This window comes from Solanum lycopersicum, chromosome 5 (assembly GCF_036512215.1).
Source record: "Solanum lycopersicum chromosome 5, SLM_r2.1".
Classification (NCBI taxonomy): domain Eukaryota; kingdom Viridiplantae; phylum Streptophyta; class Magnoliopsida; order Solanales; family Solanaceae; genus Solanum; species Solanum lycopersicum.
This window is the reverse complement of record NC_090804.1, coordinates 28,776,494-28,848,582: the sequence shown is the minus strand read 5'-3', so window position 1 is coordinate 28,848,582 and position 72,089 is coordinate 28,776,494. Positions and strand designations below refer to the sequence as shown.

The following is a 72,089-nucleotide window of genomic DNA, read 5'->3' as shown; positions in this document are numbered from 1 at the left end:
TGGTCACGACGGGCCGTCATGGCCTCCGTCGTCCCATACTTCACAAATTCTTCTGCTGCTTTCTTCATTACCCTAAACGAACAGGTTTGAAGGACCGTTCCAAGCACGATGGTCCGTCGAGTGTCTCCGTTCAATAATACTTTAACTTTTTGGAATTTGTGTACTGGGACTACTCTCAGATCATTACGACGAACTAGCAGGACGGACCGTCCATGGACTTCCATATTCCCACACTAGGTTAGACTTCCCCATATTCCTTCAACAACTTCTCTCGTTACTATGATGTCACCTACGGACTGTCACAGACTCGACAAACCCTCATAAGCTCCATAGGTGGTCTCTTCTGTATTTCTCGCTCAAAACTTCCGCATTCATCTTTGGACAGTTTTCCTGCAAGTAAGGAGAAATTTACATAAAAATCAATACAAAAAGGCTTTTGGACACACACTAAACTTAAGGAAAAAACATTAAAAATACCGTGAAACCATGGTACATCAGGGGTGCAAAGATTTCTGTAGGAACCACTGAGGGTGGCCCAAGTATTGATGTTGCGGGTTCTCAGAAATCGGACCCGCCCACTTCTTGATTGATAGCCGACACTATGTGCCTAGGGTTTGCTTGACTTACCACTCTGTACTTATATTTTTGTATGCATTGGGGACAATAGAATGTTTTTTTTGGGGGTGCGGTAAATGAAAAGGGAGTGCTAGAGTGAAGTCTGAGTAGCCTAACTCATAATCCTCTCTTTGGGGTTTTCTTGCCTGTTTTCTTTTTCCTTAAGAGACTGATTATGTAAGTGCTGAAAATGAATAATATCTCATCCTAAGTAAGTGCTTGCATGAAAATGTGAAAATGAGTTGAATATGTTAGCTCTAGTCATAACATAGATAGTCACCCACTGGATGACCCTCAACTAACACCTAAATTGGGAAATCAGACAATCTAATAGGGTCATGAGGTGTCAAGAGAGTGTGAGGAATTGGAGTGTTCAATAGTTAGTACCTAGCTAGATCTTGCTCGATTGGTCTTGCAAGAAAGGAATATATGTTAGAGGACTAGGAAATAATGATAGGCCCTTGTTCAAATTAGAAAACATCTATCATAAAATGGAAGTAACCAAATGAATGTTTTGCTCCTTTTTGATCCAAATATATTGAGCCTATAATAGACATATTTTTTTCATCACTAACTCACCTTCCCTGGGTTTATGTGTTGGCCCTGGTCCCTCCTTAGAAATGCACACCTCAAATTTGGCCCAATGCCTATGTTAAGGGTGGCTAATGCAGAAACTCACCTCGTCTTAGCCCTTACCCGACATTGGGTAATGTGTACCTCAATTCATGTAAAAGCCATAAGTTCAGGGTGGCTATTATGAGGGATGACCCAAAGTTGGGTATGAAAAGAGTTGAATGTTAAAAATAAAAGAAAAAGTGAGTGAAAGATATGACTTGGGGAAATTACTTATGTGAATGAAAAAAAAAAAGAAAAGTAAAAGAAAAGTAAGAAAAATGGTGAAGAAAAGAAAGAAAATTTTTTGAAAAAGTTTAAAAATAAATAAGAGTCATGTCTAAAAAGAAGAGGAGCAAAGAAAAGAGGGCATAAAATGCAATGAAAAGAGGTAGGAAGATTGGCCAAGATGTTAAGCAGGACAAAAAGTCACTAAAATATACCCAAATCTACCACACCTGACCATGATCCTACAATACTAGCCAAGAAAGTCCTAGCTTGATCCTAGGAGTCAAATGTGGTGAACTTGTACAGTGAAAATAAAGGCAAGCCTATGAAGACGAGTACTACCTATGTGTGAATTTGTTTTTGAGTGTGAGTGTTGAATAAATATCCTTGTACCCAAAACGTGAAATCACAGATTGAAAAATAAGGATTTCTTTTGATGTGAGGACACTACTTGCAATGTCGAAAATTTGGTACCTTGGTGAGAGATAAAATATTAGAAGTTTTTGTGCATGGTGAGGTTGTATCAATGGTGTCATCCACATGGCGTGAACTAGAGCAAAGAAATATTCGGGATCAATAGCTATGTCGATGCAAAAGCTTAAAAGAGTATACTTTTGTAAAAAAAGTGTTGTTTTAAGTCCTAGAGCATCATCTGAGGACAAACAACAAATTTAAGTTGAGGGTGTTGATGTATCGTGTTTTCACAGTGTTTTCAATGCTTTTTCCTTAAGAGTTGTATGTGTCTAGAGCCTTTTTTGTAGTAGTTTTAACATGATTTTATGTTTGTTTTGAAGGAAAGTTGTCCAGAACAAAATCACAGAAGGCAGCTGGAATTTAATGCAGTGAGGCGGCCTACGAAGGCCATCGACGGCCCATCATCAATATATGGTCTGTATGTGGTGACCGTCTATTGCAGTTAAGAATGATGAAGAAACTAACAGACATATGAATAAATGTGGAACTACGGAGAGGAATGATAGTCAGTCGATTGATCGATGGACCATACTGCTAAATCATCGATGTGATAAGAGATAGTTCCAGTACCCAAAATTGGAGAAATTATAAGGATGGAGCGATGGAGGGCATCGATTGACCGTAGGTGCATCGATGGACCATGTTGTTGGTCTATCGATTAATTCAGAGATGATGAAATCCGAAGGAGAAAAACTATTCTATGTCTGGACTAATGGAGGTAGTTGACGGACCGTCGTTCAGTAGGGCTCGTCGATCACAGCTGCATTTTTATGACAAACTTTCCTTATTTCATTTCCTTTTAATTAGGACAATGTGTTCTATAAATTAGGATTAGACATTGTGATTATTGGTCTTGTTTATTTTGAAGAGCGGGTTTTGGAAACTTTCGCAGTAATTCAATTTGTAGATTTGGCTTTAAGTATTATCATGAAATTTCAAGTTGATTTGTTAGGTTTTCTTCAAATTGTTAAAGTAAGTTCATGATTTAATTCTTAACAACCATGAATTGTGTTCTCGCTTGCACGGGTAATTAAATCCACAACTAGGGTTGTGGGAACCATGGGTGATTAACAAAGTAGACCTAGCTAAATAACAATCCTCAAAGAGGTTCTTGCATGTATTAACAATTCTTTTGTTGAGATGTTTTTTTAGAGGTGAACAATGTTAGAACTCGCATTGTTACTACTTTCCGGCCGAAGGAGGTAGTTAATAAAAAAACAAATATAGACATAGATTTAGTGGGATACTATCTATAGGCTAGTGTCGATTGGTGTGAAGTAATAACTAAGTCATACATCGATTATGATGCTTAATATGAAGTAAAGGTAAGGGTTAGTAGCTTATACACACATAGCCGGACCAAGGTACGGGGTGAAATTCTCTAAATACCGGACAAAGGATTTAGAGATACCTAACTTATCACTTTGCATTCAAGACACAAGGGAAGAATTGTCATTGATAGGACCCTAGTTTATCTCACAACTTGATAAAAACTTATACTTTACTTTTGCTTACTTGTTTACTTAAACGTATTAAAGAACCTTGTTTCACAACCCCTCCTCCCCATTTTAATTATTTTTTCGGAAAGAGCTTGGCTAAATAGATAAAATTATAAATTGAAGTTATGGCTAAGACATTTCCTCGTCAGATTGACCCCAGCCTACTAGTTGGGTTCTTTACTTGATACAACCACTTATACTTCTTTAGAGAGATGTAATTTGAGCATATCAGTCTATATTTCAGACTTGGACTTTCTAGTTAGTTATTAGTTCATTATTTTGGGGTTATAATCCTTCTTGTTTAGAATTGTGGAACTTGTTAGAGTTTTAGTACATTGACTTTCAGGTTCTAGGCAAATAATTTCGCAACTCGTTGTTAAGTCTTTGGATTTTTATGGGAACTAAAATATTTATTATATAAACTAACTTCCGTAACTTTAAAAGCTTTAGTATGTAGATTAAGTAGATTAGATAATTAGCATAGATAGTTATCCCACCGGAGGCTTACTTTGGGTACCAATTATGATGGTCTGAGTCGTGACATTTCTGTAAGGAGAGGTAGTGAGTTGGCTAAGACTCATATGTTTTAACTTGGGAAAATTTAGAGAAATTTTACAATATAAGATATATTTCAATGTCCCTATTGTATCATCGCAATTATTTATTCACTACGTAATATAAATGCGCTTTGCGTGGTCATAAATAATAATTGCATTGAACTTACAAATAATATTTTACTAATATCTATACATTAAAAATAATAGGTTCTTAAAAAATATAAGCAATATTCCAACAGGAATTTGATTATTTGTCATTATCACATAACTCAAGAACCTCTAATGAATGACTGGTTCTTTAATAAGCATTAAGCGAAAACTAACGAAGAAAATAATACTAATATATATATATATATATATATATATATATATATATAGGCATTTCATCATAAAAATAAACATTTAAGTTGTATATATTATATAACTGTGATATATGTCTTAAAAAAAATTCAAAAAAATTGTTAACATATTCAAAATATGAATTACGCTTAAACATGAAAACAATTATAACTTTTGAACTTGCATAATGAATTTATTCAATTGATAAGTTAGAAAGTTCATATCTATGTAAAAATGGATTAATATGTAAGCGCATATATAGTACTTTTAAGTTATAGAATTCAACATAGAATATCAAAACATGAATACTTGGAACTGAGTATGATAAATATTTTTTGCACAATTAATATGTGTACTATATTGTTATATGTTCATTATAATCGGACACATTAACTTTGTAGACATATAAAAAATAAAGTTTAAAATATGTACTCAAAAACAACAATTTATATCATAAGCATAAATTAATGAGTGTAAAAAGACATACCACGATATATAAAAATAGAAAGAAATAGAAAGGAAAAAATTGAGTCCATTGAATGCATAATGTCCCCCCTGAAAAAACTAATCCTCTCCAATATTAGAGGTTTAAAGGAATACATCATCTCAGTATGGAATGATTTTTAACCACCTTGTTGATACAAAACTGAGATTTCATTAAGTCAATCAACATGAGCAACGTACATGAATATTTTATTTTTCAAAAGTAGAAGAAGAAGATCCGAATTTTTGTTGTTTTAAAAAGAGAACAAATCCTTCTATTTATAGAAAACAAAGTGTAGTGTGAACAAATGTTTATTGTGACTTATAAGGAAGGTTACAACTATTTGGAAAAGTCATAACACTTATGAAAGTTCACAACCTTTCATAAAATTATATACTTTTCATAATATCACAACTCTTCATTAAAGTCGCAACTTTTGATAAAACTCGCAACTATTCATTAAAGTCAATTTTTTAAAGAAAACTCACAAATGTAACAACCCTAAAAATCAACTAGGTATAATTAGAGCCTATAATGTGGGTTATGAGTCAATAAGGTGTTAAAATAATGAAAAATAGAATTAGAAGTCAGTTTGAAGAGTTTGGAAATCAAACGTCAAAGGACGACCAAGACGTTCGAAAACTAGTCTAGTGTGCGTGCTAGTGTGTCCTTGTTTGTTGTGCATGTTTTAAGGTGTTGTTTGGAGTCTACAATCAGTGGGAACGACCCTAGCAATTATAGGGACATACCTAGGGTCAAAATATCCTAGCATGACTCCCCAAGGACCAACCAAAGGATCCTTGAGGATGACCCAAACATGAGCCAAGGAAGCTGTCGAGACAGCCCATACTTGGAGGCCATGGCGCGTCTCGCAGCCTACACTTAAAAGAATTTGTTTTACCTGTTACGCGGTCTCAACACAAACCATTTCATCTAAAAATTTTGAAAAATTAAAAATTCGAAGTGTCCATGCACCGTGCAGCCATGTCCCAGAATTGCTCGCATCATTTTTAAGTCAAATTAGACTTGGTTAAAAGTTCCAATAACTGCAAGGGTCTTTTTGAAACTTTGGGAATTATTTATTGACATTTTATGAGTATCTTTAAACCCCAAAACCGACCAATCAAACCAAACCCTTAAGCCAACACAAAAACACTCCATTCTTTCTCTCCAAAACCTCCATTGATGAAACTTTTAAGATCCAAGGAAGAAGACCAAATTTTCCAATTTTTTCTCCACAAATTTCGTTGGATTTATTCAATTAAGGTAAGGTATTTCATCCTTGATTCTTCCTCCATTCATGGAGTCAATTCCAGGTGCTTTTTAAATATCTTTCAAAACCTTGAAATTCTATTTTGAATTCTAAGCATGGGTTCTTGCATGAAAACTTTTAAGTGATGTTTTAGGTATTGATCAATGTCAATTGAATGTTTTAAGATCAAAAACTCTATGAACCCATGTAATCCTTGAATTCCTAATTTTGTCTCTAATGTGGGTGAATTGATCAAGGTTAATCTTATTGGATTCATGTGTAGAGTGTACTAAGTTATTAAATTATATATTGATTAATTTTAAAATTGTTCATAGTTGACTATAATTTTTATATCTTTATTGAGTATTAATGGATCATAAATTTAATTGAATTATTGGCTTAGTCTTATGTACATTGTTATGTGTAATATCTCTGTTGTGTGAATTTGTATTGGAAAGGTTATAGGATGATGATTATGGCTATGGGAATGTGGTGAGTTCACCAAATTCCTAAATTTTGCGTATAATTGGTATTGAATTGTCATTAATTGGTATGGTCCACTTATGGTGGTAGTGTTTAATTGTTATATATGTTATGAACATCACTTTGTCGGCATTATTATGTTAATTTTGGTATGATGATGATATGGTATATGTAAAGGTATAAAATGAATTTATTCATGTGATGTCTATATGATCTTAAATGGGTATTACAATGATATGATTCAATGTATTGCCTCTCTAGTTGATAATATATGATGTGATTGACTAGGGAGAACCTTTAGAGAAACATGTTGTATCTTCTGCGGTAGACTAGTTTTTCTCTCTTGGTAATTGAAAAGGTATTGAATGAACGAACGAGTAAAGTTCTAGAATTGGTAGACCTAAGTATGTGCCCTTCAATGAATGATTAAATGAGGTATTCTAGAGCAAGTCTTGAAATGGCAAACCTAAGCATGGTGCCTCTTCATGATAATTTTAGAACCCTATGTGAATGTGAAACCTTGAATAATCTAAAGAAAGTTAATGATGAGTCGTCCTAATAGTCCACGGTTGGCAGCCTTAGTGGATCCATCCTTGGAAGAAAAAGTATTATTAGTTGGTAGGACATAGTGTACATTCTCTAATACACATAGGGAATGAATTACTCTATGATAAACAAGTCAAAGCACCGAGAGAAAGTTTTTGTGGTAGTGGCTCTACTTGATTAGGAGACTAGAGTACAAAGAAGCCCTTTATATTCATAAGATGATTACTAGTTCTACCATTGGAAAGTAGAACACCTTCATCATTGTGGGGTCCTTATGAAAGTAGATTACATACCTAGCTCATGTTTCTATGTCGGTTAATGCCAATTATCTTCATATTGGATGTGTATTCTAGTAATGGAGAAAATCTACAACGTGTAGGTAGTGGAATGGGACACTATCTATAAATGGCATGAGTAGGATTTGAAGGTTCTAGGATGAGTTCCCTAGGTCCTCCAAGACCATTATGTGGATTCCTCTAATTATAACTTGTCTCTTAAATGGCTTAATGAATAATTAAGGCATGTTGAATAGAAAGGTTCTTATCTTGGGTAACTTTTAGGATTGCTTAGGTAGGCTTGAAGAGAGTGTATGGGCGGTCTCTTCATGTATTAGTTAGGTGAATCTTAGAGTAAGCTTATATAGAGAGTCTAAATGATGAAAGGGGAATAATTTTAGGAAGTCTTTAGGATCACTTAGGTGTGTGTGAAGTGGTTGTATGGGAGGCCGCTTCTTGTCTTACTTAGGTAGGTCTTACGATAACCATTAGTATGAGGTCTAAATGTTTATATGGATTTTAAGTTATTATGGTTGTATTATGTATTAATTGAATATGACTTATATATAAATATTTACTTGAAGATTGTTCTTACACTTGTTTTATGAGTTTTCTATCAGAAGAGTATGAAAAGTATATTTTAAACTAAATGTACGTTTTTGAACATTTTTATTGCATGTTCACAATACTTAGTGCATTCAATTTGCTAATTCCATATGTTTTCTATTTCTAAAAGTGTAGGTGGCAAGTGCTGATAGATATTCTTAGAATTTGAGGCTTCGGAATAACATTTTAACAAGATCGATATGTCCTCATATGTTTGAGGACATGACTACGTTTTAGTTTCTTTTTCCAAAAGACTTTGTAATAGACTATAGTTCTTTTCAAATCGATGTAAGGGTCGTGATATTAGGATATTATATATATCTAATATGGCTATGACGAGACTTAGTTATTTCTTATATTCCATAAAAGAGTTTGAAAATTATGATGAAAAGTTTTAATTCTGCACTACTTTTCATATATATGCGATGAATGATGTCTACGGGTTTGTATAAGACCTTCATGAGGTCGAGTACGCCCTGTAGATACCTAGGGGTGCTCTAGGGTCATTAAAAACTTTGTATCATATCCAAGTTATGAAGAAGTATTTATGGTTCAAAGTCTCATAAAGCCACGTCTAGTAGAGTGTTCTTCATCGGTGGTGAATCGCGACACATGTATGAGAGAAAGGCTATAAGATGATAGTAGTTTCCGTTTCTTCATTACTCTTGTATCGTGCCGTAGAACTCAAATCCGTATGATATTTCTCTTATATACCTTGTATGGTGGTCTTCCAGATGGGATTACTTTGGAAGGGTGATGTTGCAATGTTTGAGGTAGAAAGAGGGGAGTTTTGATGCTTATAGTGGTTTGTAAATAGATGAATAATATGTGAAGGTGGATTGGAAGTTTTATTATGATATAGTTCTAGAATGATAAGAGTTATGATAGTTACATGAAGTACTTTTGGGGATAATGAGTTATCTTATAGTTATATGCTATGATGGCAGGATGGTTGTGGTGTAGATTTGAGGAGTTATGTTAAGCCTTATAATTTAATGAGGTAATATTAAAAGGAGTTTGTCTAAGCTTAGATCCCAAGAGAAGGAGGTTATGTCTAGTATTAAAGTTTGTTAATAGTCTTGATGTTCATGAGTTAGGTTTATATGAGTTTTTACCATATGAGGGGCGCAGTGGTTTAAGAAGTATGAGACCCTGAAGATAATTGGTAAGGGTCCTAACAAGAGTTGTTGAGAATTGGCAAGGAAGCAAATTCGGATGAAAGTGTCGGCAAGTTATAGTTTTACCCTTTGTGTGTTGATGGGCTTCTTCTATGTGGGGGAGTATGGTGAGTAGTTGGGTTGATTGATTTTGTCTCTTTTCTTCTATTCTATTCAAGATTGAGAGTTAAAACTTTCTAGTGGAATGTTGCATGTATTTAGGAGTCTAAGTGACAATGAATTTCATTGATTTCTTTTAATTGTGCATATTATCATGAGATTATGTTTATATTGTAAATTGAGCTTAAATGATGTTGTCTCTCATGTTGATGTGCATCTATAATGAATGTCCTAAATGTTGCATGAGTGAACTTATAAGCATGCTTAACCGTGATGTTTTTGAAGAATAATGCATAATTGTGTTGCATGAGAAATGGCCATAATGTACTTAAATGTAATGTAATGAACATGATAATAAATGGAGATGGAAGTTCCTCCTCTATGGAAAGAGAAATACAACTTCAGCAAGGTGAAAGAATATGAGAAACATGGCGAAATAAAATGATAAAATGGTATGTTTAGCCGATATGTCAAAAAGGGCAAGAAGTCACTAAAGTTTACCTAAATATACCCTGCCTGACCCTGAGCCTATGTTACAAGCTAAGAAATTCCGATTGTGATCCTAAGAGTTGTATAGCGAACTTAAAGCAGTGAAAATAAGGGCAAGCGTATGGAAATATGTATGAATGAGTGTCAATTTGTTCTGAGAGTTAGTGTTTAAAAGTAATTCTTATACTCAAACTGAAATCATTGTGTGAAAAATGAGGATTATGTTTTTAAGTGAGGACACTAGTTTCAATACCAGAAATATTAGCACCTCGGTGAAAAATTGAAAAGGATAGGTGTTAGTGCATGGTGAGTCTGTGGCATGTCTGATTCCACATAATTCAAGCCTAATAGTTATAGCATGCATAAACATGATGAGACTGATCGGGATTGATAGCCAAATGATTGAGAAACATAAAACATGGATACTATTGTACAAAGATTTTGTATTGAGTCATAGTGCGTTACTTGAGGACAAACAACGAATTTAAGTTGAGGGTATTGATATACCGTGGTTTCACGGTATTTTTAATACTTTTTCCCTAAGTTAATGTTCCCAAAAGCCTTTTTTGACTAATTTTTATTTAAGTTTCTCTTGATTTGCAGGAAATCTGTCTAAAAGATGAATGTTGAGGTTTTTGAGCCAGAAATAAAGAAAAGTACCACCTACGGAGCTTGTGATGGTTCGTCGTGCTCGTGACGGTCCGTAGGTGGCATAGTAGTGTAGCTGCTGTAGGAAGATGGGGAATTCTGACCGAGTGTGAGGTTATGGAGTGCGTGACAAACCATCGTAGCCATGACGGTCCGTTTTGTTGGTTCGTCATGAAGATCAAAGAAGTAGTCCCAGTACCCAAATTCCAAGAGTTCAAGAGTTTTTGAATGTAGACACTCGACGAACCGTTGTGCGTGTGACGATCCGTCATACCTGCCGTCGAGGGTAATGAAGAGAGCAGCAAAAGAAATTGCACAAATATGGGTCGACGGAGTCCATGATGGTCCGTCGTGACCACGATGATCCATCGCGAGGTCCGTCGACCCAGCCGCATTTTGACAGAAGGAATGGGGTAAAATGAAGGGGGTGGGGGTTTTAAATGTTAAGAATTTTTAAAAACCTACAGCCGGGTCTGGTCGGGTATGCTTCATTAATGACACGACGACTCTCTGACGACGGTCCGTCGCAGCTTAGATGGTACGTCATTGGTTCCGTTCCGTGTGCCCTAATTTGAAAATAATAGAAAGACGTACATGGCACGATTGATTAATGCAACGGTCCATCGCGTTTGTGACGATCCATCGATGTGTCCGTCAGTGACTGTTGCAGAGTGATTTTCTGCAGAATTTCCTGGTGATGTGCCTGCAAATTCTAAACCCATTAGTAGAAAATGCTACCTTTACTAAGAACAAAAAACTATAAGTATTGGGTTGCCCTCCAACAAGCGCCTGATTTAATGTCGTGGCACGAAAGGACACTTGATTACTCAACCTTCATCAAGATGGTATGCCTCTATCACTTCATTCACCGATGCAGTATGCCCAAAGTAGAGTTTTATTCATTCTCCATTCATCTTAAACCTCACTCCCTCGTTGGTTTCTAACTAAACTGCTCAATGAGGGAATGCTTGGGTAATCAAGTAAGGGCCCGTCCATTTGGACTTGGGCTTGCCCGGAAGCCAACGCAACCTTGAACTGTCTAAAAGAACCATATCCCCAACCATAAACTCTCATTTTTCACTTTATAGGTCATTATCCTTCTTCATCTTTTCTTTGTAGTATATAGCAAATACTGATTGAAGCTCACTGCTCTTCCTCATGGACCTACAAATGTTGAAGGTTGCTTCTTCATTATTCAACCGAAATTTCATATGCCCCTTTTCCATATCAACTAAGGCTCTACCAGTAGCAAGGAATGGCCTCCCAAGAATAATGGGCACTTCAAAATCGACTTCACAATCAACAATAACAAAATCTGCCAGAAATATGAATGACTCCACTTTTACTAGCACATCTTGGAGTATCACTATAGGCCTTTTCACTGTTCGATCAACCATCAGTAGCCGCATCGCAGTGGGCTTTGGGTCACCCAAACCCAACTTCTTGTAAATCGAGAGGGGCATGAGATTTATGCTTGTCCCCTAGATCACATAATGCTTTCGCAAAATGTAATGACCCGACTGTACAAGGAATAGTGAACACACCCGGATCGTCTTTCTTTTGTACGAGAGATCTTGTAGCAATAGCACTACAATGCTGCATTCTATCATCATCCTCGAAAGTGACCAATCTTTTCTTTGTAACCAGATCTTTCAAAAACTTGGCATAACCGGACATTTTTTCTAGAGCATCTACCAAAGGACATTGATAGAAAGATGCTTCAACATAGTTATAAAACGCCAATATTTACCATCCTCGGTCTTTTTCACTAATCTCAGAGGAAAGTGTGGTGGTGGTCTAGGCATGGGAATTACCTTTATAGGGACTTCTACATCTTTTCCAGTGCTATCTTCTGCTTCACCAGTACCCTCTACCACCTTATCATTATCCTTTCTCACCTTTTTCTCATTAGACGGCATAGGTGGGTCAATGATTTGCTTACTACCCCGAGTAGTGATTGTTATACAGTGTGCATCATTTTTCTAATTTTGGATAGTGTTGCTAGGAAGAGTGCCCGCTCGCTGTGTGTTGACAATCGCATACAATTGGGACTTTTGCAACTCGATCTACTTAATCGATATTACATGTGTATCGAATTTTAGCCCAATACCTGCTAAATAACTCCTTAACTCTTTACTGTGCTCATCACTAGCATCGAACCTCCTCACCATTTTGTGCAACATATCCTCAACTCGCGCCATACTATCTCCACCATCCCTAGGAGTAACTTCACGATTTTGAGGAGGGATATAGGGCCCTTTCCTATCATTTTTGTTACCGTAGTTACCCTTGTTGAAGTTGTTGTTGTTGTTGTAGTTTCCATCTTTGACATAATGACCCTCACAATTATAGTTACCATAAATCCGACCTTGGTTCCCTTGACCTTGGGGCCAATTATCCTGATTTGAGCCATAGGCCCTTGCTTGGAAACCCCCCTCTGCTCATTTACTGCATAGGAATCTTCCGCATAATAGCATTCATCATTAGGTGGTGGTGGTTTAGACAATTAGTTAACTGTATTTATCTTTTCTGCACCCCCAGTGATATGTTCTAATACCAACCCAAGATCAGTTCTCATCTGTGCCATCTCTTCACGGATCTCATCTATGGTTGGGTTGTGAGTGGATGACACTGCGAAGGTATTTCTCCCAGTATCTGACTTCCTAGTACTCCAAGCTTTATTGTTCTGGGAGATTTTCTCAAACTTTTCAGCAATCTCAACATAAGGACACTCCCTATAAGAACCACCCGCTATAGTATCCAACACCACTTTATTATTGTCATCCTGTCCCCAATAGAAGTATTCCTTAAGTGACTCATCATCTATGCGGTGATTGGTTACGCTTCTCAAAAATTAGGGGAATCTATCCCCAAGACCTACTGACTGACTCTCCTGGTAGTGCCACAAAGTTGTTCACTCTGTCTTTGTGGTTTAGTTTCTTGGAGACTGGGTAGTAGCGTGCTAAGAAAACGTCCCATAGTTGGTTCCAAGTGAAAATTGAGTTGTAAGTGAGATCAGTGGACCAAATCGCAGCCTCTCCCGTCAGTGAGAGAGAAAACACTCTTAGCCCTATTACGTTCAAGTCCACGTCAGGCCTCCCTACACAGCTTGTACACACTACCCTTACCTTAGCTATATGGGCATATGGATCCTCAGAAGGTAGCCCTGAAAACAAATCTCTGGAAGTGAGTATTTGCATCAGGCTACTAGTTACCACAAAGGTGTGGCCTGGTGTTAAAGGAGGCAAGACAAGCGGTCCATCGGAGTCTGCTATATTGTCATAGCCTCTGTCATGTTCTTGGGGACGTGGAACGGGATTGTTTCCCCTCTGTTGGTTTTCACCAGGAGCATCGGGTAACAACTGACATGAACATCAACTGGAGCTGGTATGTTCTGGTTTGGATCATCATCATTAATTCCCATGTATTGATTCATATTGCATAGTGTACGCTCTAATTCGTGATCGTAGGGAAACACCGGTTCTCTTCCTCTCCATGTATTTGGAATACAAGGAAGATGGTTCTACAAGAATCAAAAATAATAAAACAAAGTAAAATCAAGAAAATATCAACAAAACTATAGTAATAAGTTTAAGTTAATCTAAAAGCTACTTTCCCCGGCAGCGGCTCCAAAATTTGATACGCTCAAACTTACTTCTCAAATAATAAGTAAAGCGGTCGTGTCAAGTAAATAACCCAACTAAGGAGGTTGGGATCGTTACCACGAGGAAAATAGTTTAGACTTAACTTCAATCTATTATTAGTATTGTTCAGTCACTTATTTCCTTGGGAAGCATAAATGATAAAAGGGGGTTTTATATTTCTAAATAAATGAAAATAACTAGCGAAATTAATGAGACAACTAACAGCTTCAAATGTTGGAGTTTAATCAATTAATAAAAGTAACGAGGGTTTACGTGTTCCCCACAGGTTCATAACTTAATAATTCGAACTATACCAACATTTTCCTAGTATCTTGCATACAAAGTGATAAGTTATATATTTTTAAATACTTGGTCTGGCATCTAGAAAATTTCACTCCGCACTTTGATCCGGCTTTATGTGTTTCTAAAACCGACCCTTACCTTTACCTCATATTAAGTATCGTATTCGATATTTGACTAAGTTATTACCTCGTACCAATCAATACTAGCCTATTAGATAGTATACACTAAATCTATGTTTACAATTCTTTTCCTATTATCTACCTCCTTGGTCCAGCAAGTAGCATTAAGGCGAGTTCTAACGTTGGCCATCCGTTAAAAAGACTTCTAAGCGAAAGAATTATCAATACAGGCAAGACACTATTCTAGAATTTTTATTTTAGTTAGATTTTACCTCATTATTCGCCTTTGGTTCCCACAACCCTAGTTAGGGAGTTTAGTTACCCATAGTCAAAATCACAATATTCAAATATGTAATATAAGAGTTCATGCACTTATTTCAATTAGAAAGAATAAAATCCAAAAGTTCACTTGATTAATCAACAAAGTCATCAACAATAAATTACAAGAGTCTAAAAATATTTAAGAGTCTAAAAATAATCAAGATCTAACCTCAAAAATGAGGTTTTTTTAAACTATTTATTAAAAAATAAAGCATAATTGAATAAGGACTCTATTTGCTGGAAATCTATCAAAACGCGGCAGGGTTGACGGACCCCGCGACGGATCGTCGTGGTCACATCGGTCCGTCATGGATTCCTTCATCCCATACTTGTGCAATTTCTTCTTCTTCTCTCTTCATTACCATTGACAGCAATATGATGGATCGTCACAGGCACAACGGTCCGTTGAGGGTCTCCGTTCCAAAACACTTGAACTCTTGGAATTTGGGTAATGGTCTACTTCTTTGATCTTCATGACAAACTTGCAGGACGGACCGTCATGGCTACGATGGTCCGTCGCGCACTCCATAACCCCATGCTTGGTCAGAAATCCCCATCTTCCTTCAGCACCTGAACTATGATGCCATCTATCGACAGTCACGAGCACGATGAACCATCACAAGCTCCGTAGGTGGTACTTTTATGTATTTCTTGCTCAAAAACCTCCGCATTCATCTTTTAGACATATTTCCTGCAAATAAAGAGAAACTTACATAAAAATTAGTACAAAAAGGCTTTTGTACACACTAAACTTAAGGAAAAAGTATTAAAAGTATCGTGTAACCACGGTGTATCAATGCTTAACCGTGAAGTTTTTGAAGAATAGTGAATAATTATGCTGCATAAGAAATGGCCATAATTTACTTTAAAAAATGTAATAAACATGATAATAAATGGAGATGGAAGTTCCTCCTGTGTGGAAAGAGAATTAAGAGTATTGTTGCATGATAAATTGAAGATGATGTTCCTACTTCCTTGTTGTGTTTTGAGTCTCTTGGTTATTTGGATTTGATGTTCCTCCTATCTATGTTTTTTGGGTAATATGTGGTATGGTTAGGAGCTTCTAGTTTTACGTCCTTATCTCTTGAATGTGTTGAAAATAATTTAGTGTCATTCGAGGACGAGTGTTTGTCTAAGTGCGACATAATGTAACAATCCTAAAAATGAACTAGGTCAACATAGAGCCTATCATGTGGTTTATGAGATAATAAGATGTTAAAATAATGAATAATAACATTAGAAGTCATTTTGAAGAGTTTAAAAGTCAAACGTTAAAGGACGACGAAGACGTTCAAAAACTAGTCTTGTCTGTGTGCTAGTGTGTCCTTTTCTGTTGTGCATATTTTAAGGTGTTCTTTGGAGTCTAAAATAAGTGTGGAGGACCCTAGCACCTAGAGGGACATCCTAGGTTTAAAATGTCCGAGCACGACTCCCCAAGGACATATTTGGAGGACATAGCACGTCGTGCAGCCTATACTTAAAAGGAAAAAGTTTTTCCCTGCAACGCGCGCTCAACACGAATAATTTTGTCTCAAAATTTTCTAGAACCAAGATTTGCAAGTGTTCGGCGACGCACAGCCTTGTCCCATATTTGGTCACGTTGTTTTAAAATCAAATTAGACTTGGTTAAAAGGTCCAATAAGTGGGGTCTTTTTAGAACATTTGGGATTATTTATTTATGATTATTGAGTCATTTTAATCCCAAAACCCACTAATCAAACCAAAGCCTCAAGCCAAGACAAAAATTCTTCATTCCTTCTCTCCAAAGCCTCTATTGATGAAGCTTTGAAGCTCCAAGGAAGAAGACTAAATTTTCCATGTTTTTTCCCATAAATTTCATTTGATTTCTTAAATTAAGGTACGGTGTTTCGTCCTTGATTATTCTTCCATCCAAGAAGCCAATTCCAAAAGATTTTGAAAGATCTTTCAATACCTTTAAATTCTATTTTTAATTCTAAGTATGATTTTGTTGCATGAAAAGGTTTTAAGTGATTTTTTATGTATTAATCAATGTTAAATGAATGTTTTAAGATCAAAAACACTATGAACCCATGCAATCCTTGAATTCCTAATTATGATCTAATGTGGGTGAATTGATCATGGCTTAATCCTATTGAGTTCATGTGTAGATTGTATTAGGCAATTGAATTATGTATTAATTAATGTTAGAATTATTCATGGTTGCCTTATAATGTTGATATCTATATTGAGTATTGATGGATCATTGATTCAGTTGAATTATTGGCTTAGTCTTATATATATTGTTATAGGTAATATTTCTATTATGTGAACTTTTATTGGAAAGGCTAAAGGATGATGATTATCGTTATGGGAAGGTGGTGAGTTGACATATTTCCTTTGTTTATCATATGAATGATATATAATTATTATTGATTTTTTATGTTCCAATTATAGTGGCGGTGTTTAATTGTTATATATGTTATGAACATGCCCTTGTCGGCATTATTATGTGAATTATGGTATGATTATGATATGGTATGTAGGTATTCATGTGATGTTTATATTATCTTGCATGTATGTTATATTGATCTAATATAATGTATTGCCTCTCTAGTTGATAATATATGATGTGAAGGACTACGGAGAGCCTTTAGAGAATGATGTTGTATCTTGTGTGGTAGACTAGTTATCCCTACTTGGTACTTAAAAATGTACTGAATGAAAGAACAAATGAAAGTCTAGGATTGGTAGACCTAATTTTCTGCCCTTCCTTGATTGATTAAATGAGGTAATCAAGAACAAATCTTGAATCGGTAGACTAAGGATAGTGCCCCTTCCTAATAAGTCTAAAATCCTAAGTGAGTGCGAAACCTTGAATACTGTAAAGAAGGATGATGATGAATTTCTGGTCGGTAGGCTTAAGGAGCCCTTCCAAGAGTAGTCAAGAGAGCTATCCTAATATTCGTTGGTAGGACTTAGTGATGGTGCATTTTGTAGTACACCTACGGAATGAATTACTCTATGAGAAACAAGGAAATGCTCCGAGAAAATATGCTTGTGGTAGTACCTCTACTCGAGTAGGAGACTAGAGTATGAAGAAACCCTTGATATTCCTTAATCATGTGCCAACATGGGATGATTACTAGTTCTACTATTGTCATGTAGTACACTTCCACTGTGTGGGTTCTCTATTACACTGGATTCCATACCTAAATTGTATGTTCTATTTCAGTTAGTTCCTATTCTCATCATATTGGATATGCATTCTAGTATTGGAGAAGTTCTACAACGTGTAGATAGCAGAATGGGACGTTGTCTACACATGGCACAAGTAGGCTTTGAAGTAACTAGGATGATTTCCATAGGTCCTCCAAAAGCATTATGTGAAATCCTTTTATTGTTATATGTCTCTTAAATGGATTAACAAATAATGTTGACTTAAGTTAATGCATGTTGAATAGAAAGATTCTTATTTAGGATGGCTTTGAGGATTGCTTAGGTAGGCTTGAAGGGTGTATGGGCGGTCTCTACATGTCTTACTTAGGAGAGTCTTATATTAACCATATGTAGAATTCTATAAATGATGAAAAGTGAACAATCTTGGGAAGTCTTAAGGATCAATTAGGTGTGTGTGAAGGGTTTGTATGGGTGGCCTCTTCATATCTTACTTAGGTGGGTCTTACGATAACCTTTGGTAGGGGGTCTAAATGTTTATATTGATTTTAAGTTATTATGGTTGTATCTTATGGATTACTATAATATGAAACCAGCTTCGTTGACCTTTCAGAGGTCCCAAGCAAGCCTACTTACGTCATTCTTACTTTACATAGGTTAATCTTAGCGGAAAATTTGAAACTTTTTGTTTCTTAACTTACTTATAAACACATTCTCATTAATATGTATTGTTCACCATCAACCATCTAACGTAAAGAGATAATCAACTGAAAGAAATAGTTCAATTCTTATTAAGTGTATATTTGCCAAAATGGCACCAATGCATAGTTTGAATAAAAAAAGGAAAGAAACGCTAGTGGAACATGCTCCACTTTCTCAACTCTAAAACTAAGCTAGAATATAAAACAACAGCATCCTTGAAATCAGGAGGACCTACCATGACCGGATGAATGTTGAACGTCCAGTTAACTACAGCAATGATTCTGTAGCTCTATTGTTCACCTGTGCCTGCACCTATAATAGTAGAGTTTGTATAGGGTTAGTATACACTTGTACTAAGTATGGATATATGCAAGAACACACCAAGGACATGCATGAGAAAGAATAGCTCTTTCCTACCAACATGATTTATGGAAGACAAGTCATTGGACTTGTCAAATTGAGATTAGGAAAGTTTCAAAATTTGGATTAGGAAAATCAATGAGCTTTCCTAATTTGGATTAGGAAATTCAGTGAGCTTTCAAGATTTTGAATAGAAAAGTTATGCCATGAGAATATCATACAGCATCATACTTTTCACATTTGGAGAAAGCACATAACATTTACACGTAGCACCTATCATATAGCATACAACACATTTTGCATGTAGCACATAACTTCTTTAATATCTTTCATTCATAGGACATGAGACCATAGAATCATCGACTTATCATTAAGACATCCCAGAAATTAGGGCTTAATAGATGGGACCTCAACTAGGGAGTCTTCATTAGCAAACAAAGAGTCTGCTTCGTTCATTCATACGTACTCCATTTCATTTCATTCATAGGCCAGTGTAGACACAAGCTATACTTAGGATGTAGTTTATGACTTTCACTACGTTTGTTGTGCAATGATTAAGAATGACCTAATGTCATTACTTAAATCTAACTCACCTTTTAATTATCCTATTCTAACACCTTTGGTATCATTCTTTTCATAACGTGCATCAATTGAGGCTGGCCTGATCCATTCATTGAGAACTTAACTTTAACCAATATAGATCATGTGAGCATCATTAAATCCAATGTCTCCCCCATACCGAAAAGAGGTGGAATCACCGGCCAAAGTGACCCAAAACATGCTAGCGTACATGGGAATTTAACCCCACCAAATCTTTATATTGGCTGTATAGGTTTGAAGATTAGGAGATATAATATGACCCATACCTTGCAAGCTGGACAACCTCATCTAACGAGAGTTACGCGAAACTTCATCCTTTCTGAAAGAAGGGATCACCGCTCATAGCTTGCCTATGGTGCTCAGTATAAAGTTCTATTTCATTCATCTCATACGTCACGTAAGCTGACTTCTAGTATAAGGACATCATAGCTCATAAGATGATTTATCATCTCATCATTAGTGTTAAGTGTGTTAAGCTCAATACCTTTATTAGAGTGTTCATACAGATTGGTCTCTTCATTATCTTACACTCTCATAGATTTCTTTTAGTAACATTTACTTAGGCTTATTTTAGATTGGTCTCATCATTGACATTTCGCCTCATCTCATGTTGTCACCGCATTCATTAACATTATCACCATTGCTTTTCATTGTTACTCACAACTTATTACGTGAATGTTCATTTCATCATATGCTAATGCACTTGGACATTTAGTGTGTTTCACATCCTTACGTAACCCTTCTAATTATTTCACTGTTAATTTAATCATTTCATTGTTCATCTCATCATATGCCAATGCAATTGGACATTTAGTGTATCTTACACTCATAGTTAACCCTTCTACGATTCATAAATTCTTTACATACATCTTAGGTTCACTTACTTTTGAACGTATGCTAGATTTATGAGTCTATACACACAATCCATGAGGCTTCATTCATAGTTCGTTAAGTGATTGATACATTCCTAAGATTATGTAGTACAAGACTTATGTATCTTTTATATATGCCAAGATCTTAATTTCGATCTGAGTAGTTGGCATTATTCTTGGATATTTTGTTCACGTATGACTTATGTATCAATACGGATGTTTGGGTAAGAAAACCCAAGTTCGAATCACATGGATAACAATTACATTTTTCGTTGATTTTATTTTAATCTCCACGATATTGGGACTCTAGATTGAACCCCATCATTAACATTGTATCTATAGTTATCTACTTGGTTTTCCTGTTAGGTTTGTCGAATGATTGTGGGTAAAAAACCCCACATCCTCTTCAATTTTATTCTTTAATTTTCGCTAGGGCATTGGGAGGTTGTGGGTTTGAACCCCCACATCCTCCTTATTTTTGTTTTTAAATTTCCTAGAGCATTGGGAGGTTGTGGGTTGGAACCCGCACAACCTCCTTATTTATTTTTTGAATTAAGTTCATTAGATTAGGCGTTTTAGAAGTGAGATTGTGGGATCAAGCCCCCACAACCTCACCCTCTTTTCTTATTTAGTTTTGTCATTCTCCTTTCCAACCTTGAGGTCATGGGTTCGATTCCCATGCCTCACATTTTCTTTTCTTTACTTTATCTTCCTTCACTCGCTACTGGAGGTCGTGGGTTCAATCCCCACCCCTCCCATTAATTTATTTTAATTCTTGTTCTCTTCCTACTAACCCAACAGACCCAATTTCGATTACCCCAGCCCCCTTTTTCTTTTCCTTTCTCGCGAAGTCCAGTAGCCAAAGGGTTAGGTCACATGTTCGAATCCTGGTGGCCTCACCTTTTTTAAATGTATTAAATTTCCAGATTTCAACCCCCTTTTTGAACGAAATTTAAAGTACACTAAGTTGGAAAGTTTTTCATAATTTTTAGCTTCCTTTCATCAAACTTTTCAAGTTAGTTTCTTAGGGCATTTCACCAAGCATTTAGTGCATTGTTAGGTGTAGTTTAGTAGTTACATCAGTCAAGCCTTTTCATTCAAAATTTGTAACTTCACACACCACATGAAATCACATTGTGCACAACTTTTGCACATAAAATACAAGAATTACCATGCCTTTACACGTCCCAAAACAGTGACTACTTCACTGGGACACATTGCACATACACATCACCTTTTTCACATGATATTGAACAACAAAATCATTATTCACACAATTTCGAACATGCATGATTAAACATAAATATCACAAAAACATATTTATCAATGTGGGAGAGAATGATGAAACGTTAGAGACAGATCGTGAGAGAGTAGTCTAATAATACGAGTTTTAGTTTGGGAATTAGTCAAATTAATACTCCTTGTAATTTTAAAATTTAAAACCTGATTTAACAAGATTAGTAAATGGACCATTATTCCCTTAAACGAAAAGATTATCAACATTAATTAAATAACCAACTTATTGCTTCCAATGCGGCTCGAACTTAGGTAGAGTGGCCCTTGCGAAAAGGACCATTTCGGATCAACCTAAGCCTAATTGGTACTTTAATTTTATTAACTAATTAATTAATTAGTTCTTAGGGTAATTAAGATATTACCCTTGGCCTGGAAAAGACCATTTTACCCCTAGGCCCTCAAAACTTAACCTTTCTTATTTTTAAGGGAAAAGACTCCTTCAATTAAATCTTCATTTTCGAGAGCCTTACATAGTTGGTATCAACCTTTCCAAGCTCAACTAGCCCCCAAGTTAATTGTCTTAGTCGTAGTAAAGGTTCTGAGGTTTGTTTCTACGCGTATCAATTCGTGTGAACCTTGGTCTAATCGCAATCATTCTTGACACCTTAAGTATTTATCTTATTTATTTTTTTAGGGTTGTTACATTATCCCCCCCTTAGGAAAATTCGTTCCCGAATGACACTATCACTAACATATCGTAATGCCAATCTGATCATAACATAATCACTATGCATAGTCAAGCAATAGCAACAAAGTACAGAGACATAAGGAAACATAGATTTAAGAGTAGGAAGTCTAACCTCAAGAGCTGAAAAGATGAGGGTATCAGGTTCTCATGTCGGCCTTAGCCTCCCACGTAGCACCCTCAACACGATGATTTCTCTACAATACCTTCACTGTGGTAATCTCCTTGCTCCTTAGCCGCTTGACCTGTGTATCAAAGATCTCAACAAGTACCTCCTCATAAGACAAGTCTTCATCGACCCCCAAATCTTCCACAAGTAAAATCTATGCTGGATCACCTAGGCACTTCTTCAACATAGAGACATGAAAGACTGGATGGACATAAGCTAGCTCCGCAGGCAATGCTAACTCATAGGCCACCTCACCCACAAGCTACAGGATCTCATATGGCCCAACATACCTCGGACTCAACTTTCCTTTTCAACCAAATATCATCACCCCTTTCATAGGTGATATTTTCAAGTAAACCTTGTCACCAACATCAAATTCTAAGGGTAACTTTCTATTGTCTGCATATGACTTTTATCGGCTGTAAGTAGTAGCCAACTTGTCCCTAAGCACTCTAACCTTCTCTAAGGTCTCATCAATGATATTTGGACCCAAAATGGATGACTCTCCAACCTCGAACCACCCAACTCGAGATCTACACATCCTACCATACAGTGCCTCAAACGGTGCCATCCTAATGCTGGAGTGATAACTATTATTATACAAGAACTCTATCAAAGGAAGATGGTCATCCCTGCTACCTCTGAAGTCAATCACACACGCTCTCAATATGTCCTCCAATGTTTGAATGGTGCGCTATGCCTGCCCATCAGTCTGAGGATGAAAGGAAGTACTAAGCTTCACCTGTGTGCCCAAGCTTTTCTGTAAAGATCTCCAGAAATGTGAAGTAAACTGACTCCTCTATCTTAAATGATAGACAAAGGAATCCCATGCCATGTCACAATATCATAAATATATAGTCTCGCATAATCCTTGGCGCTGTAGGTATACTTCACACGGATAAAGTGTGAAAACTTAGTCAATCTGTCCACAATAACCCATATGGAGTCATGCTGCCTCCTAGTCCTCGGAAGACCAACAACAAGTCCATATTAATGTCCTTCGACTTCCAAGTTTGAACCTCAATAATATGAGTCAGACACTAGGATTAAATGCTCTGCCTTAACCTGCTGGAAATTAGGACATTTAGCCACATATTCTGCAATGTCCTTCTTCATGCCATCCCACCAATAGATCTACTTAAGATCATGATACATTTTGGTGGAACTTGGATGTATGGAACATCTTGAACCATGAGCCTCTGCAACAATCATGGTCCGCAAATCATCCACCTTTGGTACACATAGCTTGTCCTGGTATCTAAGTATGTCATTACCTCCCAAAGAGAAAGACTCATTATTTTTAACAAAACTAAGTCCTTCAGCTCCATCAACACAGGATGAAGTTGCTAACCCTTCTTGACTTCAACTACCTACAATGATTCAGAAGTAGGATGAACTGAAATACCCCCACTAGTAGAGTCAACCAATCGCCCACCCACTCTGGCCAGTCTATGTACCTCTTTTTCCAACTCCTTCTTCTCGTCCTCAACATTGTCTATACTCCCCATTATCATCCTTCTCAAAGCATTAGCCACAACATTAGCCTTAATTGGATGGTAGTGCACATTCATGTCATAATCCTTCAAAAGCTCCAACCATCTTCACTGATGTAGATTCAACTCCCTCTTTGTGAACACGTATAGGAGACTCTTATGATCTGTGAAATCCTAATGCACTCCATACAAATTATGCCTCCACAACTTTAGTGCAAACACCACTGCTGCCAACTCCAGGTCATGAGTGGGATAATTCTTCTCATGAACCTTTAGCTGTCTGGAAGCATAGGCTATCACCTTACCAGCCTGCATAAGAACACAACCCAAACCAACCCTAGATGCATCACAATAGACAGTGTAATTCTCACCACACTTAGGCAGAGTAAGAATCGAGGTGGAAGTGAGTTTGTCCTTGAGTTCCTCGAAACTCTTCTCACAAGTACGTCCATTTAAACTTGGCTTTCTTCTTCTTTAAGGCTGTCAGCAGGGCAGCAATGGAAGAAAAGCCCTCCACAAACCTGCGGTAGTAACCAGCCAATCCCATAAAGCTACGAATGTCAGTGGGAGTATGGGGATTTGGCCAATTCTTAACAACTTTAGTCTTTTTGGGGTCCACCTCTACACCTTGATCGGACACAACATGACCCAGGAAGGTAACTGATCTCATAAAGAATTGACACTTGCTGAATTTGGCATACAATTGATGTTGTGTAGGTACCTGCAAGGTAGTGTCAAATGTTGTTCATACTCATCCTTGGTCTTAGAGTATATGAGCATGTCATCAATGAATACTATGACGAAAGAGTCAAGGTATTCATGGAATACCATGTTCATGAGATCTATAATTGCAGCAGGTGCATTCGTGAGACCAAATGACATGACTAGAAACTCATACTAACCATAGCGGGTATAAAAGACTGCCTTGGGATATCTCCATCCCTAACCCTACGCAGATGGTACATGAACGAAGATCAATTTTTGAAAGAAACTAGACCCTTGGAGTCGATCAAACAAGTCATCTATTCTGGGAAATGGATACTTGTTCTTTATAGTGACTTTGTTGAGCTGCCGATAACTGATACACATTCTAAGGGTCCCATCTTTCTTCTTTACAAACAACATTGGAGCACCCCAAGGGGATATGCTCGGCTTAATGAAACTCTTATCAGTGAGATCTTTCAACTGCATCTTCAAATCTTTGAGTTCTCCTAGAGCCATTCTATAAGGAGGAATAGAGATTGGTTAAGTATCGACTTCTAAGTCGATACCAAAGTCAATTACTCGAAGGGGAGGGACTCCAGGAAAATCTTCAGGAAACACATTAAGGAACTCATTCACTACAGGCACTGATGCTATGGAAGGAATGCATGATCTAAATCACTAACACTCACAATATGACATAGTAACCCCTTGGACATCAGTTTATTGGCCTTAAGATTTGAAAGCAAGGGATTCAAATTGTACCCCTCCCAGACTAATTCTTATTCATTAGGGAAGCAAAATCTCACCACTTTACTACGATATTCCAAGCAAGAATAACAACTGTGAAGCCAGTCCATGCCTAGAATAACATAAAAATCATGCATGGGTAACTCAACTAAGTTTGCACACATAGTCTTATCACTTACAACTATTGGGCAATCCTTGTATACTCTATCGATTCTTACATTTCCTCCTAAATGTGTACTAACCACTATAGGATCATGCAGAACTTCAGGCAATATCTCAAAAGTGAGAGCAAGGAAAGGAGTTACAGAGGAAAGTGTAAACCCTGGATCAAGTAAAGCATAAACAGAAGTTGAGAATACTTGCAGCATACCTAAGACTACAGCAGCGGACTTCCTGGTCCTCCCTGCCCTTCAGCGCATAGAACATGTTCCTCTTAGGAGGCTCGGCTGCTGCTGCACCCTGTGGATTTGGCCCAGGCTGAGCATTACCTCCATCCTGACCTCTGGTCTATGGGGAGTCTCTAACCATGTGCCCACTCTTACCGCAACCGAAGCAAGCATTATTACCCTGTCTTCACTCTCCGCTGTGAGCTCAGCCACACTTAGCACAATTCTGCTTAGGACGCTGCATCTTTCCTCCATTTCCCTTCTTGGACTCAGGTCTGCCTCCTCTAGGGTGTTGTACTCCTCTGAGAGTTAGAGTTTCCAGAACACTGTTGCCCCTTCTTGAACCTGGGCTGCTCACGGACTCCAAATAATTTCTGTGGCCTGCATGGCTGGGTTTGAACAGCTCCCAAGTGACTGGCACTCCACCCAAAACACGGCTATCTTGCCCTATCTTGCACCAAGTGTTGCAACATCCTTGAGCTGATAGTAAGCCAGCCTAGCCTTCTCAGTATCTTTGGCCCCATAGCCACCAGAATCTTATTTACTTCATCCACAAACTTCTGAGGATCCTATGATGTCTGAGACCCTGTGAATATAGGAGGGTTCATCCTCGTAAAGTCTCGCAGCCTGTTAGCCATGCTGCGAACTGGTGGGTTCTTTCTCTGAACATCTTGTCGATTTACTTGAGAAGTCATAGCCTGAGCCTGCATCGTAATGGCATGTTCTATCTGAGCCGGAGATGCCCTCACCTCAGCATCAGTCAACTCAACTAGGTTAACTGGCATCGCCACTTCTTCAGCTGGAGCTTGAGGTGGATTCTGATTATCCGCAGGAGCTGCTCGTCCTCTTCTCTGACCATTAGCTATCCTAGTGTTCATTATCTAAAAAACAAAAAGAATTGATGTTAGACATGCTCATAACATCAAGGACTCAGACAGTAGGAAAAGCACGATAATATCATAAGAAAGTAAATTTTCCTTCGCATCATGCAATCTCTAATCCAAGATAGTGGTGCACTTCACTACCATGATTTAGAAACTACTCAATGTGGTTGATGTGAACTTATATTCCTCGTAATTTAACCTAGTGCTCTGATACCAACTTTGGCACGACTGGAATCTAGACCTTAGACAAGACCTGCATCGTTTACCTCTCAGAGGTCGCAGTCAAGCCTACTTACGTCATTCATGCTTTCCATAGGTTAATTTTGGCAGAAAATTTGAAACTTTTGTTTCTTAACATACTTATAAGAACATTCTGATTAATACGTAATTGTTCACCATCAACCATCTAACATTAAGAGATAACAAACTGAAAGAAATAGTTCAATTCTAATTAAGTGTATAATTCCCAAAATGGCACCAATACATAGTCTAAATAAAAACAGGAAAGAAAAGATAGTGGAACACGTTTCACTAGCTCAACTCTAAAACTAATCTAGAATATAAAACAACAACATCCTCGAAAGCATGAGGACCTACCAAAAACGGATGAATGTTGAATGTCTGGATAATTGCAGCAATTATCTTGTAGCTCTATCGTCCACCTGTGCCTGCACCTAAAATAGTAGAGTTTGTATAGGGTTAGTACACACTTGTACTATGTATGGGTATATGCAAGCACACACCAAGGACATGCATGAGAACAAATAGCTCTTTCCTAACAACATTATTTTTGGATGTCAAGTCAGTGGACTTGCCAAATAGAGATTAGGAATGTTTAAGATTTACGATTAGGAAAATCAATTAGTTTTAAAAATTTGTATTAGGAAATTCAGTGATCTTTCCATATTAGGAGTAGGAAAGTTATGCAATCAGAATAACATACATCATCATACTTTTCACTTTTGCACACAGCATATAACATTTACACATAGCACATATCATATAGCATACAACACATTTTGCATGTAGCACATAACTTCTTTAATATATTTCATTCACATTCCATGAGACCTTAGAATCATGGAATTACCATTAAGACATCACAGAAATAAGCGCTCAACAGATGGGACCTCAACTAGGGAGTCTTCATTAGCAAACACAGATTCAGCTACATTCATTCATACGTACTCCATTTCATTTAATTCATAGGCCAATGTAAACACCAGTTATACATAGGATGTAGTTTAAGACTTTCATTAGGTTCGTTGTGCCATGACCAAGAATGGCCTAATGCCATTACTTGAATCTAAATCATGTTTTGATTATCCTATTCTAACATCTTTGGTATCATTTATTTCATTATGTGCATCATTTGAGGCTGACCTCATTAATTCATTGGGAACTTTAACTTTAACTGACATAGAACATGTGAGCATCATGAAATTCAGTGTCTCCCATACACCGAAAACAGGTGGAATCACTAGCCAAAGTGACCCAAAATATGCTAGCGTACATGGGAATTTAACCCTGCCAGATCCCTATATTGGTAGTATAGGTTCGAAGACTAAGAGATAAAATGTGACCCATACCCGGCAAGCCGGACATCCTCATCTCATGAGAATTACGCGAACCTCCGCTTCCCAAAAGAAGGCATCACCACTCATAGCTAGCCTATGGTGCTCAGCATAAAGTTCCATTTCATTCAGCTCATACGTCATGTAAGTTGACTTCTAGTATGAGGACATCATAGCTCATTAGATGATTTCTCATCTCATCATTAGTATTAGGTTTGTTAAGCTCAATAGCTTCATTAGAGTGTTCATAGGGACTGGTCTCTTCATTATCTTACACTCTCATAGATGAGTACGTTTTGGTAACATTTACTTAGGCTCATTTGTGAATGTTCTCATCATTTACAATTCACCTCATCTCTTGTTGTCACCACATTCATTAACATTAGAACCTTTGATTTTCATAGTTACTTACCTCTTATTACGTGAATGTCCATTTCATCATATGCTAATGCACTTGGCCATTTATTGTGTTTCACACCCTTACTTAACCCTTCTAGATTTTCATCAATTCATTGTTCCTTTCATCATTTCATTGTTCATCTCATCATAGGTTAATGCACTTGGCCATTTAGTGTATCTTACACTCATACTTAACCCTTCTAGGATTCATCATTTCCTTACATACATCTTAGGTTCACTTACTTTTGAACGTATGCTATACTTATGAGTCTATATACACAAGCCATGGGGCTTCATTTATAGTTCGATAAGTGATTGATACATTCCTAAGATTATGCAGTACAAGACTTGTGTATTGTATATATTTCAAGATCTTGATTTCGATCTAAGTAGGTGGCATTATTCTTAGATATTTTGTTCACGTATGACTGATTTATCATTACGGATGTTTGGGAAAGGAAACCCTAGCTCGAATCACTTGGATAACATTTACATTTATCATTGATTTTATTTTTAATCTCCATGATATTGGGACTCTAGATTGAAACCCATCATTAATATTGTATCTTTAGTTTTCTACTTGGTTTTTCTCTTAGGTTGGTCGAATGGTTGTGGGTTCAAACCCTCACATCCTCTTCCATTTTATTCTTTAATTTTGGGAGGTTGTGGGTTCGAACCCCCACAACCTCCTTATTTTTGTTTTTAAATCCCCTAGAGCATTGGGAGGTCGTGGGTTCGAACACCCACAACCTTCTTATTTTAATTTTTTTAATTAAGCTCATTAGGCTAGGCGTTTTGGCAGTGAGGTTGTGGGATCGAGCCCACACAGCCTCACTTTGTTTTCTTATTTAATTTTGTCATTCTTCTTTCCAACCTTGAGGTCGTGGGTTCGATTCCCACACCTCACATTCTCTATTCCTTACTTTCTCTTCCTTCACTAGCTACCTGGAGGTCATGGGTTCAATTCCCACGCCTCATATTTATTTATTTTAATTCTTGTTCTGTCCTACTAACCCAGCAGACCCAATTTTGATTCCACCAGCCCCTTGTTTCTTTTCCTTTCTCGCGAAGTCCAGTAGTTAGAGGGCGAGGTCACAGGTTCGAATCATGGTGGCGTCACCTCTTTTAAATGTATTAAATTTCTAGATTTCAACCCCCCTTTTGAACAAAATTTTAAGTACACTAAGATGGAAATTTATTCATAATTTTTAGCCTCTTTTCATCAACCCTTTCATATTGTTTCTTAGGGCATTCCACCAAGAATTTAGTGCATTATTAGGTGTACTTTAGTAGTTACATTAGTCAAGCATTTTCATTCAAAATTTGTAACTTCACACACCACATGAAATCACATTGTGCAAACTTTTGCACATAAAATACAAGAATTATCATTCCTTTGCACATCCCAAAACAGTGACTACTTCACTGGGACACGTTGCATACACACAACACCTTTTTTAAATGATATCGAACAACAAAATAATTTTTTACTCAATTTTGAACATGAATACTTAAACATAAACATCACGAAAAGACATTTCATCCTACATTATACCAGCAAGCATACCCAACCTAAATTTCTCCTGAGAGCTAGTGACAGGGACATGCAAAAAGGGGGAACAGTCCTAGTTTTCGTAATGAATATCTTGAATCTTAAGGGGTCTCTTTGGAAAGAGACCAAGAGGACCCTAATTGATGTTCAAACGATGAATTTTTTTCCCAAAACCCAACCTACAAAATCAGTCCAAGCTTCCTCAACGTCCATACCACTCGACAGACAAGTTCTCTTTGCGTTAACGTTTTTTGTTACCTTGTTTTTCTTAAAATTTCATGTGAGTTCTTCAAGTGTGAAGAACTCTTAATATTACTTATGTTGTTTGTTGTTTTTGGCAAAAACCAACGTGAGAGAGAATGATGAAATGTGAGAGAGAGATCATGAGAGAGTAGTCTAATAATAGGAGTTTTCGTTTGGGAATTAGTAAAACTAGGTTTCCTTATTAATTTAAATAAAAACCTGATTTAATTAGATTAGTGAAAGGACCATTATGCCCTTATAAAGCATATTACAAACATTAATTAAATCATTAACTTGTTTCTTCCAATAGGGCTCGAACTCGGGTAAAGTGGCCCTTGCGAAATTGACCATTTTGGGTCAACCTGAGACTAATTGGTTCTTTGATTAAATTAATTAATTAAATAATTCCTTAGGGTAATTACGATATTACCCTTGGCCTGGAAAACACCATTTTACCCTTGGGCTCTCAAAACATAAGATTTCTTCTTTTTAAGTTCGGTAAAGACTCCTTCGATTAAATCTCCATTTTCGAGAGCCTTACTTTGTTGGTTCCAACATTTCCAAGCTCAACTAACTCCCCAAGTTAGTTGGCTTGGTCGCGTAGTCAGGGTTATAAGGTTTGGTTCTACACGTATCAATCCGTGTTAACCTTGGTCTAATCGCAAGCATTCTTGACACCTTAAGTATTTATCTAATTCTTTTTTTGGGGGTTGTAACATTATCTTTGAATATTGACATGAAAATGGTTCTTATACTTGTTTTTATGAGTTTTCTCTTAAAATATCTTGAAAAGTATGTTTCAAAGTAAATTTTCATTTTTGCATTGTTTTATTTCATGTTCACCATACTTGATGCATTCAATGTGCCAATTCCATAGTTTTCTAGTTCTACAAGTGTAGGTGGGAAGTGAGGATATTCTTACAAGTTGAAACTTAGGAATAGCATTCTCTGAAGATCGGTATGTCCTAATATGTTCAAGGACATGGCTATATTTTAGTTTCCTTTTCTAAAAGACTTTATAATAGACTGTAGTTTCTTTTCAAATTGATGTAAGGGTCATGACCCTATGATATTATATGTCTAAGATTGTTAGGACAATACTTAGTTTTTTCTTATATTCAATAAAAGATTTTGATAACTATGATGAGAAGTTTTAATTTCACAGTTTTTTCATATATATGTGATGAATGATGTCTAAGGGTTTGTACAAGACCAATGGCAGGCCGAGTACGATGTGTAGCGACCTGGGTGTTCTCTTAGGTCGTTACAAATTTTGATAAAATTTTGAAATCTTCATTAAAGTCGACTATTTTCAAAAAAGTCACATATTTTCACGAAAGAGGAATGCTACTTTTGGAAATAAATAAATTTAACATGAAATCTTGCTTGTAGTGGCACCACGTGTTCGGCCTAGGGTTTTTTTTTAAAAAAAAGGAAATGAATAATACATTTCTCAAAAATAAAGTACTTCTTCTCCTTTATACCCTATGTCCTTCTTCCCCTTCAGTGTACCAAACATAACAAGAACTCTAAGTGAAAGAAAGCAAAAGAGTTTTTTTATTTTGTTTGGTATAGTTGTTGTGTTAATTATTTTTGGTCCTATAAAAACCACTCCAATAGTTTGGCCAAACTAAACAAAGGTCATTTAGTATTTTAGTCACAATAAGAATGAAAGGCTTAAAGATTTGAGACTAAATTACAACATGACACTATCCCTAGCCTTTGTTTAGTTTGGCCAAACTATAAGAATGGTTCATCTATGACAAAACTTAATTAAAGCAACAATAATACCATATATCATAGGTATCAAATCAAAGGTCTTCAAGCCCTCTTTCATATCGACTTTTCTAAAATTCATGTTTGGATGAAGGAGTTATGCCATTTGAGTGCAGCCTCTGTTAATAGGGACTTTCTTCCATTTTAAGGAGAGATTTTTTGTCTTTTCCTTACCAAACAAGAACTAAACGTTTTAATCACCCAAATAGGGGTCTACATTGATTTAGATCACCTTTTCAATCTTTCAAGAAGATAAAAGAGGATGTTTCAATAGTTCTTCAAGGATTTGGGGAAAACACCAAGAACTTAGTTCTTTCAAGGTAACTGGGTTCCTCATAGCGATGAATTTTTTCATCCTCACACCAAAAATGTATTTGTTCATCAAATTGTCCATGCAATCATTTATTCAAAGGTTCTTGAGGAATTCATAAGGTTTCACTTCATGCGCTAGGGGCGTCAAGCCCCTTTCCCATTCGTTCGTCATCCCGTATGCATTCAATTAAATCGTGTATGCGCTCTCTTCTTGTAACAAACTATATAGCCTCTAATAATCATTGAAATATTCTCTCTCTATATATATATATATTTATATATATATATATGTATATATGTATGTATGTATGTACGTATATGTATATGTATGTATGTATATGTATATGTATTCAGAGTCTGAGAGTTTCCGTGAATGAGTCCCTTGGAGTTCACTAGGTTAAAGCTCAATGAGGACTAATAAACTTTGTGGATGAACTTCAGAAGGTATTTGATGTCATGCATTTTGTTGATGTTGAGTGCTTGGAGTTGATTTATTACAAGCTCAATTGACTTTCTAGGATATGGCTAGAGCAGTTGAAGAAGAATAGGGTCAAAAGTGAACATCAATTGACTTGGGTTGTGTTTGAAGATGCCCTCTTAAGGATCTTCTTTCCCCACGAATCAAGGGAAGTGAAGGTAATAAAATTTCCTAATCGTTAATAGGAATGTAGGAGTGTTAAAGAATACAACCTCAAGTTCACTCAGATCATGCTATTCTCCAGAGATGGTGTCAGAATCAAATGTATAATGAGACTGTTCGTGTCTTGACTATCCCATTTGTCATGTAAGGAAGGTAAAAAGACTATGCTAATATGAGACATTTACATACTCAGGCTAATGATTCATGTGGAGTAGGTTGAGAAAGACAAGTTAAAGGACATGGAAGAGTTCCGTAGCAAGAGGGAGAACACCATATGTCATGAGTTTAGCCAATAACAGACTAGGAATATGAACTAATCATCTTTTCAGCAAAACTCATCCGGGCGTTCTCCATCGTCAGCTAGTGTGCTTGCACTAAGGATTATGAATGATTATAGGAATGACAACTACCAAATTTTCAGAGTTCAAGGTTCTTTGTCATAGGGCAGTGTAGAAGAAGGGTTCCCTTTAAACCCACTCTTTTGTAAGTGTGGTAAGCTCAATTTAGGAGAGTTTTGTATTGCTACGAGTCTTTACTACAAATATGGAGGATGAGTCACTTTTCTAATGAGTGCCCCACGAATACGCAAGGTGATGGGAGAATTAAAGCCCAATCATCTTCAGCAGATCCGATAGATATAAGTATCCAAAATGAAGCTACTTCAAGGACGGAAGGGGCTACAAACCGTCTGTATGTTGTAGCTAGTTTCCATGATTAGGAGAAGTCACCAAATGTTGTCACAGTTATGGTTGAAGTCTTTAGCATTTTTACATTCTTCTTTGGAGGATTAAAGATTAGATGGAGAAAGGGTACTGGCCATTATAAATGAATGGAGGAGATATCAATTTGTAATGGTAGGTAATGAGCCGATTAAATGCTCCAAATTTAAAGCCTATTTGGCCAAGTGATATGAAATTATGACATGAAATTATAACATGAAATTGATGTTTTGTTTTGACATGTAATTTAGATACTTAATATTGTATGTTTTCACATACAGATAAACACCTCATAAGTATTAAAACTACTCAAATAGTCTCAATTCTTTATACAATCATACCAAACAAACAATAGTTTTTAAAATCGTAATACGATATCACTTAACAATTCTTAAAAATACAACATTTATTGATTAAAATTTATTTCAATAAAAAACAATTAAAATTAAACATCTGTTATAGTTGTGTACTAGTCATTGATATCTTCTCTCGTTGAACTTGAATTTCTCAATCATATGACAGAGAAGACGAACACCGCTGTTACCTTTACCCATTTATTAGTTAATTTTGATGGTAATAAATTTGATTATAAAACAATAAAATTGGTAAATATAAATACTAAAGTGTGAATTTATTTAAATTATCAGTAAATTTTATATTAGTGATAATAATACTATAAATGATTTGAAACGTAATGGTATGAAATCATAATTTTGTATACATATGAAGTAACTAGTCGGTAGATATAATTCTGGGGTTATTTTTATGAAATATATATATACTTTTGGGTTGATTGTTGTATTTAAAATATATCAAATCTTATTTTTTTTGAAAATTTGAAATTTCATCTCACTGGATGAAATTAGTGTGAGATTGCATGTACATACACTGATTTTATATCGCATATCCAAACACCAACTTAATTAAAATATTTTGGGTAACTTGGGCTAAAATAACTACCCCTCCTCCAATATAGGTTGAAGGAAGACACTTTGAATCATGTCTAATGTGTCGAGGTTGTGGACAATTTTTAACCTTTTCTATTTTTAATATGAAAAATCAAATAATCAATAGGAAATAATCCGCGAATAACTTATTCCAGCATATCTAATTTCAAACACGTCTTCAAACCAAACAATCCCTAGAGTACTATTTCTTAGAGAGATATTTGCATCATTGGAGTCTATGACTACCACACATTAAGTGGGGCTACTATTCAAGTTGTGCTTCAAAAAATGTTTTCTCTTTCTATTGAGGAGGTCAAAACTGTAAGGAACTACAAGTAAAACCTCTCAAAGCTGACAATATATGTACCCATGATCCAAACATTCATGGATGATGCTGAATGATGACAATTCAAAGATAATAAGGCGGTGCAAAAATGGCTGAAGATGCTTGAGAAAATTGTGTAAGATGCTGAAAATTTGTTTGACAAATTCAAATATGTATATATCAAAGCACGAGTTATGAAAAACTAAACCAAACTGATGGAAAAGGTTTGTCACTTCTTTTCTTATATTGCTTGTGAGCACAAAATGTCTTGAAAAATAAAAAAAAATCAATGAAGATTTGAAGGCTATTAATCATTTTGCCAATCGCCTTGGTCCCCAAACATTTTGTAGTAGTTGGTTCATATGTTGTTGGTAGAGACAACTATGTTGCTGAAATTAAGGAGAAGATGCTGAATAAGACAAAGGATGTTTTTCTGTCCCCCATTCCCATCTTTGTTATGGAGGGCTTAGGGAAAAAAACTCTAGCTAAGAGAGTTTTCAATGATGAAGATATTCAAAAATACTTTGATAAGAGAGTTTGGTTGTGTCTACCTGAAATGTCATAAATTGCAGAAACTACGAGCTTTCTTGAACTGATCCTTGAATCACTTATAAGGAGGGAAGTTAAGGTCCGAAGCAGAGATGTAATAGTTAGGATTCTACATCATGTATTGGGACAAAAATGGTATTTGCTTGTCCTGGATGATTTGTGGTGCGTTGACCGTACATGTGTAGTCAGTTCTTTGATACGTTGAGAGGAATATGTATATCTTGAGGAACATCTTCTTGTGACGACTTGCATGGAATTGGTGACATCCAAAGTAGCAATAGTAGGTCCTCCTCATATGTTGGAGAAATTAGCAGAAGATCATTGTTGGTCCATTTTGAAACAAAAAGAGTTTCTTTTTGGGGAAGTTCTGGAGGAAACCCTGAGCATGAAGAATAAGATTTTTGAAATGTTTCAAGGTCTACCATTGGCTGCAAGTGTGTTGGGAGGCCATTTATGTTACAAGGATAAACATGAGTGGCAGGAAATTCTTGATGGCAACCCCCTTGTTGCAGGGGAAAAAGGCATAAAGAAGATCTTAACACTCAACTATGATTATCTACCATCTCCATATCTGAAGAAATGTTTTGGTTACTTTGCAATGTTTCCGAAAGATTTTGAGTTTGAGAAGGACTAATGAATCCAACTTTGTATGGAATAAGGCTTCCTTCATCCATGTCAACAGAACCCCATGATGGAAGACATTGGGAGCGAGTTTTTCCAATCTTGTTGCTATATTATTTGCTGCAAGATGGAAAGCTAGATGAGATGAACAGTATTACACATTGTAAGATGCATGATATTGTGCATGATTTGTCTGGAGATCTTTTTATTGAGATTAACATCAAGCTCTGATAATGTATATGTAATTAGCATCGTAATTAACAGCTAGGCATTGTAATTAGTTAGTAGTAAAAGTTAGTTACGTAGTTAGCTATCATAGTTAGTTAGCTAGCTAGTCTAATTATCTAGAATATTCATTAGTTAGAAAATAGTTTAAATTCTTGTTTACATGTATAAATTCTCAGTCATTGCTTAATAAAAGTGTGATTTCTCTTTCTCTCATATTACAACTCTTCACAAAATGCTCTGAGTCAGTTATGGCTTCCATACTCTAGTTCAATTGAGATTTCACCACAGATATGAAGATTTAATATGGTGTCATAGCTCGGTTTTTTTACTTCAAATCATTGATTCTTATATTCTAATGGATCTATGTTTTCTATGTATCGATAATACAGATTGAATCTCAGTGTTTTTGTACCTCTATGAGTTTTTCCCTTCTTTTGTTATTCTGGATCTTGAATTCACTTTCTCTACTTAATTCACAATTATTTTGAGTTATATGCTCATGGCTATTGACCAAAACACATCCACTTTTGAGAGAACTAGAAATGTTAGTAACGATACAAGTACAACCATGTATGTGTATCCCTTGGATAGTCCAGGAATAATATTGGTTCCTACTCAATTTGATGGAGAAGGATATTGATCATGGAGGAGAGGAGTAATGCGAGCCCTATCTTTAAAGAATAAGTTGTGTTTTTTATGGGAGTTATGTGAAACCAAGCATAAACTCATCTCAGATTCGCTAATGGTAGAGGTGCTGACATGGTAACATCATGGATTTTAAATTCACTAATAAGGAGATTTCAGATAGAGTAGAATATGTGACTGATTTTTTAGAGTTGTGGAAGGAACTGAAGGACAGATACAATCAAAGAAATGTAGCAAAATCGTATCAAATACAAAAAGAAATTAATGGCCTAACGTAGGGAATATTGGACATCACTTTTTATAACACAAGGAAGAAGAAACTTTGGGAGGCGCTGATTACTTTGAATATAAGAAATCAATATGGTTGTACCAACACTTGTGGTGCAAAAGATAGCATGCATAAAGCTGAACAGGATAGGTGTTTGATATAATTTCTAATGGTTCTAAATGAGGTATACACAGTGATAAGGGGTAACATCCTCATGATGAACTCATTCCCTTCTGTGGCACAACCTCTCTCTACTGATCCAAGAGGAGAAACAAAGGGAGTTAAAGCCAACTAGTAGAATACCTATGGATGCAAAATCTTTGAATGTATGTCCCTTCAACAATAAGATTCAAGAAGGAATAACTTTAAGAACAAACTATCAGAATAACAACTATGCAGGAAATAATTATAATTGAGGAAGAAGTTTTTTTTACATTGACAATGAAAAAATGCTTTGTTCTGTGACTTTTGCAAGCGAACAGGACTCATAAAAAAAGTTAAAACCTGCATGGAAATCTCCAGAACAACAATCAAAACTTCAAGCCAAACGGACACAACAATGAAAAAAATGACATGTAAGACAATCAGAACTACAAAGGGAAAAGAGTAGTGGCAAATGTGCACAGTGATACTCGTGATGTGATGTCTACACAATGAGATGAAAACCCACCTCAAAGTAATGGGCATAAAAATGTGAATATAACAAAGGAACAATATGGGAAGATCATGGACCTGATACTAAATTTTCAAAATGAGAATATAGGAGAGGATCAAAATGTTGCATGTGTCAATAATGGCTTTATGAACTTTGTAGGCATTGTTGTTTGCTCAATATTAAGACGTTACCTTACCCTATACTGATTTCTCCCTAATGGATACAGAATTAAAGTGACGGGTTCGATGATGTATCAATCACACCTGATATCATTCTGCGTGTTGTGTCGTATGTACCATCCTTTAAGTATAATCTAGTTTCAGTTCATTCATAACTACATCTATGAAGTGCATAGTTTTATTCACTAGTACTTTATGTGTGTTGCAGGCCCCTTCAGTGAAGAGGCCTCAAGTAATTGGTAGCAACAAAGAGGGAGTGTATATTTTGTGTTCAAGATGCCTGAGAAATACCAATAGAGTCAATAAATGTTCAGTATATTGTTGTCATTGTAGTAGTAGTAATAATGATCTTTCTTTCAATAGTAGGAAATGTCCTTCTGTTGTTACTGATTTCTGTCATGAAAATGAGTGTAAGAAATTCATTGTTGATGTTGTTCATAACCCTCTCGATGTTGTTCATAACCATCTTGTTTGTACTTCTACTGTCAGCAATAATGATAATGTCAGTTTGATAATCATTCTTGTAAGATCACAAAGAACAGTGTAAATTTGTTGTGGCATAACAGATTTGGCCATGTTCTTTTTGCTAAAATGAGGAATATTTCCACCCTAGCAACCATTCTTTCACAAAAACAACCCTTCATGTGCAGCATATGCCTTATGGCAAAAGGCAAGAAAGATCACCTTTCAGCTAAACCAATAGTCGAACCAAGTCGGTATTTGAATAGTTTCACATTGACCTATGGGGTCGTTATCATGTTCCCAAATATGGCAATCAAAACTACTTTCTTACCCTAGTGGATGATTATAGTATATCCACTTGGACCCATCTTCTATGTACTAAAAGTAATGTTCTTCATGTGCTCAAATCCTTCACAAACATGGTAGAAAATCAATTCAAAACAATGATAAAAAATATCAGGTTTGATAGTGGACTGGAGTTCACAGTAATGAAGCAGCCTGATTTTTCATGAACAAGGTATAATTAATCAAAAAAAATTCCATATACCCACAACAAAAAAGTGTGGTAGAAAGAAAACATAAATACCTATTAAAAACAGTTAGAGCCCTTCTTTTTCAATCTAAACTACCTTTGAAATATTGGGGGGGGGGGGATTTTTCCTTGACTTCCACTCACATTGTACATAGATTACTCTCAACACACTTCAAAATCAAATTTCCTTATGAGCTGCTATATAACAAGAAACCAAATTACACTCAACCCAAATCTTTTGGTTTCCTGTTTTACCCTACTGTGCCTAAAATATTAAGAGATAAACTTGAGCCCAAAATATATTTGTCAGATATTCCTTTGGCACAAAAGAATACAAGGTGATGAATCTTGCCACAAGAAAAATAAATGTTTCAAGGGATGTAGTCTTTCATGAGGACATCTTTCCTTTTACTTTGTCTACTGAAAGCTACAGTTTTCCATCCATTTTGAAATCTATTGAGTCTGTGTCATTTGTCCTAATCCTAGTGGTTATACTGATCATAGGTCTTATGACAATAATGTAGATGATATAGGGTGTGAACTTGATTTACACACTGGCTCTCACCCACCAGGAACCATCATCGATCACCACCTCTTGAACACCCCATTGATTATTCACCACCACCATTACATGACCACTCATCACCTTCTCAAGCTATTGTTCCTATAATAAGTCAGAGAAGATCCAACAGGGAGAAAAAATCCCTCATCATTTATAAGCCTACATTGTTTCTATGCCTAATCTAAAGAATCCAAATCATGTCACAAACTTTTCCCTCACTTCCTTATTCCCCATACACTATCACATATCTTCTAATCTCATTGCATTTCACAGTCAAATGCTTGTTGAAAATGTTCATCATGATAGTAAACCATAATCATATGAGAAGGCATCCTCCAATTCTTCTTGGTAAAACTCCATGACACAGGAGTTTGAGGCCCTATTTGCTAACAATACTTGGGATCTTATTGAACAACCAGTGGGCAAGCAAGCAATTGGATGTAGTTGTGTGTGTAAAGTCAAACATAGAACAGATGGGAACATTGAAATATTTAAAGCTAGGTTGGTTGTGAAAGGGTACACAGAACAAGCTGGGATAGATTATCTAGAGGCTTACTCACATGTAGTCAAGATGACTACTGTCAGAACTTTAATAGCCTGTGATGTGAAAAAGGGTTGGCCTATGTTCAAACTTGATGTAAATAATGCATTTCTCCATGATGATTGTCGTGTCCCATTTTTCGCAACAATAGGGTTTTGTGCACGACCTAACTCTTTAGGGATTTTGGGATTTGGAGTCGCCCTCTAATGAATTAAAGCGCGTTAGGGCACCTATCTAACCTAACTAAGTATAGCTAAGGTCAACGAGCCAGAGATCAGGGTAAGGGTTCAAATTACCTCGAGGGGAAGGTGTTAGGCATCCCTCGAGGTCCACAAATGTGGGTCTCGGCCGTATCTCATGCAATCTATGTGGGGGTTACAAGTAGAAATTAAGTTCACTTCATTCATTAGTTTATTTAAGTAACATGCTTGCTAGGTGATAACAAATATAAAACAATTAAGACTATTTTATTATTTTTATTAATTTAAACATGCAAGGCTATGTGATAGAAATAAATAAACAATCAAGTTTATTTTTATTTATTTTAACATACGAGACTATGTGATAAAGAAATCGAACAAATAGATCATGTTAGTATTTTAATTAATATTAAATATGCGAGCTTAAGTGATAAAATATGAAATAATTGAGAAATAAATTTATTATTTTTTAATTAATTATTTAAGCATGCAAAACTAAGTGATAACAATAAATAAACATTAAATAAAATTTAAAGATAAGCGAGGGGATAGTAAAGAGGCAAATAAATAAGCAAACAATTTTATTATTTTTATTTTAATCTTCCCCAAATAAATATAATTAAACAAAAAAATAAAGGGATAAAGGGAAGGGAGACTCTAAGAGAGACATTTTGGATCAGCACTCGACTTTCTTTTATTTTCTGATAGGTTGCCGTAAAGGGACAAATAAAACCTAAGTTTGTCTTTCAAGCCTGAGTCGATGTCATCATCTCCGTAGGGCACCCTACCCCTACCAACCACCGCATGCATAACGTACCTAAAAAGTGCCTAATCGTCCCAACTTAATGTCCAAGAGGCATTGGACTCTTTATAGGATGTATTTAGACAAAATAGAATACTAGGCCCTCCTTGACACCAAGTCAAACAAGACGGTCATTTAAGCAACACAAATCTCAATTTAGCCTCTAAAAATCAATTAGACGTGCTTGCAAAAACCACGTAACTGTGAAGGTTCTCATGCTAAGTTCATGAGCATACAAAGTTATAATAACAAAACAAAGATTAATTATGAGGGCATGAATGCAAATTTAAGTGTTAACTTTAAAGTGAGCAACAATTAGTGACATGATAGATTTTATTTTATTTCCAAATGGCAAAGGAATGTGATCTCACATGCATATGTATTTTAAAACAACAGAGGAATTAACTATCAATGCAAAAATATAACATAGGACAAAAGATTTATTATTTATTTAGGCAGAAAATTTATTTTAAGAACAACAATAGATTTATAATTGATGTAGAAAGTTATTAAAAGTAATTGACTAGTTTATTTTAATGCAGAAAAATTATATATATATATATATATATATATATATATATATATATATATATATATATATATTGATGGATTTATATATATATTGATGGATTTATTATTAATGCTGAAATATATTATTATGCAAATAATTACAAAATGCAGAAAATGCTTAGAAAACTAATACTATTTTAAGGCGATAATCACTTCAGATGCAAAAAAATAAATAAATTAGGAAACCAAGTAGCAAATGTGAGGAAATTGATTGTTGATTTTATTCTACGATTTTCATGAAAAGTTGTTTTTAAAAAACCAAATATTGAATAAACCGGACAGATTTCTATACATACAAAAATACTTAATTTTGAAAGGGATCTAAAACAATTTGAGTACATAAGGTTGATTTTATTTATTAGTATTATCAAATAAAAGTTATATGTGATAGACAGTTAACACTTTACACAAGGTTTAGTTTCAAACATTTAAAGTAGACGAGATTAAATCAAGTAATTGAGCAATGATCTTTACTTGATTTTATTATTTTAACTAGAATTAAAGTGGTTTTATCAACAAAAAATATTATCAAACAAGTTACAAGCCTATTGGAATGCTTTTCTAACACAAGTAACTTTACAAAGAGATGATTAACATATAATTTCCCCTCCCCTTTAGACGATCCGCAAATATATTTTATACATGAGAGCTTTAGAATTAAACAAATATTTACAAAAAAAAAAGGTTCAAATAAATAAATAAGAAATATATGGCTTCAAATATATGAACAAAGTAATATCTTCATAGCTAATTTTCAACTTGAACTTCAAGTTTGAAACCTGCCAAAACAATCAATTGACTACACAAGTAATCACATTTATTTAGACAAGATGCGATACATATGCAATTGTTTAACAAGTTATACATATAGAGGAATAGAACAATAATCTTTCGTAAATGCATGAATGCAAAAAGAATACTAACCGCTTGAGCAAAACGGGATGACAGCAACGAGAACGAGTTGACCCAACTTCTATTCTAACAAACCAAAGTAGCCAAGTAGCGAAGAAGAGCACTTGAATGTTTACCGAAATCTTAATTTATTTAAAGAGTAGCAAGGGAGCAATGAGAGTGAGGAGTGATGAGCGAACTTGTGATTGGGAGAACTTGTGATTGAGAGTAAATGAGTGTGTGAATGAGTTCATCTAATGCAGGGAGGGGGTCTTATATATATAGCAAAGAGGGGGAGAGCACATGAGGAAAGGAATAAAATTAGAATAATTAAGAGTACAATATTTTTTTACCTTAAATAAAGAAGAGACAAAACAATATTATTTTACCATATATAAACAAGTAAGAAAATAATCAATTTTCAAGTAAGGAAAAAGGAATCACTTAATATATTTTTTCTTATTTTAAAGGAGCCAAATCAGATTTATAAAAAAAAAAATATTACCAATTTTAAGCAAGTAAGAAACAAAATTAGGAAGGGTGATATTTTTTTTTCTTAAATAAAGAAGAGCCAAAATCAAAGTGATTTTTACAAAATATAGACGAGTAAAAAATCAGACCCATTTTTAACAGTCACTTAACCATAATTCACCAGATAAACAAACAATGAAAGAACAATTTTAGACAGTTAATAGATTCATTCAAATAAATTAGACATAATTATTAAAGGGTAGAGGGAATTACATTCGGATTTTCTCATATGCAAAAATAATTTCACACTATCAAGTAAATGACGATATATATATATATATATATATATATATATATATATATATATATATATATATATAAAATCTTGCCTAAAATTAATAATAAGAAACGATTAGTATGCCAAAATTACCATAGGATGCAGAATTAATCAAATGTTAATCTACTTATTGATGTCATCAATACATTAAAATTGAAATCAAAGTAAATTTCATCGATAACTCCAATTAACTATGACAAGTATGAACACAAATTATTCATAAAGACGACAATTAGCAGGAATAACCAATTATGTATTATTAAGACTAATTTATAGATGTAACAAAGACTTACGAATATTATAGAAAAATCAAGATTTGCATTGAACAACTGAAATCTAGACAAAACATGTGTACAATCTGAGATCCCAAGCATTACAACACCATATCACACCAATGACTAGGTAATGTGCAATAATAGTGCAACAAGATCAAATCGAACATGTAAAAGCCAATATTTCTGACATGTTCATCTCATAATAGCCAAAGATGCAATTAAAAACAAAATTTATATTAAAGCTTACATGGACGAATCTTTTAAGATCCATCTTCAAACTCAAACATCCGGAGACTAGAGGAATAGACACTCGAGGGTCTCGCTGGTTCTTTGTTTTTTGTTGTAGCTAGCCAGAGCAGTTGTTACTTTTGGAGACGGAGGTGCTGGAGGCCCCGACAACTGGCTTTCCTCACTATTCGCTGATACTTGGCGCTAGAGCTTTTGTCGTTTGTTGTCCTCGCCGGATCCAATGAGGATAGTAGAGGAGTTGATCAGCGAAAAGAGGGGTTCTGACGGGGAGAGAGAAGGGAGGAAAGAGGTGATGAAGAAGAGAAGAGGAGGAGGACGGGAAGGGGAGAAAGACGGAGAGAGGGAGGAGGAACGAAGGGAGAGGGAGAAGAAGAGGGGGTGGCGGTTGTCGGAAAAGGGAGAGAGAAAAGGGGGCAGAGAGAGGGTGGCGTGACACCTGGAAGCTGCTGGCTGCGTGCAGCTGTTGCTGGTGTTTCCGTTCGGCTGCTTCCCTTGCCAGGGAAAGGAGGAGAAATAGAGAGGGACGGATGCCACCAGCAGGTGGTGACGATCTACGCCGGAGAAAAATTGAGAGGAGAGCACCATAGGCAAGATGAGGCGCTGCTGCTACCTGGCTCATCCTTGCCGGTTAGATAGCATAGAGGATGAGAGGGAGGAGGCGGCTCCAAAATAAAGAGTGGAGGAAGAGATTTTTTTTTGTATTTTAGGGTATTAGAATTTAGCAAGATTAGGAGGTTAAATCTTGACCGTAGAATTTAATAAGAGATAAAGGGCTTAGATTTGATTTAGGATTTAATTAATTAAATAGACGAATGAGATCAAAAGATGAAGTCTTGAAATTAGATTGGGAAAAATATGGAATGACTAAAATTGTGATTGAAATTGGCTAGAATTGAAAGAAAGAGATGGCTATGATTGAAATAAGATTTGAATTGGAGTGACTAGAATTAAAAGAAGTTAGAATAAAATAGGTTAAGATTTAAATGATTTTGAGGAATATTTAAGAATTACTATTAAAATACTACACATATTAAAATATTTTTTATATCATTGAAAATCACTTAAATTTTTAAATTCGAAATTCATTAATAATTTTAAAGTATTTTAATAATATTTATAATAATTTTATAAAGTAAAACATACTAAAATATATTATTTTCAAGCAAAATCGACTAAAAATTCAATACTTTAAGAAAATTTAAATACGTATTCAATCGAATACAATCCTAAAAATGGTTAAAGGTCGGTCAAAATTGGGTGTCAACAATGATCTTCATGAGGAAGTATATATGAGAGTTCCACCAGGTCTGAAGGTACAGAGTACAAGTTGGTATGCAAGCTGAACAAGTGCCTTTACGGACTTAAACAAGCAAGTAGGCAGTGGTATGCCAAGTTGATAGCCTTAGCCCTTAGGAGATATACACATTCACACTATGATTACTCATTGTTTTCCAAGAAATCAGGTCCTTTGGTGGTATTTATAGTTGTTTATGTGGATGATGTTATACTGATGAAATTACACAACTCAAGACTTATCTGAACAACACATTCGAGATTAAAGACAATGGGGAACTTCATTATTTTGTAGGCATGAAAATACTTTATATTTCATGAGGGGAACTAATTTGTCAGAGAAAATTTGTTCTAGATTTATTAAAAGAATATGACTGTTTCAATTATTCCCCAATGATTTCACCTCTTTATCCCACTGTCAACCTTAGAGTAAAAGAAGGAACCCCAATTCATGATTCCACCTACTAAAGAAATCTAGTTGGAATCTAAACTTTCTTACCAACACCAGACTTGGCGTAGCCTTCATTATCCAAAGTTAAGCCAATTTATGCAAGATCGTAGAGACACTCATCTCAAGTCATCGTTTCTTCTTCTCAGGTATTTGAAACAAGATCCTACTCTAGCAGTATATCTATCTAATGATCCTGGTTGCACTGTCCAAGCTTTCTATGATTATGACTGGGCTCATGTCTAGACTCAAGAAGGTCAGTTACATGGATATCTAATTCTACTTGGTAACAACCCTATCAACTGTAAATCCAAGAAGACGGAGATTGTTTCCTTGTCATCAGATGAAGAAAAGTATAGATCACGAAGGAAAATAGTTGGAGAATTGACTTGGCTGAATAGGTTACTCAATGAATTGACTATTATGGATCAATCACCTATTTTTGTATATTGTGATAGCCAGTTTGTCATACACAGCTCATAACCGTGTATTCCATGAGAGAACTAAATACATTGAGGTGGATTGTCACTATGTGAGAAATAAACTTCAGGAGGGGCTTATTTCCCTCACCATTTTCCCACTACTGATCAGTAGGTTGATATACTTACTAAATCTCTAACAGGTGTAAAACATTCAGCTATTTTGGACAAGATGGCTGCAAGATAATCAACACCAACTTGAGGAGGGGTACTGATATTATGGTCAAGTTCTGATAATGTATATCTAATTAGCATTGTAATTAACAGTGAAGCATTGTAATTAATTAGTTGTCAAAGTTAGTTAGGTAGTTAGCTGTCAGAGTTAGTTAGCTAGCTCGTCTAATCATCTAGAATATTCCATTAGTTAAAAAATAGTTTGAATGTTTGTTTACATGTATAAATACTCAATAATTACTCAATGAAAGTGTGGTTTCTCTTTCTCTCAAATTACTGGTCTTCACAAAATGCTATCATTCAGTTATGGCTTCCTTACTACAGTTCAATTGAGATTTAATACTTTTCAAGTCTAAACTATTTGATCAAAAGACTCTTTGCTAGAGATACTTTGGATTGGACTCACCAACTGATTAAATAGATAAAGATAAAAGAGCCAAGACTTTTGGGCACATTGTTCTGGAAAAGATGTATACCTGAAGGTATGCTAATGAGCTTTCACTTCTGGAGAGTTTTAAATTTGTTCAGGTCAGGCATCGAAGAGCTGTCAGCCTTAATAGGCAACTTAATATACTTGAGATATCTTGATATCTCAAACACTAAGATCAAAGCTTTGCCCAACTCCATTTGATAGCTCTACAATTTGCAAACATTTAGAGTCAATGAATGTCTTTCGCTCAGGATGCTTCAAGAAGAAATGACAAATATGATAAGTTTGAGACACATATATTGCTATCATCGTTACGGATCAGATATGCAAACGCCACTTAATATGGGACAATTGACTAGTCTTCAGACGCTACAATATTTCTATATAGGTTCGGAGAACGGTAATCGTATAGAAGAATTAGGTCCTTTGGAAAACTTTAAAGGTGAATTAAAGATTCAACGTCTCAAATTAGTTGGAAACAAGGAAGAGGCTCAAACAAAATATTTATAGGAGAAACCAAATATCTACAAGTTGGTGTATATATTGTCCTATGATGAATCATAAATTTGTGAGAACATTCATGAGCATGTGTTGGATGGTCTGCAACCGCATCCTAATTCCTAACTTGAAAACCTTATAAGTGTATAACTATTTAGTGCAATAATGGGATGTTAAATTTTTTTATGAAATAATAAAATGCCTAAATAATTTGAAAAAGTTAATATTTCATTAAAAATATAATAAGATATTAATTTTATCTTTTTAAACCATCAGCCATTACTATTAAAATATAAAGAATGTGAAGAGTTAAAATTGAATTTATTTTATAAGATACCATAATCATCTATAAAATTAAATATATAGGATCACTTTTATAGAAAAGAAAGGAGATAAAAAACCATTAATTTTGTGGATTTATGTTTGGAGAAGAGAATTTTATCCTCATTTTTTTTCTTGGAGAAATTTGATTCATATTTACATCTCAAATTTGTTTGCTCTAATAAAATGTCATGACTCACGCATATTTTTAATTTTGTTTGCTAACTAATTTTAATTTGTTTCTCCATATTTCAGATTTTAATTTGGGCACTCTTCACTTTTCATTCACCAATATCATGTACTCATTTTCTAACAACTATTATTTTACAAAAATCATAATATAATATGTAGAAAAATGTAACGTATGTCTAAAATTTATGAGAATATATAGATGTCAACTTTAGATACATATATGATTATTAGTCCTTTGAACTTTTTAATTTTATTTTTTTAAATATTTGCCCATGATGATAGATTCTTTTATATTCGTAACATTATAATTATATTAGCAAAAGTTTACTAAAACTATTCTGTTGAATTCACATATATTATAATTTATAATCTTCAATTAAACAAATTAAAGGATGCATGTAAGTTTTTGAATACATAATTGATTATGTTGCTCATTTTCATATTAATCTTATTTGTTATTGAAATATCAAAAGACAAAGAAAATATCATATATCATAAAATTACACAAAATAAAAAGGAAGGACAAATCAATTGAAATTATTATATAGAGTTTCAAATTATTGTACTTTAATTTTAAAATTTTAATTAATCATTCTATACGTGTTTAATATTATACGTATTATTTTATAAATTTGATAGGTTGACATTCAACAAACGTGCAACGCACGTTCCCATAGACTAATATCAACTAAAATTATTCTATTAAATTCACAAATATTATAATTTATAATTGAATTAAACAAAGGAAGAATGTAAGCATTTGAAAACATAAGTTATTATGTTGCTCATGTTCATATTCAGACTATTTGTTGGTAAAATAGCAAAAGACAAAGAAAATGTCATATATCATAAAAATTATATCACTTCAATCTACTACATATAGTTTCAATAATTATTGCACTTTACTTTTAAAATTTTAGTTAATCATTAAATACATGTTTTATATTATTGATATTATTTTAAAGATCAGATAGGTTGACATTGGACATGATCCGCACGTTCTCAGAGACTAGTATTACTAAAAGTGAGAAGTTTTAAATAAAAAATTAAATAATCATTTTATCCTTATATTAAATTAAAATATTATAAAATATTTAATTAATAAAATATTTATTAATCAAAAAGTTTTAAAGCCTTTCGCCTAATAGATTTATTGCAAGAAAAAGAGTAACGTGTTTAGTAAGTAATACATTGATCCATTTATTAATTTAATTAGTACGTAACTAATAAACTTTTAAAGAAAATAGATAGCAAAGTTATAAATTACTAAAAGTGGGAAGCTCCAAACACAATGTTAAATTTTATTTTACTCATATATTAAATTAAAATCTTATCAATATTCAATTAATTATATATTTACTAATCAATTTTTTGTAAAGCATTTTCACCTCCTAGATTTATTGCAAGCTAAGGAGTGATGCGTAAACTGGTAAAATACTTTTCTTTGTCATATTGATATATATATATATATATATATATATATATATATATATATATATATATATTATTGATGATTTTTCGGCTGGACACTTTTATTACTACATTTTGATGATATTTGGGTGGGAAAAGAATCATTCTTGATGTGAGAGCATTACAATATTCTTGTTGAACTTGAATTTTCATTTGAAGAAAGCATTTTGAGCATGACAAAATTCCTTGGGTATATTTAATATCAGCTGGATTCATATTCTGTCTAAAGTATCACTATTTGAAGATACATCTATTGAAGCTATTGATTTTATTTTTTACTTTAGGACAAGAAAAGTTTGAGTTTGGGGTGTTGATGAATCGGACATTTCGATTCATTTTGGGCTTAGAAATTAAAGATGTAGTGTCCGCAATCTCTATTTTAAGCTTATAACTGATGCTAATATGCCAATTTGCAGCAATGAAGGCAAAAGAGAAAGGCAGGGACATTATTCGGACAAAATTAAAGAAAATGCAAAAATTGTTGAAAGGAAGAAAAGTTTGTACTTGACAAAGCCACTTGTTGACGCGCCGAACGGAGCTTTAACTCATCTAAAGTTTCAGCACGCTAGCACATGAACAAAACAAACTTGGTGAGTAACCAAGTGTTACGGCAACATGTTGCACAAATTGTCGAGAACGGTATTAATCACCTAAAGTTAAAGAACAACTTAGGTGAAAAAAAGGAAGCCAAAAAGGCGATAAGGGGATGACTTGGCACATCTCCAACCAGCTTGGCGAAGACCGACTTACTTCACCAAGTGATTCGGATGCTGAATATTTGGGAGCATATAAATGTGATTTTCAAAAGAAGAAACAAATTTCCCACATTTTCTAACTCTGTGTTCTTGATCTCTAATATTGAAAACATTCTTTTTTACATTTTTGAGTAGAGATTTAGGGTAGGTTTTTCATTGCTCAATTTTGATCGTTTGAAGACTTGTGGATTGTTGCTCAACCTGATGGAAAAATTTTGTTGATAAGGATTTATTATTCTTTATTATGCTTGGCTAAAACACCAAATCTTGATGTATGATTATGTCGTTGATGTGTTAATAAGCCAATGGGGTTGTTATTTAGTGATTTTATTATTGATTTAAAGTGGTTTAAATTGATAGTTTGTGTTTTAATTGAGTAATTGTAGTTGTAAATGCGTGTAGTACCCTAAGCTTCTTCAAGAAAGAAGTGTTATAGTTATATTATTAGTAATATAATTGTTGTGTTTGTGTTGTTTCAAATTTATCTAAATAAAGTGGGTCTGGATTCAATCTTAAAAAGTAGATTGATTAAGGTAATGAGTTGTTAATATGTGTTGTCTTGTCGAGGTTCAACAGAACTCGCTTGATTCGTAATAGTTAATTGACAAATGGGTATTGCACCCAATATCTAGCCTACCCACTGAGATTCAACAACTTTTACTAAATAATAATTATTCATTTTACGAAATTGACATATAATTATTGAACTCCAGAGAAACCATCTATATTTGTTTACCTTTGTATTTAGCAGTCAAAATTTCTTTACCCAAATTCTCCCCCCCCCCCCCCCCCCTTTTTGACATCAATTGTCAAAACCTTGTCATTTACATTATTGTCGTGAGAATGTCTAAATCTACAAACAATTTGAACATATCATTGTACTACTTAATTAATTATTTAACGTATCACACCTCGTGGGATCGACCTTGACTCTTAGTTAGGCTTATCATTGTTAGGGACCGCATACAGCTATAATCAGATGAACTGTAGTTGAACGTTATCATTAACATTGTTTTCGATAATAGAATTGAGGTTGATCCTAAAAAGATATAGGCGATTAATTATTGACATAAATCTCTATCTCCTTCGGAGATTAGAAAATTATTGAGACTGGCTGGTTACTATAGAAAGTTTGTGGAAGGGTTTTCTTCTATTACCTCTCCATTGATTTCATTGACTTAAAAAAGGTTTAGATCTAACAATAAATACATTCTTCAATTCCCATCAATTTACAAGCAGAATCCAAAACATGGGGAGTTTGGAGAAAGGTCATGATCCATACTAAATTCCCTTAATTAGCATCAATTACTCTACAATCTACACTAAATTAGTCATAGGTAATCACAATTAATCATAATCAATCATCAAATTCAAGTTTAAAATAAAATCCTTGGAATTGGGTGATTTAGAAATCAATTTTGAAAAGACCTCTTGGGGAAAGGAATCCCAAGAGTGAAGAACCCATACCTTAATGAAGCTTGATCCACGAAATCCTAGAGAATTTGGTCTTCTTCTTCAATGAAGGATTTAGGGAGAGAGAAAGTAGAGAGAGATAATAGCTTTTGGGTTTTTATTTGGGTATTTCATTGGAGTGAGAAAATGACTTAAAACTGACCTAAATCAATATATAGTCACCCCTGAATTATCCAAAAGACCAATTTTATTGGGTATTTTTGTGAACTAAAATTAATTTAAATACGACGCGAACGAATCTGGGAAGTGGTTGCACGTCGCGAGGGCAATTTCACATTTATTTTTGAAAATACAAGTTGAGGCAGTGGACCTCGTGGAGGCTTCCCCAAGTCATGAGAAAATTTTTTCCCTCGTCGTTTTGGCTGTGCGACGCGAGGTGGAAGCCAAATCTTGGCTACTGCAAGCCGCTTTGACGCTTGCTCGCCAATGTTTTGTCCTCCTCTAGGACTCCTCGAGAGGTCATTGGAGGGTCGTAACTGAAAGTTGGGACTCTTTATACTATATTTTACCTATTTAATGTCTTTTTACAAGTTTTATACTTCATATGTCACTCCCAATGCCTCACCAAACATAGGGACGTCTACTAGTTCAATTTAGCTATTTTTGGATGTCGAGGACTTTTATTATATTTTTGGCTCTATAAATTTGTAAATGGTTTATGAACATTATTTTAAGACTTATTGAACTTTTACTAACCTTAGACCAGCATGTGAGGCTCTAGATTAGGTATTAGACTTTCAGAGTGTTACAACTACTTCTATCTTTTGCGGATCTACTCGAATACCTTCACTAGAGATAATATTCCCAAGGAAAGCAATTGATTGTAATCAAAACTCACACTTGTTAAATTTTGAAAATAACTGGGATCCTTGAGAGTTTGTAGAAAACTCAAATGACTTGCATGTTCTTCCTCATTCCTAGAGTAAATAAGGATATCATAAATAAACACGATAACTATGATAAATAAGGGACAATTGCATGTATTTTTGTTAGGGTTTGGGTAAATGGAAAGTGAGTGCTAGGGTGAAGTCTGAGTAGCCCAACTCACGATCCTCTCTTGATGATTTTCTTGCCTGTGTTCTTTTGCCCAAGAGACTGAGTAGTTTACTACTGAACCGGTATGTGTAGTAACTTGTACAAAGTAGGAAAACAAATAGAATGAAGCATGATGGCGAAACATTAATGATATCTTGTTCTAAGAAACTGTTTTCATGAATAGTAGGTTTAATGAATGTTGAATGTTGGCTCTAATCATAACATTGAGATGCACCTACTGCATGATCCTCACTCTAACACTCAATCTAGGTAAACGATATTCTAATAGTGTAATGAGGTGTCAAGAGAGTGTGACGAGATTTGATTGTTCCCCTATTGGTTCCTAGCTAGAACTTGCCCGGTTGGTCATGCAAAAGGAATATGTGTTAGACAATTAGGAAAGGATCATAGGCCCTTGTTAAATTAGCTAACATCTAGCCTTAAGTGAAGTGAGCCGAATGAAATTGTTATCCCTTTTTTATCCAAATAGTTTGAGCCTATCATACACATTTCTTTTCTTAAGCAACTCAACTTCCCTGGGTGTAATGTGTTGGTCCTGGTCACTCCTCGGACATGTGCACCATAACATAGGCCAAAAGCATAAGTTGAAGGCGGCTAATGTAGAAACTAACCTTGTCTTGGCTCTGAGCCAACCTTGGGTATTTGTGTACCTCGACTCATAGAAAATCCGTAAATTGAGAGTGGCTATTATGAGTGATGACCCGAAAAGTGGGTATGACGAAGAGTAATGTAGAAAAGAAAAGGGACAGTGAATAAGGGAAGTGCCACAATCAAAATTGTCAGTTGAATATAAAAAAAGTGTTGAACAAAAAGAAATAAGAGTCACTTCCACAAAAGAGAAAGAAAGAATAAAATAAGGATGACAGGAAAAGTAGGGCATAATAAATAATGAAAGAGGTAGGACGCTTAGCCGTAATGTCAAGAAGGGCAAGAAGTCACTAAAATGTAGCCATATGTACTATACCTGACCCTGAGCTTATGTTAGAAGACAAGAAAGTCCTATCATGATCCTAAGAGTCTAATATGGTGAACTTAAGAAGTGAAAATAAGGACATGACTAAGGCGACAAGTACCAACTAGGTGTGAATTTGTTCTGAGCGTGAGTGTTAAATAATGACCCTTATACTCAAAGATAGAATCACTGTGTGAAAAAGGAGGATATCTTTTGAAGTAAGAGAACTAGTTGCAATATCAGAAAGTTGGTACCTTGGTGAGAAACAAAAGAGTTGAGGTGTAAGTGTATGGTGAGTCTGTGTCATGGACTAATCTACACTAGTAACCCTATCAACCCTAAGAGAAGAACCATGCACAAAAGAAACAAAAAAAAGTTGTGATTGATAGCCATGTGGTTGCAGAAGCTTAAATGAGGATACTTGTTACAAAGTGTTGTGTTGAGTAATAGTGGTTCGCTTGAGGACAAACAACAAATTTAAGTTGAGGGTGTTGATGTATCGTTGTTTTACGGTACTTTCAATGCTTTTTCCTTAAGATTTGTGTGTGTCTAGAGCCTTTTTGTAGTAATTTTAATATGTTGTTGTCTTTGTTTTGCAAGAAAGTTGTCCAAAACTGAAATGCAGAAATCTGTGGAAATTATATTCACATTCGACCCACGAAGCCCATCGACGGCCCGTTGTCTTATCAATGGACCGTAGGTGGTGACTGTCAATTGGAGGTTCAGGCATCTGGAAGCAACTCAGGGAATTCTGACTAAGTGTGGGGCTACGGAATGATCGACGGTCCATCGACTGATCAACGAACCCCCCAGGTAAATCATCGACATGATAGGAGAATGTCTAAGTACCCGGCGTTGAAGAAAACGCTAAGTATAGAATGACAAGAAGCATCAACGGGCCGTAGATGAATCTACGGACTGTGTTGTTGGTCCGTCGATTTGATCAGAGATGATGCAAAGTGCAGGCTTTGAAAAGATGCTAAGTATGGACTGACAGAGGCAGTCGACGGTCCATCATTTCATTGAAGGACCGTCTATGGGGGTCATCTATGGAAGCCGCATTGTGGACAAACTTTCCTTATTTGAACGCCTTTTTATTTTAGGACTCTTTTTATTATAAATAAGGTGAAAACCCTTGTTTTTGGCGTGGGATTCTTTTACTTATTTCATACTTTTGTTCTTGGAGATTTTTTTGGCAATTAATTCAAATTTCCTGATTTGGTTTTCAAGATAATTGTGTGATTTCAAGTTGAATTTTTGGATTTTATTCAAATTTGTTAAAGTAAGTTCATGATTTATGATTTATCTAGTATGAATTATGTTCTTCTAAGCATGGGTAACTAAATCCACAACTAAGGTTGTGGGTACCATGGTTAATTAACAGAATAAACCTAGATAAATAAAAATTCAAAAAAAGTTTATTGCATGCATCAATGATTGTTTTGTCTAAAAGTCTTTTTAACGAGTGCGCACATTAGAACTCGTTGTATTGCTACTTTCCATACCAAGGAGTAGTTAATAGGAAATGAATTATCGACATAGATTTAGTAGATGCTATTCAATAGGCTAGTTTCGATTAGTGCAAGTAATAACTAAGCCAAACATAGAATATGATTCTTAATATGAAGTAAAGGTAAGGGTTAGTAACTTAGACACACGTAATTGGACTAAGGTACGGGGTGAAATTTTCTAATTGCCGGACCAAAGATTTAGAGATACGGTATTATGAACCTATTGGGAACACTTACACCGTAGTTTCTCTCGCAGTTTGATAATAACCAAAAATTCACTTTTGCTATTAGTTTGATTTTACAACATTGCAACACTTTTGTTTCACAAAACTCCCCTCTTTAATTACTAGTTTTTTTTAAGGACTTGACTAAATAGAGGTAATCGTACATTAACATTAAGTATAAATCCTTTTCCTTGTGGGATCGACCCAACGTAATAATTTGGTACTTTACTTGATACAACTATTTATACTTCTTTAGGGAAGTGTAATTTGAGCGTATCATTTACTTTACTAAGAAGAAGAATTTACTCAATTTAAAGCAAGAACTATTCTATTAAAAATAACTTCAGATAAATATCTTGGCCAAAATGACACTTAAGTCTCACAATATAATATCTGAAATGTAAACAAAGTTAGACTAAAAATCTTAAACTGTCTGAATGTCTATTTGTGTAAGAAGCCTCAATCATATTAAGATAGATGTTGGAATATAACCCCAACATCCTATAAGTAAAAACTAGAAAGCAATTAACGAGTCCTCCGGAACGCAAGGAAGTTCACCGCTGACAATGAGTGCTCAAATGAGATGAACAGGGTTCTAGATGTTGATCCTTTCTACCTTTGTGTGAATCATAAGACGATGCAGGACAATAGACATCGGTACATTGATGTACGGGTATGCGAGTAGGATGCGAAACAACAACTTAAGCTCGAAAGAATAAGAAAAAACATTTACGTTGGTTTTGCTGAACTCATAAAATACTAACCTTAATATAAAACAATAATAACATGCAGTATATATAAAGCTTGTAAAACAGTGTAAACAACTCAGTTCGTTACAGAAAATTCAATAACAAACTCAACCTTACTTATATATGAAAGTAATATAGTTTCTATGGGAGATTCTCTAACCGACAATCACCAATATGATCTGATCTAGTGATACAACATCTTGGCCACACTGCCAGAAGTATCCTATACTTTGTTGTTGCATCAAACTCCTTAATTTAGTGGATCCACTAGCTTATCTTGTGTGATCATCTAACAATTATGACCCATTAACACCCATGATGACTAAATGGTTTTCGTGGAGACTTGAGATAATATGAACTCTAACCCCCAAATCAGTGCTCAATAAAACTCCCAAAACATACTTTAGCTCATTTTTAAAATGACATCCTTTTTTTGGGTTGAGATAATTTCTCATGACTTGTCTTTAAAAATGTCTCTTGGAAACAATTTTCCTTTTCTTGTTCAGAACTCTTTTGGGAAATCGTAGGTTTGTTTTATATCAAATGTGAAACCATTTATAAACATTTAGGGGATACTTAGTTCACTTTTAAATTTTGATAAATGAAGAACTTTTATTCTTTTCTTAGCTTGAAACTTGTGTCAGAAATGAACTATTAGGGAATACTTAGTCTCATTATATTTGTTAAAGAAATGATTTCAACCTTTACTCTTTACATTAACTTGTAACTTGATACTTATAGAGAAGTTTAAGCTTTTGATAAATTCTCTTGAAAACAATTGTGAAATTTTCTTTGGACTATCTTCTTAACTTCAGACTTGACTCTTAACTTGCTTGATTTTGATTGTATATTTCCTTGAATTGAAATATGGATTAAAGGTTGTGATTTGTGTTCTTTGGTAATTTGTAGGTGTTTCGAAATCATTTGAAGTAATTATAATCAATGGAAGGTTTATATATAACTTAGAAGGACTTAACTAGGCTTAACTATAAAAACTGGAAAAAAAACTAAGGCGCACCACGCAAGCCTTATGTTATTGAGGCTTGGTTTAGGTACACTGGTGGCGCGCCACACAAGGCCCGAAGTGACTGAGGCTAGTTTCTAGTGCACTGAAGGTACAACACGTCTTGCCTTGCGCATGTGCATCTGTCGAATTTTTCAACTCAATTTTCATCCCAAACCTCCCTAATTCTTTTACCAAACACTTTGTTCTATAGATACCTTCAATACCCACTTGATTCAACTTGAACAGAACCAGTAGAATCAATAATCAAACAACAATAGGCATCGAACAATTCGATCAATGAGAATTCAACATTTTTTCCTCAAGAAATTTACCTTTTCACATGTAAACAACTCATAAGTCGGTGAATTGAAACAAATTGATGTGTGGATGAACTAACTCAACAAAAAATATCTAACATAATTTGATATGTATCACCCTAGACAAAATCCACTCGATGTTCTTGGCATTTTTGGCAAATTCTTGACTTTTCTCCCATCTCTTCTTCTTTTCTCTCTTCTTCAACCCCTAACAGTAATTTTCATTTTTCAAAACTGAGTTAAGCCATATTTTTACCTCTAAAAAACCCTTCAATTTAATTAGGAAACTAACTGGTGAAAAGACTAGTTTTCCCTTCCTTAAATCCAGATTGAGACCTTCCTAAATCCAACTGCGCACCTTACAATAGGCATATCTCCCTCATATGACATCGAAAATACGCAAACTTATTGGAGTTGGGAAAATCTCGGCAACGACTTTCCAACCATATCATGATATACTTTGAATTATCCTAATCTAGGAGTTATGGACGTTTAAAATTACCAAAACTCATTTTCATTCTAAAATTCGCAAACTTAGTGCAGTTGAAATTTTTTCCATATTTTCCGCTTTCTTTCCAAAAGTGATTATTTTTAGTTTCTTTAATTATTCTTAGCCATTTTTAGTTAGGAGATGTTACAAGATGAGTCGAGGAAAGTTGGTTAACAATAACTAATTAAATAAGTTCTATGTGTCAAAATATAGCTTGACATGAATACCACTATCAACATCAAGTGGATAAGGTGTATCAGAAATGTTATTAGATCTCCATTGATTACATTAAATAGAGATATTTCTATCTTTTCCAAGTCTAGTATTGTCTTTAACTTAATTTTTTTATAACAATAATAATACTTCACCATCTATAGGTAAAAAAAAGGTTTAGGATTGAATTTACAGAATTATAATATATTATAAAAGGACGACACTGCATTGTGAAACAAGAGAGTGAGGCTTACATTCTATTTCTATTCATCAAATTAAATAGACTACTTACTTGCTTTAAAGTTGATAAATGTTTTTAATTTTAGAGTGATAGAAATGACGAATAATTACCCTTCATAATCGGAAATTCACATCATTCTTCTCAACTCTCCTAGCCAGTGTCCTCCTCGTATTAGTCTTTCTAGAAACATAAGGAAAACCATAAAAAGAAAACTTATTAACTTTTACTTAACGGCATGACATAGGAGTAGAAAAGAAGTGAAAGTCTATCGTTCTACAGCCTCTCGCCCATAGATGTGTCGCCAGTCACACCGATAGTTAAGACTCTACTAGATGTGACTTGATGATACATTTTGATTCCTAAGACTACTTTCACAACCTATGCTCTGATATCAAGCTGTCAAATCCCGAACTAGACCTTAGAAGATATGGCATTTTTGGAATACAACTGGCGTACTTGACCTCTTGGAGGTCTTGTACAAGCCCTTTCTGTATAGTTTATCATATATACAAGTATATTAAGAAGTTCGGAATTAAAAATTTTCCCACAAATATCCTAAAACCTCTTTTCATATAAAATCATGGAAATGCTAAGTCTAAACATATGACATCCTTAGACTCAAGAATACTTGGGACACGGCCAATACAATACGAATATAAGAAATACATAATCTTTTACAATACTTTGAAAAAAAGGACAACTATATATGCCTAGAGTCAATTGAGGACTTACTTCAACTTTTCTTGAATGCTTCTAGAATCCAAGCTCTGCTTAACAATCCTTCTCACCTTTCACCTACACCTTTAGAGATAACAAAATGTATGGAATTAGTAGAAACACTTGTACTAAGTATGGCATTATGATTAAAATCATGAAAACGGACATTTATTAGAAATATGCATCTTTTTCATTTAAATATCATATATTAATCTTAAGAATAACATATAACACCTTACAAACACGTAAAATAACATTTAAGAAACTTAATACATTTTTAGGAAACCTTACAGTGAACTATGCCACCTTACAGTGACTATTCCTTAAGGTTACAGTGAAGTTCTAAACCTCACAAGGATCTCTTCATAGCATGCAATCCTCACACTAGAAGTTATCCTAAGACTGTCTTCAGTAACACAAACAGAGAACGCCCATATACCCTCTCTAGGCACACTTAAATGATCGTTAAGACCACCTATAATGAGATACACACACTTACAAATACATCAAAAATATATAAGATGAAATTTTCCTTCAAAAGGCTATCAAAAGACTTACTTAAGTATATCAAGAAGATAACATCCATGATTGGCCTCTTCAATAATACCTAAATAATCCTTAAGAATCATCTCCACACAATCTACATCTTCCCTAACTAGAGTCATTCTTAAGATTCATCTAGGTAAGATATGAAGTGACCATTCTTATGCCCCTTCACACCTTAACTAGACAACCCTTAACTACTCTAGATAAGTACTTATTCATTTAACATGTTTGGTTAACCTAAGTCATTACATTCACTTGTTCATTTAGGACTCATCCATAACATAAGGAAATTCAAATAATGGTCTTGGACAAGAATTAGAGAATCTAAATAACTCCTTCAAATCCTATTGTGCAATGTCTAGATAGCATCCCATACCACCATCTAAACCTCATAGAACTTCTCTAATAATAGAAGATATCCCATATGATGAGACTAGGCAATAATCGACATAGACCATGATAGCTAGACATGGAATACGAAGTTCTAACCGACTTCGATGAGGGTGTTCTACTTTCCAATGGTAGAAGTTGGACACATCTCATGTAGGAACATGGTTAAGGAATTTGAAGGAAGTGCTTTGTACTCTAGTCTCATCCTTTAACTAGAGGTACTTCCCTTACCATACTCACTCGGTCTTAGCCTTTGTTCTCATAGAGTAAATCTACATTAAAGGTTCATATTAAGGGGTCTTATGTCGATCATAACTCAATCACATTTACCCTACCAAAGAGGTCCACTTGGGATACCTTACAATGGCGACAGGAAGCTCATAATGACTTTACTAAGGATTGATATGATTCTGTTCCAGACAACAAACCTTAAGTCTACCCTTCTTTTACTTGAAGGATACTAATACGAATTTCGGCTCCAACATTCATAACCTTAACGCTACGTCAAAGGTTTCACAATTAGGACCCTCTTAACATCATTTAAGGTCTCCTGTCATTAATACATACAAGACGAAAAGGATTTAACATCCTAAGTCAAGCCATCTCATATTTACATTCATACACGCATCAAGTAAGGGACATAAGTCAACCAAGAAGAGACACAACATACTTCACTTTAACACATATTACATGTCATTCTAGAAGCACATAGAAATAATCATTATCGTCTTTAAGTCATCCTATACACTACCATATTATCATCAATATAAACATCATAGACTAATATATTCAAGTAGGAATAACCATGCATCCACCCTAAGACTATACACATATAGACAATCATAGTCTAACATGATAACATAAATAGCATCAATAGAAGAACACATATACTTTCACATTACTTATCATATATATATATATATATATATATATACACACACACTATCCAACTTCACATAATCCACTACACATATCACCACAATACTTCAAGTAGTGCCGAGAAGACCATAATCGTCATAGTTCATAAAGTAACACCGACAAGGCTAAATAAATTGCAAGTAAAGCACATAACACCGCCACCATAAGTGTACCACACAAATCACAACACAATTCAAGTCTAATTAACAAAAAATAATGGGAATTTGGGAAGCATACCATCACTCCCTCCTCAACACTTCAATCCAATGCTAAATCATCCAATTCAATATCATAAGTCCCTTACTTATGGCCATGAACATCAATTCAATATAAAAAGTATGATACTCAATGAAACTAGGTCAATTCAATAAATATTCATCAATCTAATACAACCTAGATATCAATTCAATATAAATATTACATCAATCAATAGCCCATGGAAAACTACACTAGAATTCATATGCATTAAGTCCAAATCACTTAACCCAAAAAGTAGTCAAAAATTAGGGTTCATCAATTACATGGGTTCATATTTTAATTTAGTTAAAATCATCAAACTAATAAAAAATCAATCAATATTAGATAGAAACCTTTAATGCAAGAACTCATGGCTAGATCATTAAATTGGACAATTCATCTATGAAAACATTAGAAAACATCTTTGAAAGTTGGTCTCATTGATGAATAGAGTTTAATGGATCAAAACCCATACCTCAATAAATTTAATCCTCTAATTTTATTAAGAATCTGCACTTCATTCTCCAGTCCATGCTCTTCCTTGAGTTTTGGCTCCAATGGAGTTCTAGAGAGTTTCTAAGGGATATTGGGTTTTGATTTTAAAGAATGAAATTTTCCAAGTGTTAAAGACTTATAAGCATGTTTAAAATACCCAAAAGACCCTCAAGTAACCTCCCTTACTCCTATTTGGACGTGGGGTGAATTTACAACTTCACCTCTTTAACTTAACAGAAAGGTGTGCAGAGATAATCTTCACAAATGGAAGACCATCGAAGGCCCGTCCTTTGCCAACGGACCGTCCTGTGTCCATAGTTTGGGACCGAGGTTGTTCATCAGCTACTCCTCCCAACTCCTAAGTATCCACCAACGACCACTGACTTACGGGGCGTCAACTAACCCATTGGGTGTCGGTTGCCTCCGTGTGTTGGGCTGTCTTGGCTCAATGAAAAGGGTCCTTGATCAAGGACCCTTAGATGGTGCTTGGGGATGCTTTCTCGGACGTCTCCAACGCAAACTTGATTATATAGGAGTTAAAGACCTCTCACATGAATTTCATCCAAAACGAACATGTAAAACTTAACGAAATATGCATAGACACACAAGGTCTTTCAAGGAAAACCTTTCGAACGTACATTCTTGGACGTTTGACCTCCAAAATTTATGAAACTTGACACACTACCCATAAAAACTGTAAAAACTCACTTAAAAAGATTATTAAGTCATAAAACACACAATTAGGCACGTAATTACATATGAGGCACATAGGTGACAGTCATCGAACGTTTTGGTCGTCCCTTGACGTTTCAATTCCAAATAACCTAAAAGTCTATAAATTGCCTCAATACCACATTATAGACCATTTTAGGTTACATGGATCTAAGCTCTATGGCTTGACACAATAGTACTGAACTAAATGGAACTTCTATCGTCCTATATCCTCTCTCTATAGATTTGTCACGATTCACACCCTTGAACAAGAGTCGGCTAGATGTGGCATAACGAGACTTTGAAACCTATAGACTAATCCCAAAAACTTATGCTCTGACACAAAGTTTCTAACAACCAGAGAGTGCCCCCTAGAAGTTACCGGCGTCGTCGGCCTCTCGGAGATCTTAGACAATCTTGTTAGCATTCATTCATCACTTTTTTCATAAAATGAGCGTAAAATTTATAACATTTCACAGACTAACATAATTCTAGCATATCACTTCATTTATTAAATAATAAGTCGATAGCTTAGACACTAAGTCTTCTTTTTCCATCTTAGACTCAACATCAATAGAATAGAATAGGGACACGACCCTAATCAACATAAAAGGATAATATAAAACATTACATGAACTTAAACAACATCTTGACATGAAGGTACTTCAATCATAAGGAAACACTTAAACTTTTGAATATCTATCCAAACTCTTCATGCTAGGAAAGATCTTCCAGTCATCACCACCTACAGTTTGTGTAAAAAGATAAACAAGAATTGTATTAGTTCAAGAATGCACTAAGTATGATAACCATGCAACAAAATGAGTTAAAGAGGACATTTAGTTAGAAAGAATGCATTATGTTTTTAGTAAATCATCAAGAACATGCGATACAATAAGCACAATATAGTTCACATACCCCATATAGACATGGATGTCACTCTTAACAACACTTAAATCCATTTTATCAATTTAAGGCACAATCTACCAATAAGAAACATGACCAAAAACAGACTCCGAATATATGTAATGCAATGTACAAGTAGCGTTTCATAATACTACTCACACTAAGTGATCCTACAGTCACCCTAAGCTTCGACACATCTCTTTCAATAACATACCACTCATGTATTTAACCTTATACATAAGACCAACATACTTCATTAATGGTCACACAAGAACTTTTTCATCATTACATCTTAGTCATAACTCATTCAGTTTATATAATAATTAAATAACCTTCACAACCCCTTCACAAGCTTACATGTGGAATGTACACACGAAGTCCCATACTCCCATATATACAAAGCAAACCCACTTACAAGCCATAAGTGTAATTCACATGGATAATCATAATTCATTTATTGTCATAAGTAATGTCAACCTTTACATATATTCTTACTTACATAAATGCGCCATAATCCTTATTTTATAAGGGAACCTCATCATAACTTCCCCTACAGTCCACTTGTGCAATTTATAAGTAGGGCCCACAATCCTATGTATGCTAAGTAGTCTTTCAAGGACTCATGACTAATATTCATAATATTATCTTAGTTCATTTCTTAAATTAATGTATACTTAGCCATAATCAATATAGACCATGTGAGCTACATTGAATCTTGTGTCATATAACCCCATACCAAAAGAAGGAGTTTTACTTGCCATGGTAGAACCTACATAATATCTATCTAGGTTGATTCACTATCTATAACCTAAGCGTGCACATAGTTAAGGGATAGTGAGAATGCTTGTACAGACATGACCTATTGCATTAGCAGAGAGGCTTCCAGCTCATGAGTATCACTTGGATTACCAAACCTAATGCATTAGCGGAGTGGTCTTTTCCATATTGTACATATCCAATTGGTGGTAAGCTCATACTCTCTAATTAATAATTTAATCCTTTATTTTTAATTAGTTTGTGAAGTAGGCTTTAGGGACTTGCTGCCTCATACATCATATAGCTCAAAAGTTTCTAAGATGAGAATAGACTTGAATCATAGAACCTATATTACGTGAGAATTTCCTTTCACATAACTCTATCATTCATAACATAGTCTAGGTTATAGTACAATTGGGGAAGTCCTACAAAAGACTCACTAAATTGTCATAACATTATTCATTCATACATTCATATGTGTGTGTATATAGATGACATAAACAACTCTAGCCAACACATGTCCATAATTAATTAATCATATACCTTACATGAATACTAATAGATAATGGTGCATGTAAGAACTATAATTTCAATTAACACAATGAATCAATCCTACTAATATTTATGCATGAGAGTGTGTATGTGTTGATATTTGTCGTCATGATCACATAAGAGCAACAACCTAACTACTGAGGAAACCACACTCCCATGATTATAACACATAGTAAATATCACTCAAGACATGACCAACTTCACATAAAGAGTAGAAGGGACTATGGAACACATACCCACATTACATAATACGAGGCAAGAATATATTAAACATTAGAATGGAAGACTCCTAATATGCATAAGATCACATATTCATATAGGGTTTATTCAGGTAGGGGGTCAATCTACAAGAGTATGCATCATCTTTAACCATATAGATCATACTTACTCTAACATGAACGTGCACATTCTACTTCACATCATTAATACACCTAGATCATGATACTAGAATTAAAGACTACACAAGACCTTCATACTTGTAATCATCATTACCACAATTTACATTCAATATATTTCCTTCAAGGACATGATGACAAATGTATATATATACAAGAATCTAAACACCGCCACCATAAGTGGACCGTACCATACAACATCAATTCCAATGCTAAAGACTAGAAAATTAGATCAATTTACCAATAGTCCAAGCCATGATCACCATGGAAAAATTATAAACAATTCAAAATCAATTGATATAGATAGAATTAGTACTAATCAATACACTACAATCTAATCACAAATGAAATCATCTAATCAAGATCAAAGGACCCACATTATATCAAAAATTGAGAGATTAAGGAGATCAAGGGTTCTTCATGGAAATTTATTGGAACTCATGTTAGAACCATTAATTAATCATAAATATATCATTATAATGACTATGAAAATAATTTGACAATAAACCCAGGGCTAGATTGAAAGATAAATATTTTGACCTTAGAATCACATTGGAAAACCAATGATTGACCTCCTTAGATGAAACGTTAAAAAAGGATAACGGATTAGCATACTTTAGTTGAAGAAAATCCCACACATTTGGATATGAAAGAACTTCAAAATTCATTTTCTGGCTTGAGCTTATGTTTGGCCTTCAAAGGAGGTTTGAGAGAATTTAAAAGAAAAGAAAGTTTTTGGATATTTGATTTTTCACTGGGTATTGGGGTTTTGACTTGGTAAAGGGGTTAAATATGATATAAAACAGTTTATAATCTACTCACTAAGTTATGAAAACACCCCAATACTTATTTGGACTTATAGACATTTCAAACTTGACTTTAAAACAACGCTACAAAATCACGGACAAAGCTATGCATCATGGAGGTAGTGAGCCTCGTGTCAATCGCGTGAATTGAAGGCATATTCAATTCTAGGCGCGTGACGTGGAATGACCTCTATATCATAGTTCTGCATGCTACCTTTGGTAGCTTCCTTGTCCAACATTTTGGTCCTCCTCAAGGACCTTTAGGGTGGTCCTCGGTGAGCCGTATCGAAATGATTTGACCCTTAAAATGTATATTAAGATACTAGGGTAACCTCCACTATTTTTAGACTCCAAAAAACACATAAAAACTAGTCAAACATAAAAGGACACACTAGCAAATAAATGACTAGTTTCTGAATGTCTTGGTCGTCCTTTCACTTTGACCTCAAACCTCATCTAACAAACTATTAAAAGTTGTTTCTCACATTATTAAGAAGTTAACAACTCATAGAGCTCATATGAGGCTCTAGTTTCCCTAGTTCATTTTTAGGGATGTTAGAGAGGATAAAAGAAATGTTTTCGTATTTAACAAGAAGGGAAACTGAGATTTCCTAAGAGCCTTTGGGTTAGTTTCCAGAAAAGAGTAATAACTTTCTAAATGAATCAAGAAGGAAGCTAAGATTCCCAAGATAGCCTTTCACTTATCTCAAATCGTGGAAGAAGTTGTTTTTAAAAACATATTAGTTATGTATATTTTTTGGAGTAGTATTGAGCACCAATATGGGGGTACAAGTTTCATATTAACTCAAGTCTCCGTGAAATACATGTAGCTATCATGGGTAGAAAAAGTCATACTTTCTAGATGAATCCTTTTCACAATAGACTAATGGATCCATTAGGCAGTTCTAGTCCTATACTCTGGCAAGGTTAGGATGGTTGAGGCGACGTGGGCAGAGTAACGTTGTATCATCATTATAACTATTAAGTGATGTTGTTGGTTAGAGATACCAGAACAATAATTGAATGGCTCTTGAAGAGTATCTTCTTAGTATGAATGTGGATATGGGACTTTATTCATATAATGAACAAATAGACTTTGAGAAGAAGCATGATATGTTTTTTATTGTGATTATGAGGTGAAATCAGTTTATTTTGTTTACTTTCATACACAAAGAAATGAAAACCATATTTTAAACAATTTTTTGTTCCTTTTTCTTTATATTGCACTTACTTTTAAACAACATTATAATAAGATGAGTTAAGTTTCGTATTCATGAGTTGAGAAGATCTAAGGTAAGTTTTTCTTTCAGAATCCATTTCATGCCTATGTTATTTTAGCATTCCAAGTCATATACTCGTGCATTCGATGTATTGATGAGAGTTGTCCTGTACCATATTACCATGCAAATGCAAGTAACTAGGATGGACATTCGAAAGCACCGTTGATCTAGTGAGCAATTCATAGTCAGCTGGTGAGTTTCCTTGCTTTTCGGTGGATCCATTTTTATTTCTTTCTAGTTTATATATTAGTATGTTATGGGGTCTATCCCAACATACATCTTAGTTATTAGAGGCTTCAGTCAGATTTTAGTTCATTAGTTATTATTTTGTCATTGTTTATCTTCATATTTTAGTTGCCATTTTGGGTAAATTAAATGTTTATATTAAAATCATATTCATTTTAGTTCAATGCACTTGAGTTAGTTAACATTCAATTTTTTTTAATGTTTTTTCTCTTCCACTGAGAAAGTGAGTCAGGCCAAGGGTCTACTCGAGGCAAGAGACGGTGTTCGAGTGCCGGCGCCCATGGTGTACACTCAGAGCGTGACAAACATGATATCAAATCTAAGTTCAAGAGTCCTATGGAGTCTATGAAGTCGTGTGTGTTGAGTCCAATTCATCGGTGTGAAGCGCTTCACATATATAATAAGGAGGCTGCAACATTTAGGAATTTTTCACTTCCTTCATACTCACTTCATGTGCTAGAAGTTGATCTCTAAAAATTTTCCTTCTAATTCGTGTATACGTACTTTTGAAGAGAATAATGCCTCCACAAAGAGAAGTCAGAGATTGTCAAGATAGAAGGAATTTATAGGAATAAGAATTACCGAATGCACCTAAAGTGCAACTTCAAGGAGAAGTAAACCATTCTGAAATTCTTGAGACTACCCAAATGTAAAGTTAAGTTGTAACCTATCAATCTGAAAGAGAGATAATCGGCAGGAAGTGGTTGGTACTTCAAGGATCTGTGAGCCTTTAAGGATGAGTCCACAAATCTTCACGGGTTCAAGTTCCACTTATGATCTAGAGAACTATATTGAGAAGCTTAAAAGGGTATTTGGTGTAATGAATGTTGCTAAAGTGGAGAGGGTGGAACTAGTTTTATACTAAATGAAGGGTGTCGCTTGAATCTGGTTCGACAATGGAAAAAGAATACGACGGAGGATACTCTACTAGTGAGTTAGGTTAATTTTGAGAGTGCTCTCACGGGGAATTTCGTTCCTTGTGAGTTGTGAGAGGGAAATAGAGTTCTCACCCTTAATCCGGAGTGTGTGAGTGTTCATGAGTACAGTTTGAAGTCACACAACTTTTTCTTTATGATTCGGAGATTGTTGTTGACATGAGAAGTAGGATGAGTTTATTTGTTTCTGGGTTTTCTCTTTAATAAAGAAAGGAAGGTAAGACAACTACGCGGATAGGGGATATGGACCTAGAAAGGTTTATGATCCATGTACAACAAGTCGAGGAGGATAATGTAAGGACCCTCATAACGAACTAGGTTGAACTAGAACTTTACAAGTGCTTCATGAGTTAATAATGTGTTAAAATACCTAATTTTAATGTTTGAAGTCAGTTTTGTAACATTGGAAGTCAAAAGTCAAGGAACATACATGACGTTCAACGACTAGACGTATATGCGCTTAGTTGAGTTCTTGTGTGTCTTGACATTTTTGGAGTGTTGTTAGGAGTCCAAATTTATGGAGGAGGTTCCTAACACCTACATGAAAATGTATAGGGGATTAAGGTCTGGGTACGACTCCACCTAGGACCCGGGAGGGGACCTAGATGAAGACCCCAACGTCTAGGAAAAATCTTCCAAAATTGTACAATCGCAACCATCCATCAACTAGTCGTGCTTGGATCGACGCTCCATCGTCCTGGCCGTCGTCCCATAATTTGTTGTGGAGATATTTGTTTCTCCATTGAAGCTCTAAACCAGACAACATCTCAGCAAGACGGTCCGTTGATCAAATGACGCTTCATAGCTAGGGGTCCGTCAATGGTCACTCTATATGCTATCTATAATTTGCTGATCTTGGGGTCTTTTTGTAAATTCACACCAAGTCTTTTATGAACCTTAGATTATTTTATAAAGGTATTTAAGGCATTTTGAGTGGGTTTATACTTCTACACCTAGAAAAGACTTCATTTTCAAATTTTCAAAACCCCTTTCTCAAAAAAGAACTTTCTCAAACTCCATAAAAACTAGAACTCAAGGAAGGGCTAGAAGTGAAGGTTTTTTATGTCGTTTTCATCAAAACTTCGTGGGTTTCTTCTCATTGAGGTATGGTTGTAATCTTTAAACATTTTTTCATTCAAGGGGCCATTTCAAAGAGATTTAAAAAAAAATTCAAACTCCAACTTCTTCTATCTTTGACTCTAAACATGGGTGTTTCCATGAAAACGTTTTAATGATTGAAATAAGTTGTTTCTAGTGTTAGTTGATGATTTTATTGTAGAAACCCAAATGAAACCATGCTTCTACTCATTATCAACTTTTGGCTTATGAAGTGGGTTTGTTGCTTCTATCTATATTATGTTAGAGTTGAGTTTCTTATGTTTTATTTTATCTTAACTAATGCCTGTATATGTCTAATTATGTTTTTTTTATAAATATTGATGAAAGCTGGTAAAATCTTTCATGAAATGTAAGTTGTTCTATCTTGTATAGTTTCCATCAAACTGTTTTTGAGTGGTATGGTCAACCTTTGGTGGCTGTGTTTATTTGAAGTATATGAATATGTATTTAAATATGTATTCTGGGTATAGACATGAAGTCATAGTATGTGAAGTAAAGAGATAATGATTATGTTCATGTTGACATACGTAATGAAGCTTGATTTGTTTAGCTTGTACGGATTATGTCTGAATGAAGTATGTGTAAGTGAATCGTGATAGTGTATGAAATTTCATAAGTGAAGGTGAAAGCATGTTTAGAATTCAATGTTCTGAAAATGGTGATTATGTTAAAGTTGTGCTCACATGTACACACACAACTTGAATGAATGCATGAAGCAAATGAATGTTAATGGGGGATTGTAGGGTGGACACTCTTCCTGAATAGGGATGAAGTGTCTAGACCATTCCCCACCCTTCCTAAAAGACTCTACTAATGAAGACAGGGGTCTTGGGGTGAATACTCTTCATGAGTTAAGATGAAGTGTTTAGTAGCAACCTTAATATTTCCCTAGGAGCTTTCTAAGAGTGGTTGGAGGATGGATACCCTTCTTGAGTTGAGATGTGGTGTCAAATAGTTATCCCTTAACCTTTAGTAATGAATGTTAAATACCCCGTGAGAGAGTAATGCTTAACACCGAGAGGATTTGAAGAAAGTGTGGTTACACTTCATGAGTTGAGATATTGTATTCAATGTACCTCTTGATATGAGTACTCCTCGTTAGTAGAGAATGAGTTACTCAAAAGCAATCTCCTTATTCCTTAACTATGAGCCCCGATTGGTATAGCTATTTGAGATTCCATGAAAAGGATTTGAAAATGACTATTCCCTAGGAAAGTGGGGATCCCTAATTTGGTAAGGCTTAAGATCGGTATTCCATATCTAGATCTAATGGTCTATGTGAGTTATAGCTAACCCACACAAAATAATGTAACGAAACAAGTCTTCTAAAGGGTGTACTACTTAGGGTAGTTGGTGGTATGGGATTCTATCTATCTATTCTACAAGTAGGCATTTTGAAGGAGTCTTGGTGAGCCTTTATATGAAATGTATGAATGGGTCATTATGTGATGTGAATAAAGCTATGTGACTTAATGTCTAATGTTAAGGAAACATGTTAAGGTTAGGACTTGTATGATGATGTTTATTAATGATGAATGTGGTGTGCTAAATCTAAGAGAATCCTCAAGCAACCCTTGGTGGGAGTAGTAGTATGGGATGCTACTTTCACATTGCACTTTGTGTAACTTGGGAGTTGTCTTGGCAAGGGAACTTATGTGAAGTCTCTAAATGCAAGTATGTTTCTTTAGTGTCTTTGTTATAAAATGTAAACTTGTTACACGTGCGAGGTAAGCCTATAATTGGTAGTCTTGAGGATCATTTAGGTGTGTATTGAGGATATTGTGTGGACGGTTTATTCATTTCTATTTTTAGTGAGTCTTAGGATAACCCTTGTTAGGGAAACTTCACGGTAAATGACTTTTATAAGATGAAATTAAAAGAGATTACTATAAGGTTCCTTGAGTTCAATATAAAGTTTATTTTTGTTCTAAAATTATGGAATTTTTACCTTATTTTCTAAATGATAATCTATACGTTTTTTTCTTCTGTATTTATGAAGGTTTTACTTATATATTATGAAAGCTTTATTTCTACTAAAATTCCTCTTTTGCATGTTTTTGCATAATATCATACTTAGTAGAATGCTTGTACTAACCCCAATTTTATATACTCTATACGTATAGGTTGGAGACAAGTGGAAGTCTAGAAGGCAAAGCTTTGGAATCGACTATCGCAAGACTCGGTATGTACTCATATATTCGAGGACATAGTATACATTTCTTAACTTTCTTCTATTTAGACTTTTTTAAGACTTTGTGAAGTGAGACTCACTCCTTAGAATTTTATTAAAATTATTTCCCTATCATAATTAATATTGTGAAAGCTTTTAATTTCGCACTACTTTCCATGTCTTATGTAATGAATGATAGCTAAGAGTCTAGTAAAAGACTTCCAAGGGTTAAGTACGTCTTGTGACGTCTCAAGAGTGGTCCCTTTTTCGAGGGTGTACTTGTCAATAG

General features: G+C 34.9%; 1 protein-coding gene across 1 annotated transcript; it reads left to right on the top strand.

The window, feature by feature from the left end:
• Positions 1-36,091: 36,091 nt before the first annotated feature.
• Positions 36,092-36,475, top strand: LOC104647504 (disease resistance protein RGA2-like). The gene has a single exon (XM_010322931.1). It carries the CDS (start codon positions 36,092-36,094, stop codon positions 36,473-36,475), a length of 384 nt encoding a protein of 127 aa, XP_010321233.1.
• Positions 36,476-72,089: the final 35,614 nt, after the last annotated feature.

Bases quoted from the DNA above. Each gene is read 5' to 3' on its own strand.
- LOC104647504 (XM_010322931.1), top strand. From the start codon at position 36,092: ATGGAATTGGTGACATCCAAAGTAGCAATAGTAGGTCCTCCTCATATG.